Source organism: Vanellus vanellus (assembly GCF_965231255.1).
Source record: "Vanellus vanellus genome assembly, chromosome: 6".
NCBI classification, from domain to species: Eukaryota; Metazoa; Chordata; class Aves; order Charadriiformes; family Charadriidae; genus Vanellus; species Vanellus vanellus.
In genome coordinates this window covers 37,362,259-37,434,347 of record NC_138911.1, presented here as the reverse complement: position 1 = coordinate 37,434,347, position 72,089 = coordinate 37,362,259, and positions in this window count along the sequence as shown.

The window sequence follows — 72,089 nt, the reverse complement described above, 5'->3', positions numbered from 1 at the left end:
TAAAGGACCAATAGAAGAACTGGAAAAAAGAAAACACCCCCCCCAAACCATATGAAAATTTGATTGTCTCCTTTAATTACTGTTTTCTTCCTTTACCTAAGAGAATTAATTCTTGCTCTGTTACTTTTGTTAAATTTGGTAGTTCTGCTTTTCAAAGTCTTCAACCATTTTATTCTAATTTGATTTTAGGTGAGCCTGCATCATTTGAGTTCCACTTTCTATTTCAAATCTAAATGATTCTAAGGATATAGAGGACCTCTTTTTCAGAACTTAACACCCTACAGGCAAGATCTAACCCCTGTCTAGTATCCTGACTTTAAAAATTGTTTATAGTAATGCTGAACTCGCACAGAGCTGTAAGGTGTTTAATAACTTCGTAAGAGTAAACAAGAGTATAAGTAATGGTCATAATGCACAAAAATGAACAAGTAAAGTTTCTTGCAGTGTATTAAGTATATGCAGGAGCAAACGATCAGTTCATTATGACTTCTCACTTGTCTATTATCTCTTATTCTCTACTGGGATGTCATTTCCAGTCAAGCCATAATGTTAGTCTCCATTGCCCATTTGTTACACTTTCAAGTAAAAGCTTTTGTATTGAGCCGAATTTGATTTTCTATATAAAATGTCAGGATTCTGTTAGGTTTGTACGAAGGACATTTGACACTCCAGTCCCCAGTGAAATTTAATGTATTTGTGTAGATGGCAGCAACTACATCATTAGTATACTGCTTAGCAGTCATTCAGAGTAAAAAATGAACAACGGGGAGGCAGGAGCATTTAGGAGCACAGACTTTCCTGTTCATCCAAGGGTTCACAGTTCAGAAAAACGCATTTTTGCCTCCCCAAATAGGGGAGAAGCACTGGCTGCTTCTTCTTCCCTTTTTTTTTTTTTTCCCATAGGAACAGCGAAGCAGAGAGGAGTAGGCCAGAGAATCTGGCCTGTGGCATGTTGCTGGCTCAGTCAGATATGATATCCGTGTCTAGTCCCTTCATTACCTCATTCCTCCTACATCAAGAAGAAGCCAATGTAAATCACTAAATGAAGAAAGCTATGTGGTCTTTCAAGTTAAACAAAACTCCTTGCGTAAATATTGCATCAGCCATTCATCCACCAGCATACATAGTTTTATCAAACAAGGCATTTTGATGAGTCTCCCACCGAAATGCGAAACCTATCAAAGATTAGTAAAGTCCAGAAAGTTGCCTTTTGCAAAAGTTTCCTTTTTAGTCTCACTCTGGTTGCTTTATTATTTGCAAAAGGAATCTCATCTCAGATGCAGCATCTGTTTTTCAGTAAAGTCCTGCTTTTTACCCAATTTTCCAGCTGGATTGACTGAGGCAAAAGGAGGTCAAGTGACTTGCCAAGGTCAGATGGCAATCCAGTGCTTTACCAAGGATTAGAATTTAGGAACCTCCTGATTAATAGAACAAATAACCTCCATGCACCAAATCCCCATGGGATGGGCAAGTCACAGAACTGGGTAGGATTAACCAGAAAGGACTTGTCTGCTTGGGTAAGCAAAATATACCCAGCACAGAAGAAATACAAACATTTTCAAGTTGCTGAGGCATAATCCCAGGAACCGTTTACATGTGTGTGCTTGTGCAGTTTGTGGAGGTCTTTAAAAGACCAGTAAAGCACGAGGTTAATATTTGAAGCCATTGCATTAAATAGCGTACACACATCTTTATTTAAAAAAAAAATAAAATAACCCATCGCAATCCGCTATTATTATAATTATTTAAAAAGGCTCAGCCGCTGGCACTGGAGATTTGCACCGCAGAAAGCCCCATCTCCTAACAAAAGGGCACATGCTCAGAACGGCGAGTAAACAAACATTCCAGACATGCCTTATGTTCCAGCAGCAGCGCCTTTTAAACAAATCTTACTAGTTACAGAGCAAAAATGGAAACTGTCTGTTTTGATTTAAATCTGTCCCTGAGCAATTTCCATGAGTTAACACAGCAGAAGTACAAGTACAGGAACAAGTAAACAAACAAACAAAGAAACTTGAGCTCGCCTCTAACAACTGAACCGCCACCAGTTTCCAAAATGCAATCATGGAACCGTCCATTCTTGCACCACAATTAGGAGCAGCTCACAATGGAGGCGAACCGCTCCACCCCAGCAAAGGGAGAGGGCGTTGAAATGCTAATTGCACACAAAACTTCAGTCGTGCTGGTGATTAATATACTTATTGTTATTGTTAAAATTGGAATGACAAAGAGTATAATATAGCAGTGCTTTTGTGTCCTCTGGCTGTTCAAAAGTGTCTCCTTGCACTTTCTTTGGGTGCCAGAATTACTCAGCTTCATTTTACGGTTTTCACTTGCATTGAATAGACAGGAGACGTGGAGGAGCAGCTATTGGAGTATTTTAAATTGCGCAAAATAGGTAAGAATGGGTTTTTTTGTTTAGGAAACCTGTAGTGGGGAGGACAGAGGGAACTAGTAGGGTATGTCCTTCTAGGTGAAAAAAGAATGGAAGAAGACCTGAAGTTCATTCTAATCAACAGGGTCCTGATTTCTCACTCTTTCAACTTTACTCAAGTCATAATAATTCCTGTAAACTACTAACATTTCCAGCACAACCCCCCAAAATACTTACATGTATGGTTAAGAGGATGAACACCAAATTGGCTGTTACTAGCTGCAGTTATGCGTTTAACTTTAAACATTTACTGAAAACATCTTTCTGAGTAAGGCGAAGACATTTTGCACCTTGCAGAATCAAGCTTTCAGAGTCTAACTTTCAAGACTCTAACAGAGTCTAATTTTCAAGGGAGAGCTGGATGTTCATAGCCTCTGTAAAGCAAGCCTCTCATTCATTTGTGTAGGATTCATGACAAGCAACCACTGGAGTCAATATTTTCAGATCCTTGCTATATGGCTAAGGTGGGACCGCTTATAATCCTGATCTGTTAGAGGTGGGGATAACTATGTGGTGATGAGGGCACCTAGTCTAAGTTAGCCTAACTTCACTACTAACTTCAGCGTCCAGTGTAACTTAGTGTTATCTCAACAATAAGTAGTCTGTTTCTGTACTTACAAGCCTTCCATCAGCATAAACTAACAATTATAATACAATAAAGATTTATGACAAAGGAGGCTGCAACAGATCATAAGCTGCTTCGAGAGTGATACTTGTTAAAAAGAGGACACAGCTTCTCTGTTAGAAGGCTTCAGGTTGCTCACCACAGTCTCAAATGTCTTGATCTGTTGCCCAACATAATTGTCAGTGGCTGTTTATGGCTGACATTAAAAAGTGTTGACTGTATTTTAAAACTAAAGAAGTAAGTAAATAAACAAAAAATACCTATAACATAGCCAGGACATGGCTATGATATGGCTGGATAATATGGCTGCTGCAACAAAATTCTTGCTGACTTTTGAATATCAAGCAATTGCCAGAATGAGGACAAAGAACATCAAAGTAGAGCTAAGGATTATTGCTATTGCTCAACTGGATGCACAGCTGTGGAGGAGGAGGAGAAGGAGGAGGTGGAGGAAGACAGCAAAGAGGAAGAGCCCCTGAAGGTTCAGGAAGCTGAGCTCTGGTAGTGTAGCTCCAGGGAATAGCAGCAATAGGGAGCCTTAAGCAGGTAATTCGGAAAAAAATTGTGATTTTAAAAGCTGGTTCAATCAAGCAGGACTAAACCATAACAAGCTCTGCACAGGTATGTCACAGCAGGTAGTATTAATTTGTCTAAGTCAGGTACTACTCAGAAGTTCACTTACTCTCCTCAGAAAGATGCTGAGAGAACTAGATCTTTTTTAATAACTGTTATTTATTTGCTTCTTCAAACTACTGAATAAAAGGGATGCAAAGAGCACAATAAAACATCAGTAATTTTTTTTCCAGGATTGTTAAATGGCAGTTTGGCTTTATATTCTTTTAAGGATGTGTACTGCCAAAAGAGACTCCCATTTGTATAAAACTTTGTGAAACCGTTTTTCCTTCTTTATGTATTGTCCTAAAGAATGATGCATAGAAACATGTCCTACTCAAGGGAAGAGTAAACAAGACATTCAACACAAGACTGCTGGAGAAGGAAATTATTACCTAAGCACAGGTTCTTAGTGCCGTCTTATATCATCCCATAGGATTGGCAGATATGGCATAGGATCTATAGAAGACTTGTCTTTCTGCAAAGACAGGTGCAATAAACTATGACATCTAAAGCACATGTAAATACACACAGTATGTGTATGTACTTCATGAAAGTAACTATATGAAAAGTGTTGTAAAGGGTGACAAAATTATTTCGCATGTCCTTAGTACTCCTTAAGAGATACATTTTCCCCAGCATCACAGCCTCAGCGTTACATTTTTTAGAACATACCCTGCCTCAATCAACCCTCTGTGTCAGGGAGACGCCATCTGCATGTCTTCTGTTGGAGTCTTTTATTACAATAAAAGAAAATTTAGATGGTCCCATTCATGTCTTTCCAATTGTCCAGTTTCACTCCCTAATAGACATGCCTCAGACTCGATTTATATATCACAAATAGAACTACAGCTTTAAATAACACAAGAAGTTGAGTTCTACCCATGCTAACAAACTGAACTCCAACCGTCTACTTCACGCAGTGAGGTTCTGAAGTTCCGTGTATCTGTTGCATTAAGAACTTGTGTCTCAGACCCAGATGCAATGAGCAACAGCAGGTGCTGTTCTCCTTAAAAACATGCGTGTTTTACCTGAAAGACACTCCATTTGTGTATCCGTCAAAGAAATTGAGAAACTGTACTTCTCGGCACACGTGCGGGTACGTATTTACCCAGGATGTGCCTATAGCCCGGGTCTGCCTGCAGGGTGGTGTGGGCTCTGCAGTGCTGTGGCTGTGATTCCATCACTTAAGGTGGGAGTGCACGGTGCGTTGGCTGGTGCTAAAGGCAGGGCTACAGCTTCTTTGGTTCCTCTGCTAAAACTGCACTCGCTTAACGCAGTGGTTTTTTCCATCAATGCCTTTTCCTGCTTGTGACTGGAAATAGGTGCGAATTTGCCAAAGGTCTGTATTCAGCATTAGAAATTTGCCCAATTTATGCTTGCAAGATCGGGACCTAATTCTACCTGTCATGTCTTTGGTTTAGAGTTGAAGGCAGGGCACGGACTCCCCCGTTCTCGCCTACCTCCAGACTCCATGATCCAAAGTTGGTGGGCAGGATTATGGGACTGCGGCACGTGGCCTGGTAAAATTGCTGCCCTCGGGTGTCCCTGGGGGTGCGGCACCTGGAGCCAACCCAGAGATGGAGCACAGCAAAGGTGCTCCCAAAGGTCTATCAATGTACGCACAAACCAAAACAGCTGCACACGGGCAGAGCTACCCATGTGGAAAAAACACCAGGTATGCAAACTGATTATGATTTAAAAATATTAAGTACTTCTTTCAAAAGTAGGCCAGAGACTGGAAAGCAATACTGAGAGATTTACCGGCATTGCTCCTACGTAGACCTATACAGTAAAAAGTCCTCGTGCTGGTTTCAAGATACTCCCTTCAGTGGCACAAGGAATATTTTTAGCATTTAAATTCAAGCAGTGTTAAATAGGGGATGGACTGAAGGATAAATGAGAAAATTTGTCCCTAAATACAGATGTATCTTTTTAAAATATCTTGAACAGTCAGAGAGGGTGAGCTCTCCTTTCTTTGAGAACCCCAACACCAGAGGCTAGAGGAACGGCTTTAACCTTGACTTTCATGACATTTATAGGACTCTGGCTGTTATTTTAATATATTCGAGTTAAGTTAGTGAAAGAAGTTTGGTTTAGTTACTGAAATAAAAAGTCAAGATATATAGACCACGAGAAACATGATCAGTGAGATATTCTGCATAAAAGTAAAATAATGATGGAGTAGACGAACTTCATAAAAGCTGTGTTTTCTTTTCTTTACAGTAGTGAGACAAGGAAAAATTAAAAGCAATTTTTTGCTGTGGGGGTCAGCTTATTAGTTTTTATTAATGAATAAATTATCATCAGCAGCATGTGTTTTAGTCAAATTATAAATCCCTTTCCGTTTTCATTTGGTCAATAGCTAAGACATGATTTCATGCCTAGAAATAAACAATTAGATGATTTAGGAGCTGCCTTTCTGTAGACTTTTAATGGTAGATTTCAGTTGCTGTTGTATACCACATTTCCTCTGACAGTGATGTGATTATTGCTGTCATATGTACCGCTATCCTAAACAACATGTATCTCATATTTTGTTATTTGCATTTCTTATTTCACAGTTCTTTGCAACCCAGACTTTGACTTCAGGAAAATGTATTTATCATACTTTATATATGCTGTGGTTTAAGGATCATGACAGGCTATACCAAATAGGTAAGGGGTCAGTAGTTGGCATTAGCTCTTAATCTGGCATACAGGAAGAGTCAAAGCATTACTATCAATGAACACGACACTGCTACTATCGATTATATGGTTCAAGAATTTAGAAGGTTCCTTTCATGCAAAGTGTTTCCCTAAAGGCCTTCCAGAATTAAGTAATATGATTACACAGATGAATGATGGCAGAGACAGAGCCAAACTCAGATGTTCAGTCAATGAGCTGAGATTTGAAAGGAAGAACTGGTACAACGAACATGTAAAGCAAAATTACTCCATGGGAGAGATACATCAAAGGGGAAGATTCCCACACACACTCCAGACAGAAACCACCTAAAGAAACTAGTGGAGAAGTGGCCATGGTAAATGACAAGGCTGATGAAGCAGCATGGATGTGATATGTTCCAACCCTTGTAAAGAGCTTGATTCAACTTTTGCCAGTAGGACTTATAACATGTGCATCTTCCAGTGGAAACACTGCTACTGATCAGCTGTGCAAGTGCCTCTCCTGGTGCAGACACCATAGTGCCGTTAAATGGTACCAGCTTAGTCCTCAGATACTATGGCTCAGCATCTATGGAATCCCTGACTCACTTTAAAGCTTTTTTATCCCAAAAAGTAACTTTTGGTAATGTTGGAACGCCTTGTTGGTTTTCTTGCTTCTGGTGACAAGCACAGGGCTTTTGATGAGACTCATAGCTGCTGGACCATTTTGCTTGGGCTGTAAGTGTCTTCTACATGTTAGGGAAGTTAGAGATTTTTATGACATTTCACCATTCAAACCACAAATACTTGGGTACTACAGTTTGTGAAAGAAATAATGAAAACTAGAAAACACGGAAAACTTTTGTCCGATTTTCAGATTCCCCCCCCTTTCTGCACTGGGTTATACTCAAGATTTTAAAAAATTTTTCACCCACACAGATTTTTACCAGATTCAGAAGTGCTGATTGAGTTATATTTAAGACACCTACCTGTGACATGGGAGACTGAGAATAAAGGTTTTGACTGTCACTGTTTTGGCTTTTCTGGTCTGAGTGAGACTTCCTTTTGCTTTGATAACCTTATCTAAAAGCAATTTAGTCATACTGTGCACCGTGTGTACATCTATGTTGTAACCTCAGGCACATTTAGAAAGGTCAGTTTGCCTTCCCAATATTTTCCATGTAATGTTGTTGCAAAGCAATGCAGTATCTGGTGTGGAGGACTCAAGTGGGAAAGCACAGCCAGGACTATGACTAAGACTAGTCATAGGTCACACTTGTGGTTGTATTAAGGATTAGAACAAACTCGAACTGTTTCTCCTGACATGTTCCAGCTTTGTCTCATGTTTTATACACTCAAATATAATCAACAGACAGTAAATCTGGATTCAAAACTGTGTGTGAATGATAGAATATTTGTACTCGTTTTGACCAGGAGCTCCACTTTTAACATTGGTGTGTTTATGTTCTTTCAGAAAGTCTCCAGATTGACATTTTCCAGAGAAAAAAAAAATTCCTGTCCATAGTGATGGACAAGACATAAATTGATAATGGCACCTTTCTTTTGCAGATACCTTTGTGTTATCTTGAAATATTTTAAAACAGCCTCAGGTCTGTTTTTTACACTATAGTGGTTGATAGTGGCTCCTGAGGGAAGATGTGTCAATAGCCAAAAAACAGCAGAGCTGCACCCGTGTGTCATGGTTTAATCTCAGCCAGCAACTAAGCACCACACAGCTGCTCGCTCACTCCCACCATGGCAGGATGGGGGAGAGAATCAGAAGAGTAAAAGTGAGAAAAATCGTGGGTTGAGATAAAGACATTTTAATAAGTGGAGCACAAGCTGCGCACTCAAGCAAAGCAAAAGAAAGAATTCATTCACTACTTCCCATGGCAGGCAGGTGTTCAGCCATCCCCCGGAAAGCAGCGCTCCATCACATGTAATGGTTACTTGGGAAGATAAAACACCATAACTCCCAACGTTGACCCCTTTCTTCTTCTTTCCCCAGCTTTATATGCTGAGCATGATGTCATACGGTATGGAACAGCCCTTCGATCATTTGGGGTCAACTGTCCCAGTTGTGTCCCCTCCCAGCTTCTTGGGTGCCCTCAGCCTTCTGTTGGCAGGCCAGTATAAGAAACTGAAAAAAGCTTGACTGCTTAGCAACAACTAAAATATTAGTGTGTCATCAACATTATTCTCATCCTAAATCCAAAACACAGCTCTTTACCCGCTGCTAGTAAGAAAATTAACTCTATTCCAGCCAAAACCAGGACACCATGGCACCTCCTTCATTTGCAGTGTTCTGGCACTACATCAGCCCACAGTGAAGGAATTCACATCTGGGGAGGCTTGCCCAGTTTCTGGTCCTTTGATACCAGATGACACAAAAAAGCCGGATCAGAAGAGACAAACTGATCTAATTGTAAATGGAAAAACAACAATTCCAGATTATTTATGTGAAAGGGACAAGGATTTATTGTAGGTGGAGCCAGCAGTGCTGCCGGCAGCCAAGTTAGTTTGATGCTTCCCTTTAGACTACCATGTTTTCAGTTGCTTAGAACTGTGTCAAAACATTAATACTTTGGTATAAACTTTTCCTTGTTCCTTGCAGAATTGTCTCATTCAGATTCACTTTCTTTTTTTCCCTCCAAGAAGATTTGCAAGACCAGCTTGGTTGTTTCTTGTCCCACTATGTTTTTAAAAAAATAACATGCATTTGACTGAGAATCGGGGAAGCAATCATTTGAGAGATGACTGGAGAGTATGAGAGGAACTGACACAGGATATAAGAGGAACTGACATAAAATATGTGGGAGTTGAAAGCCAGGGCATCTTAAGGTGATGAGACTAGGGAAGATGGAGAAGGGTAAAACAGAGATCTGCCACAGTGATAAACAGGAGAAAATACAGCTCTAATTGGAGATTCGGCTTGGTAGACAGGCAGACAAGTTGAAGCCCTAAAGCACTTTGTCCTCCAAAATGTAAAAAAAAATCCAGAATTCTTGAGTCTTACCAGATTTCTGTGCTCAACAAATATTTGTTGAAGGACAATCAAAGCATCTGGGTGTGCTGATTGACGAGAAGCTCAACATGAGCCAGCAATGTGCAATGGCAGCCCAGGCGGCCAACCCTATCCTGGGGATGAGGGGGGATGGCTTCAAACTGGAAGAGGGCAGGTTTAGATGAAACATTAGGAAGAAGTTTTTCACTTGGAGGGTGGTAAGGTTGCCCAGAGAAGTTGTTGAGGCCCATCCCTGGAGGTGTTCAAGGCCAGGCTGGATGAGGCCTTGGGCAACCTGGTCTAGTGGGAGGTGTCCCTGTTTATGGCAGGGGGGTTGGAACTCGATGATCTTCAAGGCCCTTTCCAACCTAAACCATTCTATGATTTTATAATCTTTTAAAGCAGTTACTAGTGCAAAAGAAGACCAGAGAGTCACAGAGAAACTCACTGGTAATAATAGGTCATGACCATCCATCGCACAAGTAACATTGTATGTCCATTGTAAAGCCAGGCACTCAAAAGTTAGGAAATGCCCAAGATTTTTAATTGAATCTTAGTTGATCATAAAGCTTCTGCTTTATGATACATCTATTAATGGTGCAGTTTTCCACTATGTTTCCATGGGGCCATGTCTCATGCAATGTACTAGCATGCTTGACTCTCAAAGAAGGGATGGACTCAGATGTCCAAAAGGAAAGGATACCCTGAAGATGCCCTAAAGGCAGTTTTTCATATAATATACAAGAAGTCATGAGGCAGAAAATCTTGGCAGTACCCAGCACTCCTTGATGGAGTCTAAAGAATCAGAGAAATTTAGTGTGCCAAATAGCTGTACTCTTGGGAGGTTGAGATTTATGTTATTAAGGAACCTACCTTATGCAGAATGGTTCTTTGACTATATAGGTTGTGTGGTGAATGAGCTGAGGAAATGCAAAAGGAAAAAAAAAAGGTTATTTTAAAAATAAGGCAGCTGATCCAAATAATTTAATTCTCTTTCTGTCTGTCCTGGATCCTCCAGATTCAAGACATTGACTATATCACTTAACTCAGGTTTTATACAGCTGGCTACTACTTGTGTTTTTCCCATTTTGTGACATTTAGGTTGGAACTCTGGTGCTGGGGTGGTAAAAGTGCTGCAAGGTAAGTGAAGGGAACAGCAGCTCTGACAGCACGAACGGGCTCTCTGTGCCATACGTTCTGAAACATAAAGTTTCAGACATCTCAAATTAGGCATCTAAAACAATGGATTTTTTTTTTTCAACTTTAGTCTTTCTGTTTTATTTCTCTGTGTGTTGCAAAAGGAATCATATGGAAACATTGATGGTTGGACTCAATGATGTTAAAGGTCCCTTCCAACCTAGACAATTCTATGCTTCTGTATTCTTATCTTGCAGGGGTTTTGTAGAAGTAAAATAGTAAATATTTGTGATGATGATGCAGATACAGTTACAGAAAAATCCATGAGGAAATCAGTAACTCTGTCTTCATATGTGGGTCTGAATAGTATGCAGTAAATAAGGCCTGAGGCCACCCATTGAACAATAAGAATGAAAACTATATTGGATCACTGCTCATTAAGTGAGCATCCGTCCGTCCTGTGCACAGAATGAGGCAGAGGTCCCAGGGAAAAAAATATGATAGCATCCAGTAATCAAAGCCTTTATCATAATGTACTCAAGAAAGCTGAATTAGCATAGCAGGAATTGCCTTAATAATTCAGTTTTTTCTGATATTCAGGAGTTTGCCTGTTCAACTGGAAAATTCTGTTACCATCGTTGTACATGTATGTTAAACAAACAAAAACAAATCAGTCCAATCCAAGATACACTGCAGAAGGTGATTGTACACTACTGGTGACTTGATCATTTTCTATTAAGTTAAGGAAAAATATTTTTGATTCTTGTGAATAGGTGCATAAGGATATGTCTAAAATTTTTGGAAAGGCAAATAGTTCTGACATCAGAGTTTGGGGATGAATAAAAGTTCAGTAAATCACATGCTGCATTTTCCTTTTCTAAAAAAAAAAAATAATCAGGTCTTAATCCTACAACTGTATATTAAATCACTTATTCACTGTGACAGGCAGGAGAACACAGATATAGTAATCTACCAGTCTGGTATCTGATATGCATTGGGAGTCATGAAATAGATCTCGGCAGGCTGAATGCAGTGCACCCACGCATTGTACAATGCTGTGATTACAGTAGGTAGGTGGTTTGGGTAACAGTGAATTTCATATATGCAGGAGTCCAGTATAATGTGTGGTATGATTTGCAGGATTTTGTTAGGACACATCCTATAATTGTATGCCTGGTATAAAGTCTGATTGACTCGCCTTTTGTGCCATTGAGAATCTAGGCCCCTTAGGAAAATGACGCCTTTCCTGCAAAATTTTTTGGAGAATCCATTTTAAGAGAAATAAATTAATCAAAGCTGGTTACATTGTGCACACTTCATTTGTGTAAAGGAAAAACAATTTACATAAGTCACTTTTTTATTGCATGAAATATTGTAAAACACCTATAGAACCAAAGTCACTCATAAGGGGACAGTTTATAGCCTCGCAACTACCTTCAGCACAAACCAAAAACGTTCAGTATCCTACACAGGCAGTATCCCATTAATAGAATTTTGGCTGAATATTATTGATAAAATTCTCAGGACTGCAACGGTGTCATCCAACTCTTCCCCTCATTTGGTCATACCTTGCTGAGTTCAGGTATTTGTGAGTCCATCTGTATGGTATGCTCACTATGCCTTACCTTTCTGTAGTATATATTTTAAAAATGCTATGCAACTTGTGATGGATTGAGAGCAGCCCTGAGGACCTGGGGGTGCTGATTGATAAGAAGCTCAACATGAGCCGGCAATTCATGATTGCAGCCCAGGAGGCGAACCATATCCTGGGCTGCATTAGAAGAAGTGTTGCCAGCAGGTCAAGGGAGGTGATTCTGCCCCTCTACTCCACTCTGGTGAGACCCCACCTGGAGTACTGCATCCAGGGCTGGAGTCCCCAACATAGAAAAGACACGGACCTGTTGGAGCAGGTCCAGATCCGAGGGCTGGAGCACCTCTCCTCTGAAGACAGGCTGAGAGAGTTGGGGCTGTTCAGCCTGGAGAAGAGAAGACTAGGGAGACCTTATTGCGGCCTTCCAGTATCTGAAAGGTGCCTACAAGAAGGCTGGAGAGGGACTTTTTACTCAGGTATGTAGTGATAGGAGGAGGGGGAATGGCTTCAAACTGGAAGAGGGCAGGTTTAGATGAAACATTAGGAAGAAGTTTTTCACTTGGAGGGTGGTAAGGCACTGGAACAGGTTGCCCAGAGAGGTTGTTGAGGCCTCATCCCTGGAGGTGTTCAAGGCCAGGCTGGATGGGGCCTTGGGCAACCTGGTCTAGTGGGAGGTGCCCCTGCTTATGGCAGGGGGGTCGGAGCTCGATGATCTTCAAGGTACCTTCCAACCTAAACCATTCTATGATTCTATGAAAATCATAGGCACTACTTTATAAGTGGTGAGAATCCTTGCTAAGGAGTGCCTGCAAATGACTTGGTGGGAGCAAAGAAAGCTGAACCCTGTGTAGAATCATTCCCAATGTTACCAGCTGGTGGCCCATACCACCTTTTGAATGAAATATTCCCCATATGGGTTTACTTAGACGGGGTAGTGCCACTTCCGTTCTTGCCACCCTAAGGGACAGGCATCAGGCTAGGCTGGATTTTCCTAGTTCTTATCCAGAAATGTCAGATCAGCATTTTCTGTAGTTGGCTATGCGGTACTTGAAAAAAAAAACTGATTAAAAAGGATAGGCAAATATGTTTCCTTGTAAAAGAAATCTTCCGAACTAGCCTTTGCTTTAGATTGATTATGTTTTTCAGTTAGAGGGGAATCTTCTGTGGTATGTTGGGCCTGATGGCCTAGACAGCTGGACCTTTCTTTGGTTGTTTATTGCAATAGCCATCCTTCACATTTAGAAGAGAAAAGGTTGAGAGTCTTTTTTTGAAGATGCAAATAGGCAACATAAGCGCACACATGTACAAGGCATCCCCCTGTTTGTTTATTCTAGGCATAAAGATGCTTTAGGCATCATGTCACAAGTTATGTTAGTTCTCACCAGGCTGACCAAATAGCAGCTGTTTTTTTTTTTTTTTTTTTATCTTCAACAGATTGTTCAGGAGGTTTTGTTTGTGACAGGAGAGTCCTATAGTTGATCAGTTTTGATGGCATTGTAGCTAGAACTGACAAAGGCTTAGCCCAGTATTCTAAAATCCAAAATGGTGAAGAAATGGGTCAGGTGAACGTCAGACATATTGCTGCTAGGAAAAATTAAGTGTTTTCTGTTCTCCCAAATTTGGTTTGCTTATTGTAGCGACTTACTAATTATTATCTATGCATATCTTCATGAGCCAAACTACTCTTTTTCTTTAAGCAGTAACCAAATAATGCTGTTGACTTTTAAAATATCACTAGATTGTAGATTTAGCATCATGTTGTGATTAGTATGGCATTTCATACCTTTCCCAGAGCTATTGTCTCAGATTGTCAGCAGATATCACTGAAACTGCTTACAAGTCATACTTGAAAGGTTATCTTTCTTGTATTTTTATAAAGGTTGGAAACTTTCAAAATCAAATACAAATGAAAATTTAGCATAAAAGTACCATCCTGCTCCTGGCTGCTCCGAGCTGGCAGAGTCCAGATTCCTCTATATTTTACTAGGAAGGGGTGCCATGTAAGTTGGGGGCTATTTCTTCTGAAGGTTCAGCAAAGCATACCTCTGGTAGAGTGGGATGTGCTTATTGGAAGCTTCTGAGTTAAAAATAGTCATAGTTTCCTCTGATGAAATATGTGAAAAGAAACACAGCAAGACATACAGGTCTGGCCAAAGGCTGGAAAGAAAAGAATTATCGCTTTCTGGCTAAAGAAAGGACCACAGCTACCTCTCCTGTAAATAGGTGTGTGCAGCAGGGGAATGCTGAGTCAGCTGCAAAGAATTAATCAGACTTTCATCGTCTTGGCTCTGGAAAAATGGAATTGTGCTGTGGGGAACTCTGATGGACTTCAGTAACAAAGAATTATTCTAGAAAATCACTAAAATTGAAGGTGGAAAGGAATTTATTCCCTTTTCTCTCCAGATGCAGAGTAGAGAAAGCCTTCCTAATTTCTGACTTCAAATTTGATTGAAACAAGTCATGCATTTTGATCGTTTCCCACCCACTGGCTCCTCTGGGCATTTGAAAATCTGGCCGGTTTACGTAGATGTTTGAACACGTTCCAAGCTCAATTCAAACATCTGACCCTATACTTCTCTACTTTAGCCCTATATATTTAGTTTGGCATTTAAGCTTCTTCTCCTTCAATTTTCTGTCTTTCAAAACAACATGGAATAAGCTCTGACAAACACACAACATACAAAATTCTTTCCCGGTCCAGACCCCGTTAATGAGAGGAACTAATCCAAATATTAAGTTAAAAGATTCAGAACCTCCAAAGTAAGGTGGGGATAAACACGTCAAGGCTAAGGGAGAAATCCTTTAAAATTGAGGTACCTTAATTGACTCCAGTGGACCTAGGCTAATTTACACCAACAGAGGACCTGACTAGAAACGATTACATGTCTTATCTGAAATTGTTCAGCACTGGAAACACTGGAGTGGAAACCTTACAAGCAGCGGCATCATTATGAGATTTCCAGCAACTCCCTCTTCAAGTCGTGCTGTTCTAAAGGCAAATATGCATGCCAGGACTGGGTAATAACTCTGACAGATTCCCCCATTCATAGCAGTGAGAGCTGCAGCTGGGCTGGGTACAGCGAGAATCCTTGTGATCTCCTGTCCCAGCGAATTCCCCGCCGCATGTAGCCAAAAGCCAACCTCTCCCAGAATACTAAATCCACTGAAGCAGAACCTCTGCAACAATTTATAGCAGGTTTCTAGGTGCTTAGCAGCCACGGCGCTTTTCTTGTTTATGGCCCACAGTTTCCTCAGCCATACTCTGTAATTTCCTTACTGAGGTCTTACTCTCAGGTCTGCATATATTTACATGTTTTACTCTGTAAGCTTTTAAGCAGCAAATTATACAAAATAGAGGTGAGACCTCTGCTAGTTGAGTCTTCCTTTTATTGTTTCCATTGTGGTCGCGTCTGGAAAATAAATAAGTAAAACTTGAATTGACATAAAATAAATGACAGTTCAGGTTCTATAGGTTCATGTTTATGACATGATTGGCCCACAGCCACTGCAGCTATTTCGTAGTCTACAAGATGTCCTTGATTTGCTCTTCCACCAGTACGATAACAAGCACATATAATCTTTGCATACAGCCTGCTAACAGGCTTCTAGCCTCTGCCTGATTTTACACGTTCGGCTTTTACATTGTTCTTTGCACAACTCCCTCAGCCCTCTTAAATTATCCTTACGTTTTCACCTATACTATTTTCGGCTTTCAACCTGTTCAATGAATAGAAAGAGAAGAGCAAGAAAATATGATAAAACAAGACGCTTGTGAAATCACAGAATTAACAAAGTCTTCATTCACGAAAAGGATGTAATTTTTCTTCCAACAATATAGAAATTATCATAACCCAAACAGACCTACCTTAAATATTTTCTGATCTGTAAAAACACCTTCTTATACTGCCTTTTGAGAGTGGCTACACAAAGAAGCCATGTAACAATGGTAGCAATAGTGGGACTTTGGGTGTATCCATGCAAGCTGTGTTAGATCTCTCATCTGCTTTTGACATGTCGGTCATGAGATTTTTTTCTTTCTGTTTCATAGATCTCACAGAAGTAGTCTTGGTGTCTGTGGCATGACTCCATTCTTTCCTCACTGAGCATGTATTGGCACCTGATGAAGAACATTCCCCCCCCCTCGCCCCCCCCCCAAGGCCCATCATACAGCCCTCTAAGGGCTCTCATTTTGTTTACCCTCTCGCTGGGAAGCACAGGCAGCTGAAATTTCAGCCTGGTGATGGCCCCATATTTACTACTCTGTTGCACCTGACCTTGCCAGGGCTACTGAATGTGCAAGCAGTTTTTATAAAGGGGGAAGGCATGAATAAGAGCTGGCTGGAGCTCAGTAGAAAGAGTCTGAGGCAAGATCAACAAAATGGGAAAGTAATAGCAATTTTATAATGAGAACGACAGTCTGTTTGTCAGATCACATGGGAGCAAAATTGTCGGATTATTGGTAGCGGATCCGTAGCCAAATAGCAACCTTGTCCAGGAATTCTTCGCTTCTTTTGCTTCACCTCATCTGAGAGATGACATCCATTTCTTCCTGGTAGGCATATGGTTACTTTATGTTTTTGCTGGTTTCTGCAGCATGTCATATACTGAGCTGCTCTTTATTTTAACTTGAAATAGCAGCCCGCAAAATATTGTAGCTCACACCTGGAATACCTCTGAGAGCAACCCTTTGCCTAATTTTCTCTGAGCTACAGTGGCTTCCTAGTTCCTAGCTAGAACTTCAGTTTTGATCTGTGGGATGATATAGTCAGAGATGGAATGAAGTGTCAAAATCCCACTGAAATTCAGTATGCTTTAACTTTTTTGCTAAAATCCTTTCGATTCCTCTGAAAATCTCAACCAGAAGAACTTAAATAGGGACGAGGTTATATGGTTTAATATTCAGGATAGGTAGTGACTATTTTTTTCCTAGAGCAATCCTTGCAAACTAAGAATGAGGCTTGTAGCATTATCATCAGCTACTGACAATCTACTTTCATTTTCTGAAAATTCCCAAATACTTAGAATTCTATCTCTGTGCAGTAATTAAGGAGGATAAAGGTTATTTCGCTCTTTTGATTAAAAATTGAATTTACTTTGTGTTGATGTAAAAGCAGGAAATGTAATAGCAAATTAGTTTTTGTTCTTTCCATCTGCATTCAAAATTAATATTTAGTACAGATTTTCTACTTCATTTTCAGATAATCAGAATACACAAAGCTGGTAAGATTGTATCACCACTTCTTCTCTCAAAGAAATTTTTGTAATTACGTGAGAAATTGGTCTATATTAACCTTCAAAAGCTACTGTTCTTAGGTGAATGGCACCAGAAACTTGAGCACGCACACGCTAGCAATACGATTGGCTTGAGAGCACATATCCAGAATATGTTGAGAGTTTGAGGCCGTCCAGGTCGTGGGTTAGTTCAAGCATTCATCGTGCAGGGAAGCCAGTGAGGTAGGTTTTATGGAATCATATCAAGACAAAAAAAAAAGCCATAATGGGCATTGGCAACCAAAGCCTGCTGCCTTTGGGCTGTCAGCCAGAGAGCATGTAGTTTCAGTAAGTGAGAAGTGGGATTGCTCTTTGGTGTCCAAGTGAAAAATGAATGGGATGAAGATGTGTCCGGATGAGATACACCTAATTAGGCCCTATAAGACTTGGGCATTATATATAGATAGGCAGATAAATAGATCGATCAATCAATCAAAGGTCACAGAAGAAAAGATCAGACTCTAGAAACACCGTATTCATCTTCAGGGTTAGACTTTATTTTCCTGAAGTTGAATAGACTGTTTAGAGGGAGCTATAGCTATACACAGCATTGAAAGCTTGAGATTTTAGCTTCATAAAAGTCAGGAAAATCTTGACTTTGAAGTAGAGGTAGTCAGTATCAGAGTTAAGTAATGGTGCAAACTTTCAAAATGGCGTAGTAGTGAAAAGAGACACAAAAAACTGCTGGAAATATTTATAATTGCTGCAAAAGAAGGTAGAATGTTTAAAATTTTAATTTAAAAAAATGAGTCACTCCCGCAGAAAGAAAAGAAAGCTATTGCTATACTGATGCTTACAAGGACAAAATTTAGCCCCTTGCTTAGAAATTACTATCTCTAAAGACTATGCATCATGGGTTCCCACTCTCAAGGGATGAAGAACTCTTAAGGATACTTTTTAACTGCCTAAAAGCTGCTTAGTCCATCGCTCATAAGTTGACCACTCCATTTCTTTAAACAATATACTTCTTTATTGCTTTAGTGAGTAGGCTTAGTACTTACAGTGTCATAGATATCTGCACTAGTTAAGTTATGGCAGCTGTGGATAACATTTGCCAGTATTTTCTGACTCTCTTACATAAGTATGTCAATAAAATTTGCATTTGAACAAGACCTCCCCTCTTCCTTCCCCCAGAGTAAATTAAAAGGATCATAATGACATAAAATATCAATGTGTTTTGAGGGAAGAGCAAAATTACCAAGTCAGCTTGCAATTCAGATTCACAAACACTGATGAAGGCTATGAGACTGGCTTTATAAAAGATATTTTTATGTTGATGGTCCCTTTATGACAGTTTCCAATGAAGATTTTGGCTTCAGCTTGTTAGATAGCGATACTCAACAAGGATGTCCTTGTCGCTTCCCACCAGGAAACAGACAACAATTTGGATCAACTTTGCATTAACAAAAATAATTTTGCACCGGATTCATAGTGATTAAAAATATATATTTTATAAAAATTGCAATGATTTTGAGGTACGTTTTGGCTATTCCTTTCTGTTGCGTGTAGAACTGGGACTGATGAATCAATAAAAATAAATTATGCTAGATCATATCATGGAAAAAAGATTATGTGATAATTTTTTCATATTAATATTTGAAGACATGAAATGGATGCTCAGAAAATATGAGGGATTTGAAGCCACTGAAGGCTAAAGTTATTTGTTTTCCAAAGATTAGATGGATATTTAAGTATAAGCTTTCACAGTCAGTGTACCTTAATACTTCAACTGGAAATCTTTGGTACTTTTAAAAGATGAAAGGGTAATTCACTCATTCTGTTTCAGTCAACATATTTTAACAAAAAATACAGAAAAGTTTCCCATTTTTTTACACAAGATTGCCAGGTACCTCACACATGCTTCCTCTGTAATTTGATTTAAAAGTAGTAAAAGAAACTCACTTGATTTACTGAATTTTCAGACATCATGTAATTAGTACAACTTTTTGCCATTTGAGTAACAATCTAGTTGTCAACCTCTAGGAAAAAATTGACAGCAATTCTAGTAAAAGACAAAACATTAGCCAAAATATTCTTGTCCTTAACTACTTATATCACACTCTTTGGAACACCGGAATAATGAATATGATGTATGAAACGGAACAAGTTTTGTCCTGTTGTACATCCTTGTCTGCTGAAATGAGAAAACTTTATGTCAGTGCAAAATACATTTACACAGGGTTCTTTCCAGCCAGGTAGTGAAGTTCTATGTGAAGACAACTCTGATTTTACAGAATTCATAAACATCCCTTTGCCAATTCATAAGTAATGCTGAACTATATCAGATGAAATAGCCTAAATATTTTTTTAAGAGGATGCATTTCTGGCTAAAATTACAATCGCACTTTATACGAATTTACTTCTTCTAGAAGGGATTATTTACGAGGATGTATTATTGAAATGCACTTTTAGTCTCCAGACATTATAACCGACTCTATCTTTTCCTTTAAATTCCACCGACTATAAAAAATTGCCCTCTCAGCTGGTTTTATCCAGTTCTCAGTGTAAAGGTTGCCAGAGACTTCAGTGGGAATCTAATCAAACCCCAAACGTGTGCCCAACTTGAATCTAAGGTGCAAAAGATTAGTTCATTCAAGTAAATCCTCTGGGATGTGGATTGTGTCTTAGCACGTGTTTGCACAGAACCCAGCGCAAAATAGCACGACTGGAGTCTTTGTGTGATGAAAACTGAATGAGCGCTCAATCAGGACTTTGCTTCTGAAAGTTCACCCTACAGACAGAAACCACTCTGTGGTCTGTCTGCTGTCTCCTTTGCTCCTGGCACTTGGGTCCCATGTTAGCTAAGGCTTGCCGTTCTATAAGTGGTGGCTAAGACCAAAAAAAATTAATGATTTTACATTTTATTCTCCCAATTAATAGCTATCGCAAAGTGTACAATGCTGGTATATTAATGAAGACTAAAATTCAGCTTGGATAAACCACCAATTTTCGTCATTGTATGTTTCTAAAATCTCTTCTATCACATTAGATTTAGGTTCCATCCGCATCTAAAGACGTTGAAAAATAAGGCTCAGGGTCTTTGGTTACATTTTTATCAGGTAAAAATGAATGATTTCATCTACTTAATTTATGTAAAACTGACAAAAATAAGATAACTAAAACCAATGGCTAATAAGTCAGGCCGTTTATTAATCCTCTATCTCTTGAAATTTCTACTTCAGATCCCTGTTGTGTGAGCAATTTAAAGCATGAATTCTTATGGGATGCAAGGAAAAAAAAAAAAGATATGCTCTTTTTCTGTTTATTTTGGAGAAAATGAAATGTTGGTTTTTCAAGTTGCATTAAAAATCAGATAAAAACAGTTTTTATCTTTATGTGTCTTTGGGAAAAAAAAATCTACCTCAAGAAATTTCTTTAACAAAGAGAACATTATTTCAGACTCTAACATTTCTGTCTGCCTATTATCATTAGTCATAAGCTAAGCCCTGCACTAAATGTCTAGTGAGCACAGATAATGTTCATTTTGTCTGGAAGACAGGTTGCCGCCTGTCAAGGAGAGATGGAATAAATGACAGGTTTGGACTCTGTGCCTTGCAGGCATATTAGGCTAAGAAATCGCCAACATGATGAAAAATTATTTTGTCAAAAATTTGTAGGTCACCCATCATTGTCTAATGTATTCTGTGATTAATTGCTAGCATAGATCAGCATTATGTCTTTCCAGTGAATCGCTTAATTGTTGCCTGCTTCATGCTCTTAATGTAATGACGAGGCATCTGGTCCTTTCACATGTGCTTTTAAATGCCAGCTTTTGCATCCAGGTTACGGGAACTGTAACATTAAACTTAAAGAACTAGTTGAAATTAAAACTTCCGGAAATCCGTCTGTTCTATCTTTTTTTTTTTTTTTTTTTTTTATGGCCATGTGCACGGTAGGCTGAGTGTTAGTGTTAATGTATGTAGATTTTATTTCTGATGAGTGATTATTTGACTGCTCATTTTACGAAGATTTATGGTGTGCTTTCTATCTCCTGACTGCAGTGCTACTCTTATCTTTAATAAAAGAGATGAGGACATTAATCAGCCTTTGTCAGGAGTCCTGACTAAGACATTAAATGTACTGTATGGGATAGGTAAACACGCTCCAGATCCTTCTCTACTCCAGTAGATCAGGCAAAAAAACACTCATTATATTTATCATAATTTCACATCTGCTGTTTTTGAAGCAATGTACCATGAGGCCATAAACTGTATTACAACTGTGCATAAATTCAACTGATTTGTGGCTGGAGTAACTAATTCCTAAAGTACATTTTAGAAAAACAAGCAGTGAGCCCTGAAATTGCAATTCCATAAAGGCACTAAATTACTGACTGCAGAATCAAGAATTTGCTTGATGTGATTCTGCAGTGACCATTTTATAAAAAGTGACAGTGTGCCTGTGATTGAGTCAATAAAATAAGGACGAGTGAGCCGTACACTCAAACAAGATTAAAGAGAAAGAGAATGACAGAGGACAGACACATGGGATATAAATAGAGGAAAGTGTAATGTTCCCCCCTCCAAAAATGGCTTTAGGATGTAGCTATTAATAACAAGGGTGTTAATTTGTAAGTAATCATTTAAATATGCGATAAAAATACAGATGTTTTTCCTTAAGTTTTCATCAGATACAGTATTTCTGTAAACAAGTGTGTATTTTTTTATGGCAAAAGGGTTGTAGCTCTTATCTTAAAGCACCCCATATGTTTAAAATGACTGTATTCTCTCATTTGAAAATCGTAAATAGTTCAAGCAAAATCAATGGGACTACACCAGTCTCTAACCACGGTAATCAGAAGAGCAGTCAAAACTGCACCTTTCAAACTGGATCTTTCCTAAATTGAAAAGAATGTACTCTTAGGGGGTCCTGAGATTTGACATTTCATCAACAGCTGAATGGAGTTGCTTTTCCCGCTTACATTTCAAAGCAAAATAGCGACATGAACAGCAAGATTGCGCCTGGCTCGCCCCAGACCCATGTTTTACCTCTCCTGGAGGCAAAGCAAAGAGAGGTCAAAAGATTCAGGAGCCACCAAACTATGGGAAGTGTTGTTCCCAGCACCATCAATTCTCAACAGTTTTGATGTTTCTTTTTTGTCAGGCCAAACCGAAAAGTATCAGGGTTTCAGTTAACGTTGATACAAGATGGTGTTTTCCTCTTAGTGATGTCCAGAAGTTGACCCGTAATGCTCATGAGCAAAAAATTATTTCTCTTGGAGTATTTAAAAATAAAAATATTTTGGATCTCCAAAATAATTTGCCTTCAGTTATGATGGCATTGCTCTCCTCTTATCAGGTAGATGTATAAAAACCAAAACAAAGCTGTGGTACAGGATACTTTTAAACATCCTCCTCTCAGGAGTTAACGGCTGTCCATAGTGTGTCAACTGCCCCTGCTGTGTGCTGCTGGAAATATACATTATGTTCACTTTGGAAAATGAAAGTAATATAATACCCTCTGGTGTTGTTAATAAATGTGTATATAGCTTAGTTTTAGTACTGTTCTTGACCGGAGCCTGCTAAGCTTGGTCCACTCCCGTGGTTATAAATCTGTGGGGATTATGCTGAATATCTTTGTGCTCTGTCCATGAGAGCAAGACAAAAAAAAAAAGTGTTTGCTTGATGCCAATGCATAGTTTCTATCTAATAGCATCAATCTGTGCATCACTGAGCGTTTCTTTTCCTGACCTTATTACTTTACTGAAATTAAGCTTGAAACAATCTGATGTCAGATACTGTATATCTACTTTTATTGCTAGCCTTGCCGGGCCTCTCCATATTGCTAGTGCTGCATCTCATTTTAGATAGGTTGAACCACATATATATTCTCCAGTTTATTGAAAGCCTGATAGATTGTATTCCGCCTTCCACAACGGCAGGCCAGTCTTTTTCATGAACGTTGGAGAACAAATGTAAATTCACATGTATACCGCTGACCAAAATGCAGAGGTTTTTTTCTTGGCGTTACGAATAAATCCAGCATATCACTAGAGATGAGAAAGAATAGTACAGTGAAGTTGGCTTCAGTTCAGCTTTTCTGATTCAGTGGCGATTTCAAATGTATTTGAAGAATCTGTAAAAGTTGATTATTATGATAGATTCAAAAAGACTTGCTCAGACAACAGGCGCACCAGAATGAATTGTAAGGATTGAATAAAATGCAAACTACCTTCAAACCGAGGCAAGCTTTTGCCGTCTATCCACCCCCCACCTCCTTTCTCTCTCTCCCCATTACCATATAAACTTAGCAGCTTCCTGCAGAGTTCCACTGCAGTCAAATAAAATTCAATGATAAAAATCACTCAATAGCTCCATTAAAACACAACTAAAATTATTCTTAGGGCCACGTCTGGGGATTAATATATTTAGAAGCTATCCAACATTTAGATAGCTTTTCCTCATGTTGAGCCTGATCCTGGTCTTTGAAGAACAGTCAAGACTCAGGCGGCATGGGAGGAAAAGATTTCTCCCTATCAGGCTAACCTCCCCTGTTCCATATCCTTGCTGTACCAAACACCCGGTCCACGTGGAGCCCGTTGGTCTGAAGGAAGGCTGATGAATCAAGGGAAAATGTCCCTCCAGCCACAGCAGATACAGGTTGACTGGGCATAACTATCCCAAACCTAGGCTGATTTCCAATTTGTTCCCCTGTAGCTGATTAACCAAATGGTAATTTTGAATGGTACCTGGGTGGATCTATTGACTTTCACTGATACGGTACGTGAATGCCTACTGGTGTCATGGGGGGTTCCATCTCTGTACCTAGAAGGAGAGCTGTTGTTTAAAGGAATTGAGCCTTCAGAAATACTGCAAAATCCACAGGCCAGGCTGGCATTAGGAAGCAGTCTGGGAACTGTCAAGGTGTGATGTGCTCACTGTGTTGTAGTAAAATTGACATGAACTAGGAAAATGAAATGTAAAATGTAATCGAAGCAGCAAAGGAAACCTGCTGCTGCACAAGTCCTCAGTACTGCTCCAACCCTATTTAGTTGTTTACCTGATATTAAAATAGAGAAATAGTAACTAGACATGATTTATCTATGACCTAACCAACGACTTGTTGACCACCTACCCAAATGATACCATCAAAAGAGAACAATGGAAGAAGACAGAGTCTGCACACTAATTTACATGGGAAGTGAAGAAATCCTGACCAATCACTAAAGAGAATAACAATGAACATGTATTAATTGTTTGAATATGTAATAACCAATGTATAAAAGTAGAGTTTTTTGGAACTAAGGTGTGCTCCTGTTTTGGGACGAGCACCCTGTTTCCGTGCATTAATGGAATAAACTCTGAAATGCCTCTGCTCTGTGTGTTATTGCCTTGCACACCGGGTGAAGAACCCAGATTTGGGACAAAGGCGTGCACCCAGCCAGCTCCGTCAGCAGCATTGCTGGCTTGGGACCTTTCTTCAACGAACGTGGGCGGGGGAAGATCCCGATTTAAAAAAAAATAGATGGCTGCTGCTCACTTGTTTGTGCAGCCGAGAGCATCTGATCGCTGAAAAGATCCACCCACAGTCCCTTCAAACACACCTCCTTTCTCATGAGGCTTTCATGGCAGCAAAGCCAGGAAGCGCCGGGGTCAGGGGAGGTGTGAACACACGCTGAGCCGACTGCGTTTGATGCAACATACACTATCCCTGCCTGCTGAGACAGCACGAACACCTGCTCTGGAGGCCAATTCCTTTACTTAGCTACTTAAGCACTGTTTGACCCTCTGCAGGACTTCTCTCATCATGGCATGTACTAAAGAATAAAAAGGAGCACCGGTTTCAAACAAACGCTTTCTGTAGTTTTGTCATTTTGCAAAAGCGTTTTTTTTCCTCCTTCCTTACACACCTAATTCTTCACTCTGCTCCCAAGGGAGAAGAATAGTAGAATGAAAAAGGAGTGTTTACTGATAAAAATAAACAAAACATATTTATTCATATGAAATAATGCAATCTCTGGAATACTGTGCTGTGTACCAGCAAAAGACATGCTTCAGATTTTTAACTCTGTACTTCAAGTACAAAACCCATGTTCCTCTAAACAAAGGTGCTTGTCCCCCCTCTGTGCTTAGCTTTATTGATTTTTGTTCCTCTCCAAACGCAACAAAACATTGCATTTTCTTCTCCTTGAAAAACAAGGGAGAGAGAACACAATGGCTCCCGACTATTAGAGGAGACGGACTTGTTTGCAGCGAGGGGCAACTGCATTCTATCGCAGGTGATTCTTTTCAGCCTGCAATTCTGCTCTTCCTGAAGCCTGAACTAGAGGGTAATTAGCTTTAAGGAATTACGGTGCTTCATGAGAGACTACTTGGCTGGTAGATGGTTAATTCACAGGAAGCCTTGTCCCAAAGCAGCTACGTTACCTGGCTCTCTTACCTGTGAAATCCGCACCTGCAGAAGGAGGGAATTTACAGGGGTTGGAATATAGGGGTTCCCCCACACAGTGACTATACGGGACTGCAAAAGTCCACCTGGGAATTTATCTGCTACTTCTGTGGATAATTATTTTCAGGTAATCCCCCATAAGAACACAATCACTTTTTGACATCAATATAGAATATAGATTTCTATTCACAACAAAAGGCAGTAAATATATTCAGTTCAACATGCCCAAACACCTGCTAAGTGAAATGGAATTTGACTACTCTCAGTCATGTGTTAGATTTGCCTCACGCCTAATCCATATTTCATGAAAAAAATCTGCTTAATGTTGTTATTTACGCTTAAATATGTTTCTGTGTGTAACTTAAAAGGAGACTGAGTGATAATGACCTCTGAGTTAAGCAAATTTATCCACAGCCGGGTGTATTTTGGACAGTCTAAACATCAGACATACATAAAGCCACTGGAACAAAGAGAGATGCAACAGTAAAATAATGAGAACGTCATATACGACAATACTTTAAAAGCACTTTCAGCGTCTTCTTGCAATTTTGGTTGTATCATAAGCTTATCTCATTTACAGAAGCACAGGGCTGCAGGAAGAGAGACCCAAAGCCTGAAGAGTTAATCAGTTATTAATTAACATGTTGTACCAGTAGCTGTTGTGAAATGGAATGTAGCATATTCATCATTGTAAATAGCTGATTAAATTTATAGCGTAACGTTAGGTATTTGGATATTTCTGTCATACTGTTCCTGTTCTTTGCTATGCTGACTGCAAAATATAATAACTTCTAAGCAGTGTGTAAAACAAAGTGCTCAATTCACTTTATTAAAATATCCAATAATAATTGATTTAAAGGCAATAAAATGTGTTCATTAGAGGGTTTATATTCAAGAAATATTGAAAGTATACCTAAAACTGTCACTTTTATTGTGAATGAACAGGATAATATAATTTGAAAAGAGTGTGATCATACTAAAGATTTGTCCTGCAGCATTATCTGATAGCTCGTAAAGTGCTGAAATTTAATATGATGCTTTCAGTCAGTTTAATTGAAATTTAATTGCCACTTTGGGCAGAAGGTTTAGATCTGATCAATAAAATATTAAAGATTTTGTGCTTTCGCTTGGAACAATTTCTTAGCCAATGCATCAAGTGTAGCCTGTGTTTTAGGAAATATTTGTTTGTTATAATTCACATAATGTTCAATATCACTTGCTAATCTGAATGTTTTAACGCACTGCACAGATAAATAGTGGAAATAATAAAGCTATAGTTGATCCATTTAATTACAACAAGATGAAAGAAATAACGGTCACCTTCAGATTCATGAGAAAGGCATTAATGTAAAAGAGCTATAAATATTTTGAAATGTCAAACCTCAGAAAGACAGAGTCCAACACGAGCCTAGCTGTAAATCAGGCACATAGAAGGACCTTGAAAAAAAGATGGTTCTTTGGTATTTTAGAAATAATTACTAATACAAAAAGGGTAATGATGAACCTATAAATTACATTAAAAAGGGCCATTAGAGGAGGATTAGTTTATAAAGCTGAGAGATGGTTCCTGAAAATTATCCTGCTAGTTATTTCTTCTTTTCATTTCATATTATTCACGATCCCCAAAATTATCTGATTAATGATAAACTAATTGATTGCTACTTTGCAATTCAAATGCAATGGCCAACTTTGAGTCTCCCTTTACTGTAATCTATACTGTGCCTTCATTTTTTATTCGTCTTTTTTTGGTGGCAGTGTAAAGAGGATTTTTCTAACTTGTTCTCTATGATACGTAGGGGCAACTTCAGTCTAAGCAGCACCGCCACAAAATGAATCTGTGCAGTTGGTTCAGGCCCCTGAATGCCGCCTCTTTGTGTCTGGAGAGCACCTGGTGCCTCTGCTCCTCCATCCTTTTCCCACCCGGGCACCCCTAGAGCACCTTGGTGAGAGTGGACACAGCTGGAGGTGACTTAATTTCTCCCAGGTCTTCAGCAATGCTTTTGAACCTAAAGCCCACAGAGCATGTTATCAAGACTGTGGTTTCCTGCGTGAGACAATACCATATTTGATGACTGGCTACCATTCGTAAAGGTTTTCATCCTTTCAGATAACGAGCACTGCTTCCCAAAAACATGCCTGAGTTTGGCTCTGATCTCTCAGGAGTAGAGCAAGAGGCTGGGGGAAGATCTGAGGAATGGAAAACTGTCTCATGGGCATATATGCTATGATGGCAATTGCATTGCAAGTTACTGCTTGTTTGAATAAACCGTAATTTCCAGGATATGATTTTGTACTTAGGACTGATACAGGCGTGCATGGGACAGAGGGTGACACTCAAGAGCATGGAAAACAGCTGATTTATGTTGCTGCCGGTGACAGAAGCACAAACACAGCAGGATCATCTTTTTGGCCTGAAATCAATGGCATCTATAGTGCTATGTCCCAAGGATCATGAGAAAAGATGAAAAAGTAGAGTCATTCTCACTTCCTCTCCTGCAGCACTCAACCGTTAGCTGGCGGATTGATGAAATAGCCCATTCAAAGCCCTCTGAAGATTGTAGTAGTCTGTTTCCCCCTTCTGTGGGGTTTCCTGCAGGAAAGAAGTTGAAGTTGCAAACGTAGATCTCTGAAGATCATTAACTTTCCTACTGAGTGATTTCCTACTTCTGCTGACAGCGGTGTGTCTCTGCCGTTGGCGGGGCAGTGGGAACGTTGAGTGTTGGGAGTAATTTAGGTCTTTGGGAATTTGATTAGCACGCAGAACAAAATAACAACTGATCTGACAACTAATAAAACTCTCAGTCACATGCCAGCTAAACCAAAGCATTTCCTGGCATTTTGCCTTCAAACAGAATTTCAGGCCACTGGTTATAAAACTAGCAATTTTGGCTCACAAATTTGAATAACACTGGAGGCAAGAATCTTGGGAGACAAAATGGTTTAACGGGTAGAATTTGGAAGTGGAAAACTGGACTAACATCATACTTCTATCCTCCTTGGACCATTTGGTCTATGCCTTTCTCCGCCTACGGGATGGGAAGATAATACTTCTTCACCAACCCACCTGTCTGTCTAATTGTGATTATTGGAAGACTGAATAAAATAGTACTCTCACAGACTGTGCAAGTTGCTAGGTGCTGCATAGCACAATTCTGCTCTGACCGGGACAAGCCTGTAGCAGTAGGTTTTTAATGATCTTTATTTCACAGTTTTGCAATTTTTACTTCAAGTTGTCCAGGATTCATTACTCTGGGAATATTATTTGGAACCAATAATTCCTTTCTGAGGCTACTGAAGAGTACTGAAGATGGGGAGAAGGAAGCAGTAATTCCACATGTTGCAAATTGGACCTGGCTATTAAACCTCTAAGCAGCAAAACTGCCACTCCTCCTCACCAAACCAGCAAGATGACACAAGCTCCTTTTCTATAGGACTGAGAGAAAACACTGTTAAAACACACAATACATTTTGTCTTTTCGAACCATCATATTTCTTTCTTAGCTTGCCATAAGTAACTCAAGTTTCATTTAAAAATGTAAAGTTCTGTAGATAAAATTCAGGCAGAAAGTCCCAAAATCTTTACTACAGAATCCCAAAAGTTTGGCAAAGACCAAATATGGATTTGGTTTGGATTGCTAAAAAGGTAAAGGCTGACTCTCATTCTGCTCAGATTATGATTTGGATTTTTAACCTCCCATAATGGTTGTATTAACCCTAGGGTTTTTTTCCAGACTCTTTCTAATAAGTGCTGTGTTTCAGTTTGAATTTTATTCACTGTATTTTTTCAGACTAAATCACGGTCCTTAATGGATTTAAGCCTCATCCTTTGAACACAATTTTTTTTTGTATACACTCAAGGAGCATTATATTTTAGACAAAAGCTATTCCTTCATTTGTTCCTTAACTTCCTCACATTCCCATTTCAAGGGTACATTTTTCACCTGGAAGACACTAAAATTGGTGTCACCTTTCCTCTGCATTGACAGTAGAGGATTAAAATGGTTGTGCTGAAGCATCTTGTATTTTCTCTTCTTCTTCTAATTTATCACAACCACATATTCCACGGGAAGTTAAGGTGGAGGGAGAGAGGGGAGGAAAGATGTTCAGCTGATAGACAGCACCTCTACCTTGCAGAAGATTCATTCCACTGCACATTTTGAATCTGCTGACAAGAAACTTGCAGCACAAGTAATCAGAGCCTTCACAAGATTGATTTTGTCCCCTGCTGGTATATGGCATATAGGGGAAAAAGGTTCTCATCTCTCAGTGTAATCTTAACTATTTAGAAGCCATTATTGCAGGATTACAAATCATCTGAATACCTTTCTTGTGTAACTTAGTTATTTATTAGAAAGTCCAGCAAATTAGTCAGGTAACAGTATATAGTGTTCCAGTCCTGAAGCTCTTATTCAGTGTGCTGCTGGACTATTCCCTCAATCTGCAAACGCTAGTAAACCTATGAAGTTCTGTAAACAATACCGCATAGTGCTGAGTGCAAATATTTAACATTTTTTTCTATTTTTTCTAATTGCAGAGAAGGCTTAGCAAACTATATCTAGAGAGCTCACTTTTCAAAGTGACTCAAATGAAATTGCAGATGTATTCTGTCCCAGGTTTGTAAGAAATGCTTAAAGTCAACTTGTCATAGAGGCTAAATTGAATCTACTACCTATACAGCTCTGGAAGGGAAGATGTAGGAAGAAAAGGAGAAGCGTGAGATTTATCTGATGTTTGGTTGATGTATGGCTATATAAAATCTTAAGTAATACAGATAATGTCACACAATATTGCAACATATATTTTCAGTTGAACATTATAAGACAATAAGGCATAAATGGAAATTAAAGGAAAAAAATCTGAATGGTTGTCAGGGAACACTTTTTCATTCAGAGAATCATAAACATATGGAATGGTGTGTCAGGCAAAGTTTCTGAGATAAGAAGAAGGGAGTAATTACAAAATGGATTTATATCCTGAGGAATAAAGTACAGACAATGGAAAAGAGCTTTAAGTCAAACGATTTTTAACCCTCTCTAGAAAAAATGCTCATGATAATCGTATTTAATAGGTTCCATCTAATTTGCTGAAGTTCACCTTCTATTCTTTGGTCAGTAATGGAATATAAATAGACATATGTAAGTCATCCACCCATGCTCAAAGCTACCATGTACTTTTAATACATATCAGTATATCAAAACACAAACATAGAAACTGAGATATGTTCTGTAGCTCTGTCCCTACTGAAATAAATTACTTGTTGATGTGAAGATATTAGATACTCAAAGCATACAAATTTTTCATATTAGAAAATATGGCACTCGGAGTGACTCTTCTGTAGTGATGTGTAAAAATAAATAATCTCAATAGATAAATGTATTAAAAGGCAGCCTCCAGGGCAAATAAAAGCAGCAAACATATTTTCATGTGTGAAACAAGTAATTAGAGGAAAAGTGATAGAAAAATGCAAACCGGAACATTTTCCCATTGCTATTCCAAAGCAGGGTGGGGGTGGGAAGGATGTCATTCAGCCTTTAATCCACTTCAAGAGATTCAGGCAGGAGCAAAAACTTTTGTAGAACATTTATAGTCTTCAGTCTCAGCAGTAGCAGTGGGCTCACAGATTCCACGTTTCCTCGTAATCTCCCAGCACATACACAAAATACATTGCCAAATTAAGTAAAGCATCTTCTTTACACGTAGACTCTAAAGAGCTATGGAAAGACAGGAATTTGACTTAGTTAGAAAAGAAGCCCAACTATAACTCACATATCTAATTGGCAAACCCAATTAGAGGTGTGCTCAGTTTTTCTCAGTCATTCCTCTTCTTTCCAATCTTACTTGCGTCTTCACTGGGGTGAACTCACTATGTTTACCTCAGATTTTCTTCCTTGGTCAGAAAAATAGAAGGTAGAGAGAGCAGACTATCTAGATGAAATGGGAACGTGCACATCTAAATCTCCTGCAAAGCACATCCAATCTCCTATAAATTGTTCTAAGCTTTCGTGGCCAGAGATATATGTTCACATATTTGTATGCTACACAGCTCCTGTGCTATGAGGTTGCATCTTGCTGCATCTTGAACATGGAAGACCTACTACCAAAGTGCTGCACAAACGGCTCACATATGGATGGCAATCTTATTGTCAATGAAGAAATTTTTCTACAATGCATGTACAGTAAGTACAGTGTACCAAAAGCACCATATGTCAACTATGGCCATTTATCTAGAACTCTGGGACACCGGGCACACCTGCTGGAATTGTCCCTTGCCCAGAAAACGACTCCAGAAATCCTAGCCAAATGGACAACTTTGTCATTTTCTACCTAAAAAAAAATAATCCTTTGGGTGAAATATAGAAACAGAAGGGGAATATCAGACATTCAATAGTCCTATTCTAAATAATTTCATATGCTGAGGATGAAGCAAGGTGAAGCCTAATAGAAGGCTACGTGTCATGGTCCTTGAGAAGAAAAATATTCCTTTCATACTTCTGAGAGGAAAGAAATTGTCCAGTAAGGCAAGTTAAGTCATGCCAATGAGCAAAACCCTGTGGTTAGAGATAGGAAAAGCTAGATTTAACAAAGACAGCATGAACACTGTCTGTACCTATCACTAAGAGATCATCAATCATAGCTATCCCATAACTGTAACAAAATCCATGCTTAAAACAGCATGGCAGGAATCAGAGACACCTATATTATCAAAATGTGACCAAACAAACTCCAACATTACCTCTCAAATACCTCCAGCAAAACAGAAGACAGATTTCAGCACTGCTTTTTTACAAGTAGTGAAGGGCAGGGGTCCAACTAGTAAATCGTTGGATGGAATTCCCTTAGCATTTCTAAGACTTCATTAAGAAAAAGGATGAAACTTAACCAAGGAAGCAGCGCAGTTCAAACCTGTCTTGACTCTGCTCCCCTTCGTCAGTGCACATTGAGCACTTAAAAAAAAAAAGATGTGAAATGCCTTACAGGAAGAAAATATTAGCACTAAAATCAAGTCAAGCAAGTCACATTCACCACAGCCTTCCATCAGAATGGTTCTGCTGGACAAGAAATTGCTGTGGCTGTGGCAAAACATAGCCTCACTTTCACAGTTATTGCATGGAGAGTACAAATTTCCTAGGCAGCAATCTGAGTTTTTGACATCAGTGTGAATTAGAAGCATGAAGTGCCTTTAAGATGTTACCCATAATCAACATTTAAAAAGGCTATTGATGCTTTTCTTGCATTTGTTTACAAGCAAAAAAAATCATAAAGGCTAGTTTTAAGTTTTGCCATGAATATGCCATTTGTTATTTAGTAGATACAAATTAATTAACTGAAAAAAAAACAAAACCAAAACCAATAAAAAGTCTAATTGTATTAGTTGGAAAACAGGTAGGAAAGGCAGAGGACATGCCTACAAATAGAAATGGTCCAACAAGATCATATGTGCTGCTAGTGAATATGGAAAGAGGAAGAGATTATGTGAATTTTGCTCTTCAGTAGAAGTGTCTTGCTTCAGACGGAAAGCAATGAGCCTAAATTTAGAAGGGATCTAATTCAACATTTAACCAACAAAGTGGAAGCAATATTGCCAGGCTTCAAAGCTGGAGAACTGAAAGTTTTGAGTGGCTGAGAGGCGGAGGTCCCTCAAAATTCCAAGAGTGGTAGAGATCTTTCTCATATTTCAAATAAAATGAACAGAAAAAATGTGAGTCATCCAGAAACCGGGAACCAGAAATCAGAGCCCAGGCTCTAAATTTTGATTAAGCATGAGACTACTCGAATGGAGCCAAATTACAAATGGAGCCAAATGGGCATCCCGTTATCTTTGTCAGTCTCCAGTATGAAAGTGGTATTTGAATTGTGGTTTCTTTATAAATGATATGACAAAATCCCTCTCTTATTTAGCAGTGTTTCCTTACATTTTTGTAAAATTGTACCAAATGCGCACATTACTAATTTTGATTCCTTTAGAAGGTCTTTCTATCTCGAGGAGCTCATAGGAATGATAATTTCCATATGTAAAGGTAGAGCTTGCAGATTGGCACCGCCAGTTTCAATCTGCTCCAGGTCAGACTTTTATCACCGAGAGCTAAAATCTCACACGTCTGTGAAAAAATATTTGGAAACCCTATTTCTGTTTGACAGTGGGAAGTGCTTGAGTATACATCACAAAGCAGCTGTAACAATTGACTCTACCTGCACCTGTCTTGGCTCTCAGATCTCTCAGTTCGCTCGGATGATCAAGCTGCCATCTTTCATGTGGTTTCACTTAAAATAATACAAGAGTATTTTCAGTTTTGATTTATCCAGAAAAGCATCAAAGCAAGCTGTAGAAATTGTGCCTGTATTCAGCACTGGAACATTCTGTGACACATAAGACCAAAACCAAGCACCAATGTGGCAAAAAAACAGGAGGCTACAATACAGAATGAAAGGGTATTTAATTTAAGGCTCTTTTCGTTGTGACTTCCACAGAGATGCAGTATTTTTTTCTTTTCTATTATTATCTCAGATCTGCCTCTAATTTTGAAAATCTCGTTAACATGAAGGAATCAGATTTTCACCAACTTCTGCATGGCTGCTTGGCCTGTGCTCTGCAGTTCAGAATGAAAGACAGCAGACACCAGTAATCGTCAGTGTGCAGCATATTTAAACTGTAGGCAGAACTGTGATGTGAATGGAGGCTAGAATTTAGCCTTAGCAAATAGTCCCATTGAAGAAAAAAAAGTGATGAAACAAAGCGATATTTATTCCTTGGTTGCAAAAAGAGGGCTGTTTGTGCCAACCAAAATGAGTACTTGAACGAGACATATTCCGACTCTAATGCATATGAATCGCTTCGTACGTGTTGCTTGATAGCACAGCCGTGCACGATGTTGTTAGTGTCACTCTAGGCATGCTATGGATTTACTGTATTACATACAATGCAATTATTGATTTACATAAGTATTGCTATTTTTCCCCAAATGTAACAGATTTTAGCTTGAAAGGACTATAAACTGAGAGACTTGCTATAGTTTAAAATTGGCAGCTGGTCGGGAGATGAATGCCAGGCAAAGTGAGTGTACAGGAGGTTCCTGCTGTTTCCTCAGGGAAGCGTCCCTGGGTGAGACATCTGCTGTTCAAATTTCACCACACATTTTATCAGGTGACACTCTGTCGATACCTAATCCAAATTTCTTCTGTTGTAAAATGTTCTGGTTAAATGAAAATATAATAACTTTCCATTTTCTATTAAAAATGTCAAATCTCTTTTATTTCCCCCCCAAATGTTTTATTACTGAATGTATCTTTTTATTGGTATTGCAAGTCTTACAAACAGTAACTTACTTTTCCATGCATATTCATAATTTTGTGGCATGAATCATAAAATTCAAACCCATACATGCACATTCTGTTCAAAATAGTTACGCTGCACTCACTACATCAGTATCTGAACTCTCAGTTTATTTATCTGCATGACAGCTCTTTTAGGTAAAGTACAATTGAAGCAGGTTCGATATGATACTTAGAAAGCTAAAACTGTCGCGTGTGTCCCCCCAATGCCTAATGCTGAGAGATTCGCTTCCCACAGTACGCTCCAGAATTGTGAATGGGATTCCCTAAAGCCCACGTGGGAGTTAGGCATCCTTCTTGTCTTCCACAGGCAGTAGCTCTGGAATTTTTTCTGCACGGCAGCACTGCTTCAGCAGAAGAGGTGAAGAATGTTCCCACCCAAAATAAGCTCTAGCCAGGAGGTTAAATGACTCTTGAGAGGTGGGAAATGAGAGGCTGAACTCCCTCAGGAAGAGAGAGAAACTAAATCTGTGTTTCACATGTCCTGACAAGAGCCCTCACCACTGGACTATTGCATAAAGGGGGCATGTCCTCTCTCTGTACTCTAAAATAGCAGCTGCAGCTGCATTTGGTGAGGATCGCTCTTCTGTCTGCGTACCAGATGCACTCTCAGAACCAGATGGAGCCTTCTCGTCGTCTTAGGTGGATGACCCTCTAGTTTCTGTATTCCAGCCAGGCTTAAATACAAGGTTGGTGACAAGCTGCTCAGTCCTACTAATTTGGAAACACCATAAAACCGCAAATGTAGGCACCCAGAGAACCTTCAAAGCCAGAAAGCAACATGCTCATGTGCTGCAGGCACCTCGAGGGTTAAGCAGCAGCTAAGCAGGAGTTTTCAGCAACACTGTTTTTGAATTAGATGTCTCTGTTATCTCTGCGAGAACTGGGGAAGGCGGCGGCTAACTAAGGTCAAGAAGGGAGTCGGTGGCAAGGCACAGTAAGGGATCCAGAAGCCTTAGGTTCAGCTATTGGGCTGTTGTTTTATTTGAATTGCTTAACTATTAAAAACGTTTCTGTGGAAGGAGTATAGTTGCAAGAAGCAGTTGGTGATACATTCTACTCATTTTGGTGTGTTTTAGAAACACCGTTAGCATAAATCTTCTAGTGTGATTTGCACTTCACTTAATTTTATAAATATATAGACAAGCCTCAGTCTGCACATCAGAACCAGGAATGTTTTTGTATCAAGAACCTCAAATGAGAAAATCTGTAAATGAGTTGGCTGTTTTCTCATCTGTTCTGTGCCCCTCTTGCTGCCCCTTCTGCTGTCTAAGAGGAAACTGCTTTTTTTTCTTCCCTCTCCCAGGTTCTGTCTCACAACTGCTACTGCTTGACTGATGGATGGAGGGACACAGCAGAAAGAAACACAACCTCAAATCTGTAACAGTCAGCAAATAAGCATACCGTAGCAAAACGCTTTAAGAGAAAAAAAAAACAGCAGCTGAAATCGGAAAGTGATTTTACTCTCTAAAAAAATTTCTTCCTTCTGATTGCGTCAATTCCCTTTACAAAGCCTTCCACTCGCTTTAGCTTGTATTTTGGGCATACCTCAGCTCCTCATGCTTAAGTCTTTCATTGGCTCTATCCAAGGCCCACTCCTCAATCCCTTATCATCTGCTCAGTTTTCTTGAAGTAAACCCTTCTCAGCGTGCTTGCTATTCTTATTTTTGAGGGTTTTTTCTCCCATGTCTCTTTCCAATTTCTTGAGTCGACTCACTCAGCCAACCTTTTCCAAGCCTTTTCTTAGTACATGTCTCACTACAGAATAGGAAGATACATCACAAAGGCAAAAGCCAACATTTTCAGCTGTTGTTTATGAGAGTAGCTTTATTGACTTAATGGGCTAGCTGAGGATATGATCCCTTCAATTAAAGCAAAAAAAAAAAAGCCTCTCTCTCTCCCTCTGTCCTCCCACACTATTCTCTGTTTTTTCTTTCAAGTAATTCACTGAGGATAGGACTTGTATCACTTCCCTTGTCACACACAGAGCTCAAAACACTAAGCCACCAGCAAGTGATAGATAAATATCACTTAAGGCTTGCTCCCTTGACATTCTTTTCTGAATGAATTGTTTATAAACTATAAGAAATGCCTGTTGAAAGAAACCTTCTATGAATCCTAACTGTAGATTTTTTATTATAAGTTCAATAGAACTAGAATGGGAAGATATTGCATAACTTAACAAAATGTCCTCTTTTCTGCCGGGCTTTGCAAAATATAATGTATATTATTTCACAGATTCCATTTGCTACCTGTTGTACTTCTTGGTGCTGAACTTACCTCTCCAGCACTTCTTTTCTAGCCACTTCCACACAACCTGATTGCTGACACGTGTATGTGAAGAAGTGAATGAAGATACAGGATTCATATTACTTTTGGAACTCAAAAGCTTGGAAGCACTGACAGTGTATAAGTCTTGTGGACCCTTTGAATAATCTTCTCGGTGTGCTGGTGATGGGAGGCAAACCTCAGCTCAGACGTGAAGATTACAGGGAACAGTTTTATGGACCACATGACACGCAGCGCATGGCTGCCTTCAGTTACCTCTAAGCCCCTCAAGCTCTCACCTCTTATGTCTGGGGAAGCCTCAGACTTCAAACATACATTACCTATTTTATACTGTTTGATGGATAGAAGTAAATAAGGAAAGATCCTCATCTCTACACAAATAAAAATAAAATTGAAATAAAATCCATTACCAACCTGATAACTAAGGTAACATGAGAAAGAAAAAAGATATTTTCCAGCCTTTGTGCAGATAGCTCTTTTTCTTGTTTCAGCTGAATAACTAATACAGGCAGGGTCAAATCACTCCCAGCTCTAGGTTGATATTACAGCTACATCTTTAGTGCTGATCAGGCAGTTTGCCCAAATTATTGGTAATAAGACAATGGATAATCTTCTCTTCTTCAAATTATTAATGTTTAGATCATAACTAGAATATCTCCCTCAATAACACAGGGCTTCATGAAATATTCAAATCCCATTCAAAATGGCACTGCTTGTTACATTAAAATAAAATAATTTTAATGATGATAACGCCACTTTTCTAGCTTAAACATTCAACTCCTTAACCAATAAAACACCCATATGATCATTTTAAGAGTAAGATTACTTAACCTAAGGCTTTTTAGGTTTTTGCAACACTATTCTTTTAGCGCTGTTCTCAAATAGATTATGTGGTTTTTATCAAACACACACCCACTCTCACCATCTGCTGGAAATTTATAAAAAGTATAAGAATGTTAAGGTAGATTTCCTCCGTTTATAAAAACTGGGAGAATATAAATCAAGGAAAAAGTCAGCTTAAGACGGCTGTTTCGGTTCTGAGGGTTTCTTTCGTTTAGTAAGGTGCTGATAACCATCTGAGACTACAATGGCACGGAATACCCACCCCAAACACCAGCAAGCTGGGAAGGGTTAGTGAAAGACATGATGGCCTTCCCAGCTGTGACCCCACTGCAGAGCAAAAATTGCCACTGTATTAAGATGTCAGCTCACTTTAAAGGAACTGATAGGTGCTTCAGACACATGATGATGAGATGACAGCATGCTTGAGGTTTGGAAATCATCTAGTCCAACCCTCCTGCTGAAAGCTGGGTCAATTACAGTGAGATGCTCAGTGTCTTGTCAAATTGAGCTTTGAATGTCTTCAAGGATGGAGACTCTGTGACTTCTCCAGGAAATCTGCCCCAGCATTTGACCATCCTCACAGTAAAATTGTTCAAATAGAATATCCTTTATTTCGGTTTGTGCCCATTACCTCCTGTCCTTTCACTGGATACCACTGAGAAGAGTATGGCAACCTCATGCAGTTCAACAAGGCCAACTGCAAGGTCTCACATCTGGGTCGGGGCAATCCCAAGCACAAATACAGGATCAGTGGGGAATGGCTGGAGAGAGGCCCTGAGGAGAAGGACCTGGGGGTGCTGATTGATGAGAAGCTCAACATGAGCCGGCAATTCATGATCGCAGCCCAGGAGGCCAACCGTATCCTGGGCTGCATCAAAGGAAGTGTGGCCAGCAGGTCAAAGGAGGTGATTCTGCCCCTCTACTCCACTCTGATGAGACCCCACCTGGAGTACTGCATCCAGCTCTGGAGGCCCCAACATAAGGACATGGACCTGTTGGAGCAGGTCCAGAGGAGGGCCACGAGGATGATCCGAGGGCTGGAGCACCTCTCCTATGAGGAGTGGCTAAAAAAGTTGGGGCTGTTCAGCCTGGAGAAGAGAAAGCTCCAGGGAGACTTTATTGCAGCCTTCCAGTACCTAAAGGGGGCCTACAGGAGAGCTGGGGAAGGATTTTTACTCAGGCATGTAGTGATAGGACGAGGTGGAATGGCTTCAAACTGGAAGAGGGCAGGTTTAGATGAAACATTAGGAAGAAGTTTTTCACTTGGAGGGTGGTAAGGCACTGGAACAGGTTGCCCAGAGATTTTGCTGAGGCCCCATCCCTGGAGGTGTTTAAGGCCAGGCTGGATGTGGCCTTGGGCAACCTTATCTAGTGGGAGGTGTCCCTGCCTATGGCAGGGGGGTTGGAACTCGATGATATTCAAGGTCCCTTCCAACCTAAACCATTTTATGATTCTTTCTGCCCCCTTATTAAGCATTTGTACAAATTGATAAGATCTGCATGCACCCCCATGCCCTGGTTTTCTCTTCTCCAGGCTAAAGAATCCCAGCTCTCTTGACATATATCAGAAGCTCCCACCCCTTAATATCTTTGTGGCCTTTCACTAGTCTTGCTTAAGTATGTCCATGTCTCATTTGTACTGGGGAATCCAGAACTGGGCACTGCATTTCATATTTCTCACCAACGCCAAGTAAAGGACAAGGATCATCTCTGTCACCTTGCTGACAAAAGTCTTCCCAATGCAGTCCAGCATGGCTTTGGCCTTCCTTGTCACAAAAATGCATTGCTGCCTCATGGTCAGCTTGTTGTTCACCAGGGGCATTTGCTCTCAAAGCTGCTTTCTAGCCTGTTGTTCCTCCTGCCTGTGCTACTGTGTGGAGTTATTCTTGCCAAGGAGCGGAACTTTGCCCTTCCCATTGCTGAACTTCACAAGGTTCCTCTCAGTCCATTGCCCTAGTCTTTCAGGGTTCCTCTGAATGGTACACCACTCTGGCATGGCACCTACTTCTCATCTGCAAACTTGCTCAAGGTTTGAGCACCAGTACTGATCCCTGGGGTATGCCACTAGTGACTGTCCTCCGTCTGACCTTTGTAATGCTGATCACATCCCTTCAAGCCCAGCAATAAAGCCAGCTTTCGATTCACCTCACTGATCACTTCAGTCAGTCAGTGAGGATCTTATGGGAACCAGTGTCAAAAGCTGCACTAGAGCTGAGATAAACAACATCCACCACTCTCTGCTCATTCATTGAGCAAGTCATTGTATAAGGCTATTAGGTTGGTCAAGCATCAGTTCCCCTTCATAAATCCATGCTGACTACTCCCAGTCATCTTGTCCTTAATATGTTTGGCAACAGTTTCCATGTGATTTGCTCCATGACCTTCTCATGGACTGAGGCAAGGCTGATCAGCCTGCAGTTCCTCAGATCCTCCTTCTTACTTTTCTTGAAGATAGGATTGACATTTGCTCCCTTCCAGTCCTCAGGAACCTCTGCCAATTGCCACGACCTTTCAAAGATAATCAAGAGTGGGCTTGCAATTGCGTCAGTCAGCTGTCTTAGCACTCCTCGCTGCATCCCATCAGGATCCATAGACTTGTGTGCATCCAGCTTGTTGAAGTGTTCCCCAACCTGTCCATCCTTTACAAAGAATTCATTTAACCAGAATTCTGTCACTCAGGGTTCCTGGTAAAGAGAGAAGTAGAGAAAGCACTAAGTACCTCTGCCACCTTTTCCATGTCCTTTGTTTTCAGGTCCCCTATCCCATTCAGCAGCAAGTTCATTTTTCTCCCTGGTCTTCCTTTTTCTGCTGTTGAACCTGAAGAAGCCTTTCTTGCTGCCTTTTGCATCCCTCACTAGATTCAACTCCATGTAGGCTTTCACTTTCCTACCACTATCACTGCATGCTCAGGGTCTCTATATTTCTCCTGTCCTTGGTTCCACCTCTTATCTTTCCGCATTCCAGTTTTATCAAGAGCTCCTGGTTCATCCATGCAGGCCTCCTACACCTGGTTGGTGGCTGGCCAGTCTGTTGGCAAAGATGTTTTGCCCACTTGGGTAGGTGGTCCCATCTCTTCCTATCAGTTCTCAATCCTCAAAGAGGGTCCTGACAGTTTTAAAAGCCAAATCCCTACTGTCAACAACACCTGAGCAACCTGTTGTTGACTTCACACAGTGTGCTCGCTTCTCCTGAAGCTCTTCACTCCTTCCAGCAGGATTGAGGACAAACTACCTGGACCCCAATGCTTTTGACAGAGAGTTAACAGAGTCATGTAGTTACACTTGGTATGCTCAAGGTCACCCTGCAATGCCACTGATGCCATGCAGAAGAGCAGCAGAGGTAACAGCCCAAGGGTTGGACAAGCTTCAGCAGTCTCTGTAACATCCCAGATCTGAGCCCTTGGCAAGCAGCAAGCCTCCTGAGACAGCAGGTCAGGTAGGCAGACAGGGCCTTCATCCTCTGCAGCAGAGACAATTCCAATTCCATCACTCAGTGACTTTCTCCTCGTGCTCCTGTGTGGCTCAGGCTCTGCAGGCTCAGATGCTTTGTTGGACGTTGCTCCCAGGCCTTTTTCTGCTACCTGGCCATGAAACCTATTCTGTAGTTACAGATGGAGCAGCAGGCTTGCTCCTGGTGCCAGAAGCCAAAAAGTTCCAGTGTTTGCTATCACAGGACTCTCCATTTCCTGACCTAGCAAGGACAGACCTTGCCTGTTCCTCCCCTAGTACAGGTGGGGGTTGACCATATTGTACCTGGAGGGTCTCAGAGAAAATATGACAAATCTCTTTTTCCTCACCTCTGACATTGTACATACAGTCTGCTGACCTCCTCCCACAGCTGCTTTACTCAGCAACAAACCCACCACCAACATACACCTCCTGCAGGCAAGGACACCATCTCTCCCTTCCCCAGTCTCTGTGGGAGGCCTCAGGCCTTCCCAAACCTGAAGATCTGCATCCTCCTGGTGCTCTGGGTTGAGACCTCTCATGTGCCAGCACCCAGCAGGCACTGGGGACCATGTCTTACAGTAAACAAAAGCTCAAACATCCTTTTGTCAAGAACAGCTGACAGTTAGAAGCTGCTAGAGCTTCCATGAAGTGACAAACCCCATGGAGCTACCCTTTCCTGGCAGCAGGAGGCACCCTTAGTTTCTTCGAAGGATTCGCACAAGTCATTCATTGATCCCTGAAGAAGTTCCCAGATCTACAAGAACAAGAAGCAGAGCCTGGAAACCGCTGCACAAACTACTGTGTCTGTTTGCTGCCTCTGTTAGGTGCACTCGAGATCACGGGATGTGTTCCTGGGCTGCTGGGGTAAGAACGGTGTGGGAAAACACACTGACAGTTACGGGAAAATACGAAGGATGAGGCACAGGAGTCCTCTGATTTTTCCAGTACAGAGTCTGGGCTGGTCCCTGAAGGAGAGAGTGGTGTTATGGTTCCTGCCTGCTCAAATGTGTAAGAGAGTAAGCAATGGCTCAGCAGACCAAAGACTGGGAGCTAGCAAGCAGCTACTATGGGATGAAGTTTCGATCTGGACAAATGTCTGCCTGGGTTTGAGAATATGAATTTTGGTACTTTGAAAAGAGGGAGGCCTTAAGCAACAGATAGTGCTTCTGGGTTTTGCATAAAGGAAGGTGATCTGGTCAGTAACGGAGGATGTTGAGAGCTAAACTTTAGTTGTGCTTGGATACCTAAGCTAAAGAGGAGTCCCTCAGGGTTTCTGCGTGACAAATTATGTGCTGGGAAATCCACTCATAATATGGCCTGAGCAGCTTAATATCTACATTTTACACAGGTTGGTTTATGTTCATAAGCTAAGTGAGCCTTTGCATTGATCTACTGAGATCTAATGATCTAATCTGTGCTTTCGAAATACCCACTGAACTGATCTCTAGATGCTGCAACGTTTAGTTTTCCAGGAAATTTTTGCCTTTAGGACTCCTTTTCAGAGATATTTCTTCCCATATTCATCCCGAAACAGCAAGCTGAATATTCATTTAATTTTTTTCAAAAATCCCTTGGCTTCCTTGAGGTTTCCAGCAGATCACTTCTTACTTTTTTTCTATCTCCTCCCTTATTCATTCATATAAACACGTGCACTTTGCACGCTTATAAGACTCTGCTCTTCCTCTTGTGCAGCATGCATAGAACCTTAATTATCATATGAATACTTCAGTTTATGAATAACATACATTATTTAACATCAAAATCATGCCCCACAGTTGTTCTGTGCATGCAACACAAAAAGAGATATTGACTTTGAAGGTCTCAGTAAAAATATAATGTAGAAACCATTTGTTTATTTAAAAATGTCTTTTCAGTATGGACTAAGCAGTTCCAAACATTAATAATGAATATTTACCTAGAAAAAAATTACAATGTAAGAACTCTATTGCCTGAAGGACAATATTAATTAGTAATAGTAGTCCATAACTTAGTTTCAGAAAATGCCTGCAGTCTTCTCCAAGCGTGTATGGAGCATAATTACACTACCGTTGGTCAAATTAGGTCACTTCCTTTGAGGCTTTGCAAATATCCAGATGTTATCTTTCGCACCTATGCAGCTAAGACTGATTTTAGGTATTTTATTCCTTGTTGCCAGCCTCCAGTAAAGACAGAGAATGATCCTTGTGATCCCCTAGGGTGTACTCTGCCCTCTGTGCGCCAGCTCTGCCGCAGAGGGTGGGAGCTGCACATTTGTATCTTAGAAGAGAACGTAATCGCTAGGCACTGTGGTTGAAAATCAAGCAGTAAATATTCATCCCAGTTGGAAGCAGAATATATTTAAACTTGTTAAAAAGATTGTTTGCAGAAGCTGGCGGAAAGAGGAGGTAGCATTTGTTTTAATTGTTTATTCTTTCATTCATTTTCAAAGTGCTAAAGAACCTTTCCCTGCCTCCCCCTGCCCCTCCCCCCCCAAAGACCTGTTTATAAGCATAGGTGGTTTGGGACAAAAGTAATACTAACAAAAATGGATCAATATATATATATTTTTTTAATATTGTTAAGATCCTGTGAAGAGAATTCTTTAGTCGCCTACACAGTGTTGTGATTATTGCCGGCATTTAAAACTCTCTCGGGCAAACCTTCATCGTCTTGATTTCAGAATAAGCCTTGCAGAGGTTCCCTTTGTTTGCGAGAACACCTGGCCTCATGCCGCCCGCAAGGTAAATTCTAGCAACTATATATGCCACTGATAGCGTTCAAAACATGTGTGTACAGCTGCTTTTGAGTGTGCAAACAAAGCCTTTCCCATCTCAGACCCTCAACACTTCATGCATTTCAGGAGACTAGTACGTAAATCCCGTGAAATTAAAGGCTAAAAAAGGTCAGTCAGAAGAGAATGCTTAACTTCTTAGCGTATATGTTATGTCATCAACGGGCATCTTAAAAAGGAACAGCCTTCTATAGAGACAAGAGTCACTCGCCCCTTGTTTCGAAGAAGAATTTTTACTCCTTCCCAGGGTGGGACTCTGCTAGCAGCAAGAGGTGGAGGAAACACGTTTTTTCTAGTCATGCTGAAGTTTCCACTTTATTTGCCAATAAGTTTTTTGTTACTACTCAAATATCCACAAACAATATATGGCACCTCAGTACTGAGGGGATAAAATTCTAACCGTTTTCCGAATTTGCATCAGCCTTTTAAAATAGACTCTTGTATTTTAATCTCTTCTTGTTACAGTTACCTTTTTCAGCATTCACAACCTCGTTCGTGTTTTATACAATGTCAGATAGCAAGTGTCAAGAGAAATTTAAAATTATAGTTCATTTACTCTAGTTAAACATAAGGAAGCAAAAGCAATTACCAGAGCAAAATGATGGAATTAAAGATTCTTCTTGCAACCTAGTTAGGTATTTAGTGTTTGATGAGTGTTGCAAAAGATAAATATATTTTTCAGAGAGGACTGTATCAATCTACAGTCCTGAATGAAAGCCACTGCACATGATTTAGATATCAAATATATGGTTTGCAAACAATTATCAGGCTTGGACCAGGAGGCTGGAGTTAGCCAAGAATGTAAATTTTCTTTGTTCCTCAAAAGATTTTTTTTTCCTTAAGTGGTAAATAATGTCTTATAAAGCAATTTGATATTTATTACTGAAAATATTCTTAAACAAAGATTAAATTTTAAAAGAGATCCTGCAGACGTTCTATAGAAGATATATGTATATAAACCCACATAAACATACTAAATGCATTCTTACTATGAGGATAAAATGTTAATTAGTTTAGTTTAATTACAATCTTACTACACACTAGAAGTTTAAATTTAGTGAATTGGTGATTCATTTTGATTGATCATAAAAAGTGAGCATAGGCTTATTGTTGTGGTGACTAGTCTACACTGTATGCCATGTGCATCTGTAATTTAATCTGTGATTCATACTATATGGCACATTACACATAACAAAATCTTTTTGATTGTTAAATATAGAGAACTTGAATTCATCTAAGCCTTATGTATAAATATCAGATGCTCTATAAGAAGGAGTTACAATTTCAATGCTGTCATTATTTTGACGTGGCTCACTGTAGTAACAGTTAGCTATTCAGTTTAGGTTTACTGTGAGGTTATAGCAAGGCAAATAGTTGTGCTGCCCTGGAAAAAAGCATTGAAGAAGAGCAGAGCCTCATCATTAAAATTCAGAAAGACCAGGATGGTAGGGGAGGAGAATGATTTCCTGAAGTTTTTTTTCTTCTGAGTATAGCGTGCTTCTTTTTACCAGTTTCCTTTGGGCTTATTCTTCTGTGCCACTGACATTTGCAGGCAGAAGGAAGCACTGGGTTTGGACCCTGCTCCCTCCTCACCGGTCCAGCTGCAACACAAGAAAGATCCACGTTAATGTGAAGAAATTCAAGGGACCTTGTCCTTCTCGCTGCTCGTTGTGTCACATACTCCGGCTAGTCCCTGCTTTCCTACCACAACATGGGGAAGCAACCAGAGCCAGGTCTCCACGTACTCCCCCTCCTACCCTTGATGCTTGCCACCAGTGGGATATCTCATATTCAGCCTCCATACTTTGGGGCTGGAGAAAGGTAGGATACTTCTCATGGTGTTCTTACGAAGCAGAAGACCTCTTAGGAGCCAACATGTCTTGTCCCAGTTTGGGGGAGGATTTACATATGTAAATTTTAATGTTAGAATTATTTTATAAAAATTAGAATAAGCTCTTTCTAAATGTGTCAAGAAATTGTGAGCAAGTTATACACTGGTTAGAGTGTGTTGGGTAGCTGGGTATTTATGATAAATTTATAATACATTCGAGAAAGGTAGTACATGTATAATGACTTTTTTTTTTCCTAGATATGGAACTGACATGCAAATATTTTTCAGCTTCCACCTTTTTTTAATGCATCTAAACACAGTTCTTTTTGCAGTGAGTTGCTACAACTCCTCCTATCACTAAAGTCTATTCAAGCATGCATAAGGATACCTCTGCTCCACCTCTGTTTCTGAATATGTCCCTATTTTTAGATGTGACAAAAATGTACAGCGAGTTTCTAAATATTTTGAAATATCTAATTGCAGAGAAATGCAAGATAATTTTGAAATAGTGTGATAGTCACATCCTTACCTGTGTAACCAATTTATGTTCTTTCAAGATTTGGGACATAATTTGGTTTCTAATGTTGTAACTTGCAGTTTTGTTTCAAATTTAATCTTTGTTTTTCTATTAAAGACAGGAAAAATTATGACCAGCTACTTATACACATGGAATAGTAAAAGAAAGGGAGTCAAATGATAAAGACGGGGAAACATGACAGAGCCAAAGCATTATAAGCTCTCAGTTGCATTAAATATACATAGTAGTATTATAAAAGTCGTATCACTGATTAGAAAGTGCTTTGCAGCCACTACCATCTGCCTTTATTGTTGTTGTTCATAAGGTTTAGTATTTTTTTCTGGGATCTAGCCAGCCTGCTTGTGTTTAATAATCTGCTGTCCTTTTATACTTTACTCAGCAATCATTCGCATTCTGTTGCAATACCAGCAAAACTTTAAACAACTACTTCTCATGTTTAATTCATGTTGGGGTTATTCTCAGATGGTCTTAGAATGCGCCCATTCACTACAACCTTCTTAAAATAGCCTTTGGATATACAAACTTACAGACTCTTTGCTCATTTTCCCAGAAGGAAGCCTTCCACTCTACTGTATTTCCACTGCACATAATGCAAATTAGGGAAAAAGCAAAAAAAAAAAAAGAGAGAGACCAGGTTCCCATGCAGATGTTCTGTACCTCTTTTCCATGGCCTTCAAAATTAGTCCTCTGGCTAGTGTACAATGAAATGTATATTTAAGAGAAACAAAACTGTTCTTTTTTCTAAGGAATTTAAAAAAAATATTTCTCGCCTCCCGTTGTTAGACTAACATAAATCTACTGGTACAGATTTAGTCTTTTCTGGGGATGGTAAAGACATGCAAAAACTACAGACTTCTCAGCAGCATTTTGCTATGTTTGCTAAGATTAGGTAAAAAGCACCTTTCTTTTCTTGCTTTTCCTACTACTGAATTCAATCATGCATAGCAGATTATCAGACTAAGGCCTGAAGATTTTTCTAAGACTCACCTAATTTTTTTCAGTAAGTCTGATCAATGAAATAAAGGGGAGTTTGGTACCTAATTCTTATCTGCGAAACAAGAAAATTCCCAGGAGGTGTTTGCAGAGGACGTATACTTCCTCGTATGGAAAACTATTTCCATGGAAGCAAGAATGTCTGGCACCAAGAACCTCAGACAGAAAACAGTAATGATAGCTCAGATCCTTTTTACACTTTCAGCTTTGTGACTCTGTGACTGTATTTAATAGAAGCTGGAAAGATCACCATCCGTGCAAACACTTTGGATATTTAGAATGGAGGTGCTCTGTGTTTTTGCTATAAAACATATATATCTCTCTATATATGAAAGACGAGTTCAACGGTCCATAAAATGATGTGCTAATCTCAAGAATTCACATGTGATTTGGGTCATATTTTCATCTTCATGCACCTGCAATTGTAAAAGCAATTTCACCCTGAAAGTAAAGTAAACCTGCAAAATACATACATTTCAGTTACAGCCAGAAAAGTCTTACAGAAAAATAACTTTTTTCATTTTGAGGTAAAATTGACACAATTCTTGCAAAATAACTTCTATAGCTTATTTTAACTTTGTTTCATTTTATTTCCTCTCTGTGTTTGTTGATTAGCGCTTTATGCTAGCAATATGGAACTGGTGGGATATTCAGTCCTTCTCTTCTTGTGGATTTTTTTCCCAGTCAATTTCTGAATATGTTTGTGGGTTTGCAGGAATAATTAAAAAATTTATAAAAGAAATATTTAAATATAATCACCACAAATATAATAACAGCATAGATGTGAAAAATGGATAGAACTGAATGTCGTCTGTGCTCTTCTTCCAAGGATTTGATGTTGTAGTAAAATCATTGGTTACTTCCCAAGGTGTTTGAGATTTATGTTGGTTAAAAAATTATTTAGATTCATTTACTATCTCGAAATAATCCTTTGAAATGATGCAATTTGAAATTATTGAAAAAGAGGGTTTAGAAAGTGGAAAATGAGAAAAGAAAATAAAAACCCTTTGGAGAAATACTTAGATCTGCATATCTCAGAGTGCGCACCACTCTCACTGGGACTAGGGAGAATTTTCCGTGTTGGCAAATTCTTTTATCACGTTCTACCACAGGATTTCTCATACCTCTCCTGAAGCACTTGGAAATCTTCATGCTCGGAACCAGAAGAACAGACTAAACCTGGTCTGGGCACCTGATATTTCTAGCAAACACCGTAACGTTCCCATGGATAGCCTTGTTTTAGAAACAACTGTCGCAGAGCAAGGGCTAAGACTTGGTACAGGCATTGAACCAGCTCTTTCTAGCCGTACGCCTATTATAGCTTTCTGTCAAAAAAATTCTCACTACCGTTCCACCATCAGCAGCAGCAAGAGTAAAAACACTACTGCTGTTACAAATCCAGCATCTCCGGGCTGTTAATAGCAACTTCGCTCTCAGCTATACCATGGTTAAAGTGTCAAAACCTATCGGAACCTAGGCTACCGTAAAGATGCAATTAATAACATTGCAGCAGTCTTTGCAGTGGTGGGAAAGTTTTCCTGCGGTGTAGGCAGGACCCATAAAACCTTGGAAAAAGAATGGAAAGGACCCTGTTGTAGGCATCAGAATTTGTTGATATTCAAAACAATGCAGTCATCTTGAGTATTACATACAGAGGCAGTATTATTTATGTAAGAAGATGAAGTGTTTCTATGTAGAGAAATGCCAGATTTACTGACTTGGCCCTTTTATGACATAAATCAGGTAAGGAGCTAGTGGAAAAAGCTGTATGTGATTGGAGTTTTAAAGATCGTAATTAGTGCTGTTAAAATGTTCTGCTGACTTTATGAAAGGGATTTTTGGCTATTTTTCCTAAATATATCTGATTTCCTCTTAAAACACAAACACAATAAAATCCAGAGGACGAAAAGCAGAAACCTGAAAACCAAATTTTGTCTCAGAAGTCTGCATTCGTTTGGTTTGTTTGTTTTCACTGAAAGCTCAAACACTTTAGGAAATATTCAGGCAAGAAATTAAGGCATGGACAGCTATTCATCTTGAAGTTTACAACTGCAGTGTAGCTTCTTGTTCTCTCTTCTGCCCCTTATTCCCAAGAGTTGTGGATACTTGTGCCCTGCGTGTTGTCTCTGGGCTTAGGGTGCTGAAGCCATGTTCTGCGAGCGCAGATGTTATCAGGAGAAGACCTTCTTTTTGCCTCTTTTTCAGCTTTTCTGCCTGCTTTTAGGAATTCCCAGCGATGTCCTTCCACTGCCTGGGAAAACTTATTGAGGATTTTCAGTGACTTTGGTTGATTGTCAGAATTTTCTTTATTAATGCAAGGAAGGAAAGGAAAATGGTGATTTTTTTTTTTTTTCCCTTTTTACCATTTTATATGTCAGGTAAAACTAAATTAAATTATGCAGGACGTAGGGGTGGCACTTCTACGGCATGAGGAGTTTCTCCCTGCCAAATAGCCAGCTGCAAATAAAGAGAATCCACAGTTTATTTTTCAATGGAAAGTGCTATTCACTTTGTATTTAGATTATTTATGAGGTTCACCTGTACTGCATGTCTGGTATCTCTTCCTGAGGATGAGGAGAATAAACTGGTGTTGCTTGGTTGAAGTTAGCGCTTTAAGTTGAAGTCTAATAGATGAAAATCTGGCCCTTGATGCATGATTCTTAAAACTAACCGTAAGAGAAAAAAGAATTGAATACCAGTGTTGATAAGAAAACGTCATAAATCAGAATTAACGGGTATAAATGTACCTGTCACCTTCATATCTTGTAGTGGCTCCAGCTTTTGCTATTCTGTGAGCATGGCATACTAACCTGTGAGAAGTTGTCCTGGGGAATATAAACAGCAGCGGTTTGCAAAAGGCTGCTAACTGGTCGCCCCTTTTACGATCAGTTTCTGGGAAGCTGTTTTTTGTCATCTCATTGTTGATGCATTTCTGACAAAATTGTCTGCGGGGTACCTTCTGTTACTGGTAAAATGGATCATGTTTATTACTTCATGCAGTCCTTCTGTGGCATTTATTCCACGCTCGTATGAAAGTGTTTTCAGCATTGAGAGGGAACAGTAGATAGCATTAAAATTTACACCAGAAGAGTGAATTGTATGTAAATAACTCTATACTTACAGTTAACTAGAGAGAAGCTTTGAAATGCTATGGGCCTGTTCTTTAGCTGGTGTAAACTGGCCTCTGCTTCTCACCAGCCGAGCATCTGACCTATTGTGTTCAGGCTGGTTAATGCAGCAGCAGGGAAATGCAGACTTATATGTCAATTGAGAATAATTCAAGTGGATAGATGACTCGGAAGGACAATGCAAAAGCCCTGTACAGCTATTAATAAGGCTCCTTCAGTTGATCATCTCTGAAAGAGTTAGAAACATGTTACTTTCATGTGAAGAGCTCTTGACTCTTAGCAGCCAAGAGCACTTCACGTGAAATGTGAATGCATGTTGAATGTTTATTCTTTCATTAAATCATTCTTTGCTATTATCAAACCAACGCTTTGTTATGGGATTTCCTTTTACTTTCAGCTATTTCTGGGTTTCAATACAAGTGTGGTTTGCTGTTGGTACTTGACTAATTATACTATTGTTGGTGTATTAGTTTAATCTAAGCCTGTCACCTTGGCTTTCTGTTGTCATGCACCCCATTCATTCAACAGAGTCTTCAATGGATTGGGCAAAATAACAGATGTTGAAACTGTCTCACTACTGTTTTAAAAATGTCTATGAAATGAATTATAATCTAGTGGAATCTCAGAGAGCATTCATTCAAGGAGCTGCTCGTGTTCACCGTAATGAAATGTAAATAAGGTTTTGAGCAATAAAAAATTCACAAATGTACAATAATTGTTGTTTGCTTGAGAGGTTTTTGGGGGGACAAGGAGGTGTTTAAAATCAAAATAATGGCAGTCAGGGATTTTAACTTGACCTTCAGATAGAGAAAATAAGCGTTTTGCTTGGTTCCTGTGGATGTTGCACTCCCTTAGACTCAAAAGCTGTGTAATTGAACTGAAATGCCAATTATTTTATATTTAAATATGCAACATATTGTGCAAAATCCTACCTTTTCTACAGAAGGCTTTTTATTTTCAGATCATTACATCTCTGCCACTGATTTTTAACCCTCTGTTAGTAGCAGTGGTGGAATGCCACACGTAGATGAGGAATGTTTATTTTCAATACCAAAGGTGAAACACAACAAGAGACTTGAGATCTCAAGAGACTTGTATTCCAAGTCAGCTACCTTCTAAGTATAAGTTTAGGTGGGGAAACAATTCAGAAATTCTACTCTTTCAGTCAGTTTTGATACCAAAAACTCAGTAGCAGTACTTTATCGCTCACCTGTAAAGATTTCCAGGTGCTGAAACTGAAGAGCTGATCAAAGGAAAGAACACAAACCACCACTTCCCACTTCTTTAGCATTGTGCTGCAGCTGTGCTCTCCTTCTTTCCCAGTTCTCTTGACCGGGGCATTTCTCAGCTGCATGATTCTTGCGTTCCTGTATGCGCAGTATTCTTTTCAACACAACTCTCCTTTTAAAAAAAAGTAGTGCTGATTCCTTCTTGTATTTCATATCACGCCTGACACATTGAGCCGGGTTTGAGCCAGCAGGCGATGTAGCTCTATTGATACTGACTCCAAGTGTGCTAAAGAACAAACAGGGGTATTCGGTAACTGCGTTAACGTGTGCAACCGCTTTGGTTTTCTGGTAAAACCTCTGAATAGTCAACTCCCAGTCTTTCCAACTACTGTTCCTTAATTACTGAACTGAAATCCAAGAGGACACAGGAAAAAGAGGGAATATTTCCAGTTCTCTGCTAAATGCTGTTTAGTGTGTGGAGTATCTTTCTCACTAATGCACATCTGTCGAACAGTGTGGACACAGAATTGGCATTCGACAGTGGTAAGTTGGAGAGCAGTGCAGAAGATCAAGTTACCTGATGAACTGGATCTGTAGAAATGTCAATAAGTGCATGAGCCCCAAGCGGCCAAAGTCAGCCTTTTCTCTAGGGAAAACATCATCTTTGTTGTCTAGTATAGCAAGCCACCGCTAACTTATCACTTTGATTAGGAATAGGGATGCCATGCTAGAGTTTTACCTTTCTTATCCCACTTAGAAATCTTCTCTGAGTGAAGTTTCTGTGGGATTTGCTGAGGTCTAGAAACCAAGTCAAAGCAGTGGCTCTGACCAAACTGCTTGGACATGACAGACAAGAAATCACAGGGCACAGAATGACTGTGAAGGTGCTTATGAAGGTATCAGATACTTTATGCTAACATTGCTTGATGTGGATGCCAAGATTTCTGCTTTGCCTCTCCCAGAATAAAAACCAAAAAGCCTTAGTGGTAATAACTGTGCCTGAAATGTGGTTCTGTGTTTGAAAGATGAGGTGTTCTCACCGTTGTTGTCAATAGTGTAGCTGAAACCAGAATATCAATGGCGTTAAATATTCCTCATGGAGATGCAGCCTAAATTGCAGATAAGAATGACACCCGTGCTACTGGAGTATTACCATTTATTGGACTGTGTAGCTGAAGCTCCTGCTGTTATACTTCCGTGGCAATGGCACCTAGAGAAAAAGGACTGACTCCGGCAGCTAAATGCACATGATGTTGTAAGTTAAAGTAGCATGTGACACCATCCAGTAAACACTGGGCACAAATCTTTCTGCTGTGATAGCACTGTTGACATGCAAATACAATGAGACATATGCTTTGTTTTGATTTTTTTTTTAAATACAAATAAAGCACTCTAAACCTTTAAAAATGTATGCTTATGAAAGCAGAGAGTAATGAAACAGAATATGAGCAGTTATGGTAAATCATTGTATAATATGTAATAGTTTCAAGCTACTCACACGTCACTTCACCGTAACATTTGCAGTGTAATGAAATGGTCCACAAATGATTAATATTCTTAAGTGCTTTCCTTTTTCTCTTAAGTGCTTCCAGGCAGAAAAAAGACATATATTGTATTATCAGTGTTTGTGTGTAGTTAGTGTCACAGTGTCTATTGATTTTTACCTCCTGTTACAAATGCACATTAGGAGGTTTTATCTGTGTATGATAAACAAATTGGGGAATGTATCTTGAGCTACAACTGTGGCTGGTATAAATGGTGGCAGCACCATTGACTTAATTTGAATTATGCTTATTTACATAGGTTGAGTATGTGGCCCTTCTCTTCCAAGTGAACTGAGGATATTCAGTACAAGTAACACTTTATCTCCCTGTCATTGAGATGTCTCCGGGGACGCTGCTTCTGTCCTACTCCCATGACTCTCGCTTGTATTTCTAATGATTAAAAATACTTTCTCTGAAATGAGAAATTAACAGACCTTGCATATTGGGAACACGTTAGCTTTTTAAAAGCGTCTGCAACTTAATTTTATTATTGTACCTTTCTATGTAGGTAACATTACAGAGGGTTAGGGTTATACGAAATTGCTTCAGTCTTAAAACTTGCTGCGTCTTTCACAGCAACCTTTCATGTGGTCCCAATATGGGACCAGTCTGGGTAGGCTGTAGTCCCCAGTCTGGGTAGGCTCGGTGTTTCCAGCACTGCTAACATGCAGGTGTTAAATATGAGCGTGGTAAAACATCAGAGTTCTGCTAAACCCACAGTCTCTACAGTTACTGCAACTGAGCTCCAGTGTGGAGAGTGTCCCTTAAGCTTGAAGAAGTGGCCTGAAGAGGTCAATTTTCAGTTCAAGAGACAAAAAGAAAGTTCCTAATTCTTACAACTGATATGAGGAGCTTGAAATGGATCTGAAATATTTTCAAAGACAGAGAGAGATTCAAAACCCAAAACTTGTACTTTTGGGGAGAAGGAGCAGGAGGGTGAATGAAAAAAAGGAAAACTCATGATAATTAAGCCAAATCTTAGCAAGGCTGAAGCGTCTTCCTTATGCTGCTTTTTCTGCATTTGTTCTCACCATAGATTCATGAAGAATTGGAAAAAGAATCAGGAAAATTCTGGCAGAGAAAATATAGCGAAGAAGCAAGCCAGTCTTGGCAGATTTCAGTTAGCAGTAGGAATGTGGAATTCTTGTCAGTGCCCTCTCATTAGGTAATGGTGTCTTTTCCAAGTGAAGAGACTCAAAAAAAGTCCTGCTACTATTGCTGTGGAAAAGAAAGAGGGAAGTCTTTGCCATGACACTGAAACTCCATTCATAAACACGCTTTTTATTTGATTAAAGGTCCTCGTTTCACTATGAACGAGTAAAAAATATTGAAAAGCATTAGTAAATAAAGTAGTAACTTTTAAATATTTAGATTTTTTTTTATGTATGCACATATGTATGCGTATGGTTATTTCATGGAAGCAATTGCTGGAAATCTGTTTAGAGAATGAATGGGAAAATCTCTATTTTACAGGAGAGTTCTCTGAAGAGCAGTTTTTGACAGCAACAGGACAAAAAAGACAGCAGAAGAAAAGGGCTGAAGGTGAGTTTGAAAATGGGCTTGTGAAGAAACAGTTTTCTCAGGATGCATTGCTGGACCGTGAAGGACATCTACTTTCCTTTACAGTGAAAAGAGCCTGAAAAAGCCCTCATAATGAGTCAAGGGAAGGCTAAATCCAGGGTGCTTATGTTGGAGGATATATCAGGAAGTTCCTGTTCTTCAGTGCAAATGTTGAAAGACTCATTTACATACTGACCAAAACTTGCAAATGTATAAAAAAATGTCCAGCTAGGCAGGTATTCTAAAGTCTCATGGAACAAACCAAGTGAAACAAGTATACATCACATGAGCCAAGAGCCGAAGGTCACTCACGGATACACTCCTAGAGAAAAATGAATCAAAATTAAGAAGGCACATATTTGCCTACATGACTAAGCATGGATAATGCTTAGTTTTGTAAATCTTCTCTGTCATATAAGAGAAGTAATGTTGAGTGGAAGTTCCTCTGCTAATTGGTCAAATATCTGAAGTGGAAGCTGTGGCAAGGTTTAGTGATGTCCATCGCCTGTCAGGTTTTGGAGATGAATCCGGGAAGGAAAATTAGAAGCCCCTTCATCTAGTCCAATGCCAGAGGCTTTGAATGACAATATCGCTTCAGAGTGAGCACAAGTTAAGAACGCTTTCCCCCCAAAAAACTTAAAATAGTTTAAATAATTCCCAGTATTGTTTTTGTAAATTGTCCTAAGCAACACAGACATCGTAAAATATTTTAAAACATAAAATAGCACGTTACCGTGCTAAAGCAGAGGTTTAGAGAACTTACAAACAGGGCAACTATATCACAAATTGCAAGTAACAACGTACTGTCAGACCCAGCATTCGCAATGTGTAATGGAAATGCCACTATGTGTGTGGTGACGCCATGATGAGCCTCTGAATTGACAGACTAATGAGTGAAACACTGTCTTAAGATTAAATGGAACCTGATTTTCATGCACAATCAGATCATTTTGTTGATATTGTACCCAACAATGTTCTATCAAAAGGAAGAAGAGGTCTAAAAAAAGCTTGGCAGTGGAATGCAGCTATTTTCTATTACATTGGCACTAGACCTTTTTATTTTGGAACTTTCAGAGATACATCTTACCAGAAGCTACTTTGAGAATACATGTTATTATCCAAGAGCCGAAACCATTAAAATGTTGTAATATAGCTCTATGCAATTAATATATTAAAGATTATAAACAAAGTTTCATAAAATGGGGACTCAGTGATATCCCACTATATATTAATGTTTTAAAATAAACATCCCACGATGCAGATGTGGTTATACGTGGTGAGCAAAGGACGAAGTGAGACACACATATAAATATCAGCTTAAGTATGAACTGATACACAGGCAAATTACACATCTGCAAGGATACTAGTTCACAGAGCATAGTCTGTATCTTTGTAGAGAAGCTGCAGTGTGTGTTACAGCTAATTACTTTCCCCGTGGCTTTAAATTGAGTAGGATTTTTAATACGTAGCTGGAGTAGGAAAGAGTTGATTCTTGACTGCAGCTAATACAGTTTGCAAAAAGACTTGTTTCCTTGAATAAATCTTGTAGCAGGTAGCATATGAAACTAACTTCTGCTAAAAAACGTATGATAAAGGTTTGACTACTTAAGGGCTTTTTCTGAAGCGCATGAAAATTGACAAATGCAATTGATTTCAGTAATCTTTGAATCTGAGCTTGTGCAAGAATGGCTACTACTCAATAATAGTATAATAATAGTATAATAATATCTAAAGAAAGTATAGTGCAGGTTTAGAAGTGTGCAACTTTTGCAATTTTTTTTCCTCTTAACTAGATCCTGGCATTACTCGATATTATAATAACATCGAGAGTTAACGAAGGTTTGAAAAGCCAAACTCCTGGAGTCATGGCCAATTTTTTATGGTCATTGATCAACAGTTCGGCATTTTTGTTAGCATAGAAAGATTGAAATGGGATAAATAAAGAAGTTTAGCCCATAAATCAATAACAGTTCTAGAATATCTAACACAACTCTGAGCAAAGGCTTTTTACATGGGGCAAGCAAACTGTATGAGACGAAAAGGCAAAATCCTCTTTATTTCTGCTTTATAGAAGGAATTTTGAGAATTTTTTCAGAAGTGGCTCGAGGATATTATGAACAAGATAATATAACTTCTGTCTTAAGAAGACCATGTTTGTTATTTCGTCCTGTGGATTAAACTTCTGCAAACATGTTCACAGGTGCCATGAATTCTAACGCTCAAACTGGTAGAATTTGGTATTTTGCAAGCAATTAAACAGTCACTCTTTCCTTTTTTTTGTCTTCGAAGAAAATTCTTATTGACATGTAAAAAAGATACCTGATCACAGGAGTAGATCCTTCTCTTCTTATTTCCTCATTTTAAGTTTTTTTTTCTGCATTAAAAAAAAAAAAAAGACCTGTGGCACAGGCCCAGATGGAGTTCTGCAGCACATGTGAACAGTCTGTCGTGCCGAGGAGATGGGCCAAATTTGTTCTTGCTGTGATTCCATTGAAGTCACTGGAGCTATTAATGGGGATGAACGTCGCCTTTTACCATTTTTGACTTTGTAAGCTGTGCGAATTCGATTTCACAAATTTTTGAGATTTCACCAGCTGGGCTAAAAATAATGTGATGCACAATTTTTTTCCCCTCTGATTAATATGCTAAATGTAATACACCTTTCAGTGAGAAAGATATTACACTTGATAATATAATGCCTCCACTAGCAGAATCTTTGGAAAAAGTAGTGATAGGCCATTTTTTATCTGTAAAATCGGGCGAAATGAATACACTTGCTGGTTATTTAGAAAAACAGTCAAGTACCTGGTTTATAAAATTGACCAGTGGCCAGGAACAGGTAGTGTCTATCCAATAAATTTCTTGACCAGAAAATGAACATACCCATTTTGCCCACCTCTTCATTATGGTTTTAAAATGCTTAACCTTAAAAAAGGAAAGTGTATTCCTTTAGCAAAATATCCCACGTGTTCAGTAATTCAGGGTTTTCAAATGCAGCTTTTTAAGTTGTAAAAAGCACCTGCAAAGTATGGAACTATATCTTCGAGGCTTTCTTGGCCTAATTGGTATACCCATGTTTTAATACCTGTAAGTTGACATTTTTTGTAAGTTTCAGAGGCCTTCTGCATTTCTCTTACTGAACTGAATTTTGTCATTGGAAGGAAGCTGTATAAACTCCAGTGTTGTGGGTTTTATTCTATAAAAAGCAATATTCTCCTTTGCTTTCTTTTGCTGAATATTCTTATCAATTCACAGAAGGCTTAGCTGATTTCAGGAAGCAGATGCTGAGTCTTGGGAACAGATTTTTTCCTACGTCAACATCTGGAAGTGTAGCTGTCTCCACTCGTGGTGAAACTGGTGGCTGTGCAAAAGCCTTGAGGGCTAATATCCTGGGTCAGGCTGCTTAGGGAATTGCTTGAAGTCTTTCTCAGGAATATTTCTTTGAGTTACTGCTGACTTCAAGGAATCTGTTTCTACCCTCCAACCCCCATTAAATACGATGATTAAAAAAAAAAAAGGCAAATAATTTTCTCAGTTAAAGAAAGATATTCCCAGGGAGCAAGATACTATTTTCTCTGGTTTATTTAAAGATCTCCCATAAATAAAATGACTTGAAGTCTGATGGATTGGTTCTGAGGGCCATTTACCATCTCATTCCTATTAATTTCTGCATTCCTTAGAGTTGTGATGATAACAATGATAGAAGTTGCATTTCTGGTGAAAATACTGAAACAGAGAAGATCGCTATTATGAAGAATAAGCAATGGCTAAAAGTTAAATATAATTTAAAAGATCTTTGTATTCATAATCTCTGGATGACAAATTCTGAGCAATAAATTTTTAAATTTTACTTAAATATTACTATGCAGATTTTAGTGCTAGCCAGAAGTCCAACAAAGGACAAATCCTGGACAAAGGGTGGTGTACTTTACACATTTGCAGTGGCTATACTGTTCTTCTTGGGGAGTTCTACTATTTCACAAAAATTAGAGTGCTTCAGTGCCTTATATTAATAGATTCCAGGAACTGCGTTGCCAGTGTCTGATTTGTTGCTATATCTTCCAACAGATGTGCGTGTGTTGATTTTTAACCTTTGAAGGGAACGGCAGTACTTTAATTCTCCTTGACAAAAATGGCATGGGCAGTATGTACTTCAGAGAAACAATGTGCTAAATCTTCCAAACTATGTGCTTCTTTCATGGTCACAGTTCTGCCCCATTTGAATCTCTCTTTTAGAAGTATAGTTATATCATTTACATGTGAGGCCTCTGCCCCACTTCCGTCTACCGATTTCATTTTATCCCCCCAAGGACCACAAAGATTGCGTTAAGCCCGCTCCTGATACAATGACACCGTCTTCACGGTGTGGAAGAATTTAAACTGTTCTTCAGAAAGAAACTAACCTTCCCTAACTTTGGTTTCTGTGTGCATTTTACACTTTGATAGATCAAGTCCCTTCTTAGAAAGGAGGTTAATAACAAGGTTCTGAAGTTTCACTGTCTGAGCCTGCTGCTTTTGTAATCCTCACTGTCTCATTGCTATTTGAATTATTACCTTCATTATCATTATAGCATGTTTTCTCTATAAGAATAAACATCCAGAGTTACAAAATATAAAACGATTACTATTCTTTCCCAAACTCCTCATGTGTATACAGTACTTGAGACATTTAGATTAAGATTGATGAGCAAAAGTATCTGCAGAATTCTTTTATTACAACCATAAAAACTGAAGTAATACAACTTACAGAAACTGACTTTCCACCAATACAGCTATGATCAAACTGAAGACCTGCCAGCTTTAATTTCTTAATGAAATAAACATCTGCAATAGAGTTTTTGTTTTCTTTGCTTAACATATATACCTCTTCCATTAGGAAACCTTAGCTTCAACATTCTGCTTGATCCCACTGATTTTTTCTTTCCATCGGCTATCTGCAAAGCAACGTTGCTCTGTGCCCTCAGGTAGTTGAAAGTTTCCTCAGCAAAACAATCAGTTTCATGGGCAAAAAGACACATGATTCTCTCATCTGAAAAATTAACCCAACTGCAGCGAAGCAGTGGTATGAATGTCCGGGGAGGGGAGGCTGTGAAGTGGAAATAATCTCTAAGTGGCTTTTTGAAGCAATTGTATCATGTTGCCAAGTTTCTGTAAGAGTCCATGATATGAATATTATTTGATTAATTGTCACATAAGGAAAAAAATTATCTTTTATCCTTGACAATAATTTTACTTTACATTGATAACACCCTCTAGAAAGTTACTTAAATTAACATTCTTATAATATTATTACCATTGACATGTGTCCTTTAAGAGTATGATTTCATTTGGAAATGGGGGCTCTACATTCCATTTGACCTCAATGATCGAGGAGTACTTTTCCGTATTTCTAACTTTTGTGAATTCGCTGTATTAATCATTATGAGATACAAAAGGGCATGCTGCATTTGTCTTCCATGTGACATTCAACAGTAAAGTGGCCAAAGGATTATGGAGTGCATTGCTAGCACAATTGTCTGCTGGATTAGAGTGAAGAACAACATAAAGTGAGGCATTTGCGCTACCAGCTGCTGTTCTGTTTGCTGTGAGAGCGCTAGCACAGTGTATATGTTCTTCAAAAATACTTCTGAACAGCTATGTTCTTCCTGTATTGAATTATAGAGTCGTAGAATGAGGGAATAGTTTAGGTTGGAAGGGGCCTTTGAAGGTCACCTAGTCCAAACCCCTTGCAGTGAGCAGGGACATCTTTAACTAGATCAGGTTGCTCAGAGCCCTGTCTAACCTGACCTTGAATGTTTCCAGGGATGGGGTATCTACCACCTCTCTGGGCAAACTCTGCCAGTGTTTCACCACTCCCAGCATAAAAAATTTCTTCCTTATATCTAGTCGAAATCTATCCTCTTTCAGTTTAAAGCCATTACGCCTTGTTCTGTCGCAGCAGGCCCTGCTAAAAAGGTTGTCCCCATCTTTCTTAAAAGCCCAAAGGTCTCCACAGGGCTTTCTCTTTTTCAGGCTGAATGACGCAAACTCTCGCATCCTGTCTTCAGAGAAGAGGTGTTCCATCCCTCTGGTAATTTTTGTGGCCCTCCTCTGGACTCATTCTAACAGGTCCATGTCCTTCTTATGCCGGGGCATCCAGAGCTGGAAGCAGTAATCCAGGTGGGGTCTCATGAGAGTGGAATAGAGGGGCAGAATCACCTCCCTTGACCTGCTGGCCACACTTCTGATGCAGCCCAGGATATGGTGGGCTTTCTGGGCTGCAAACACACATTGTGGTAAATGTTTTCTAGACTTTTGCATGATCGCAATCTGTAACATGCTAATAACACTCTTACTAAAAGTTCTTGTAAACTATATTTCAAACCGTGACTCAATTAAGAGATGTTTACGAACCACTGTTTTTCTAGGGATTTCTTAGAATTCAGATTTTTTGTGCAGGCATCTCTTCACTGCAGAAAAAAATCAGTGAATGTAATAAAGCTTAAAAGTATTAAATAACATTTTATATATCTTTCTGTAGTCTGATAGAACATGAGAGCTATACAAAAATAGCATACTCTATGTGATAACATTCTTCCTTAAATCTATGCTTATCTACTAATAGCATCCAAATAAGAGCTAGTGTTGTCTCCATAAGTAATTGCTAGAAGGCTTATGAAAATTTTTAGTAAATAGAGAAAGTAAAAAAGAGCCTCTGTTCCTACAAGAAGCTGCAAAAAAATTTCGAAGAACAGTCCACACAAGTGCTACACATGAACTTGTGTATTTCAGAAGGGTTACCCACATCAAGTTATGCCTTATCATTGAGGTAAATTATTCTTAAGCTTATTGTTCTATTTTTCTTTTAAGAAACTGGAAAGCCCTTCTTTTTCTGTTTTCCTTCCTGACTTTGCAACCCAGATGTATTATTTGTGGAAAGTACTATTTTTAAGTACTAATTTACACTTGGGGTGACAATAAGTCTAAACACTACTGCAAAATGTTTGCGTTAATAAAGGGAAAGTATAATAAAAAACATCCAACATAAAAACTACTCAGAGTAGTATTAAAAAAACAGTAAACCAGATCCGAGTTAAATGCTTAACAGCTCCCAAATTTTATATATTAGGCATCTCATTTAAAATATATGAAGAAGGTTAGCACCATTTCAATTTGCTCAGTGTTACTGGATATTAGGAAGGACAGAAAGAGAGCTCATAAAGTATTTCCATTAATAAGCTTTCCTTCCCGTATCCTTCACCTTTCTGTTATCCTTCACCAGAACACCCAATTCATGTTAAAAAAACCCCAGACTAACAGAATTCAAAAGCTATACAACACAGACGCTACTCCAGCCATCAGAATCAGGTCAGTTTTTAACTTCATTAAATTGCTGTCATATGGTGTCTGCTGACATGCATCAGACTTTGGAGAGTCTTACTCATCAGGTATTCTCTAAGATTGTTAACAAGAACAGCAACTCTCATCAGGGGTCCCCAAAAAGCAGCTAATTAGGGGACAAAGGTTGCTCAGATTGTGACAATTACACCTGTAGGTCCCTGTAGAAACACCAAAATCTTGAACAAATGTATGTTTGGTTGCTTAGTGCAAGAAATAAAGAGCTAGTCCATTAAAAAAATGAGAGGCAGAAACTGTCAACCATTTGAAAAGCTTTACGAAAATGATCATCCAATTAGTGGCTATGATCAAATCAGGCATGAACTCTCTCTGGATGGCTCCATAATTTTCCTTCTTGCATGGTGTAATTTCATATAGCTCAAATGAACTCGTGAGAGGTAATTCAGTTCCAAACAGTTTTCTCATCACTGCTAATTATACTAATACATTGAAATGCCTCCTACAAAATGCATGAGCCCTTTAAGCCACCTCATTAATGTGATATAATTTTTGCCAGAATATATATCAAACCTATTATCACCACAGGTTTTCTTTAGCATTTTTTTCAAAATGTCTATCAAAAAGCTGAAAAAGTAGATTTCTTTCGTCTATTCTCAACATAATTAACTGTTTCTTTGAACTGTGGTTGTCTATTGTGGTATTTTCTTTAGAGAGTACTGGCAAAATACAGTATGATAGGGGTATTCCTCATACCTACAGGTTCTTTTCCCTGAGTATTTGATTCCTTAAATCTTTTTTCAGTTGTAGCTGATTCTTTAAACGGCAAATGATGCATGCAATAATGTGCAAAAATGAGTTATACAAACTGAAAGCAGGGGTGTAAAAAGAAGCATCATCTGAGACTAAAATAAAGACAGATTTTATGGTATTTATGTCAGTTAATTTAACTGCTGGTAGGGGCTTTTGTTGAAACATGAGTTAGTTCCAGTGTTTAACCTTGCAGCATTAATTTATGCTTTATGGCATGAGTACTTCATCACTCCCTCCTTGGGAAGACAGTTATCTCATTAGCCAGAATTTAATGAAATGCAAGGATACACTTCTTAATTTCAAAGATTACTATAACACAAATCAGGTGTAAATCTCAGACTGCCTGTCCCTTCCCTTTACCCGTTTTAAAAAAATAGATTCATTCTGCAATCAGATAACAGAAATTTATCTGGTAGGATAAATTCCGCTACTGCTATTTCAAAGGCACTTCTCATCTGGGAAAGCTGGTGTAACTTTGCATTCAGTAATATTGGTGACACTTAAGGCACAAAGTTTAAGGTTTATAGCCCATTGTAGCTACTATGAGCAATTAAAAATGTATGGTGTTGGTTTCGTTGGGGAAGGTTGCCTTGTGCAGGAAGTACGGAGCAGAACCTGGCTTCATTTTCACAGAACTGTGTCCAGATCCATAAAAATATGCGTGTGCGCACTCTACCCCATGGAAGACTGACATCACCGACAAGACTAAGGAAGGTTTTTTACACTGGTGCCTATCACCATATCCAGAATCCCAGTAAACACAGAACACCATACTGCCTTGTAGTCTCAATTCTTTGAAAGACAGGGTACTCAGACACGGTTTCACCGTGTTTTTCGTATGCCTTTCTTTCAGTACTTAACTGTTGTCATAAATTAACTTAGTTTCTTATTGAAATCTCCATCCTGCAGCTCTCTGCATGGGAGAATACTTCACTGAACAATAGCAGAACCTGGAAAATTCATTATGCAAAATGTTTTTTTCAGTGAAAAATGGAGGTGCTATGCTCTTGTTCATAATAGCAATTCTTTGTTTCAGTATCAAAGCAGGCAAATTTATTGAAGATTCATGGTCTTATATAACGTTAATGCATATAATATTATGTTATGTAATATTTACTTACCAAATGCATCAGTATGAAGACATAAACACATATTTTCCCTAATGTTAACAAACAGTAATAGCGGTGCTTTACACTTATAGTCAGTTGCGAATAATGTCCCACATTTTAAGACTAAGAAGTCTGTCCGTGACCAGCTGGATACCTTACGTAGAACACGAACAAGAAAATAGGAAGAGATTCAGAGCCAGTCTTGTATCCTGGTATCCGGCTGGGTTTTCAGACTATGCGTATTGATGGAAGGAGGGAACATCCTTGTGCGTGGTGTGGCTCTAAGCAGGGTGAGGCACATTCATATTTATTAAAGACATCTTTAGAGCAGTTCATTTTTAAATTTTATTTCTGTAGAGTAGAAAATAGTAATCACGGCTTAAAGTCCGTAGCAGTCTGAAATGTGATTATTTTTTCAGCAGACCAGGAAAGGACTGTCTGCTTCCAAACTAGAGCGCGGCCTTTGGTTTCTGCAGCCATAATTCCTGTATCTGTTTTCCGAAGGCAACCAAGAGTTTGGCATGACCAGGTCACATCTGTTTGTCATTAGACAGACTTTGAAACTGGACAAAGCAGACAGCTTAGTTGTGAACTTCAGGAAGTGCCACTAAAAGTATAAAACCAGGCAAGACAAATACTCTGAGAGTGGGTGTTTTCGCTGCCTCACAGCATGTGGATCTACATACTTGTCCATGAGACTTTGGTATGGAAATCCATGCTGTTGGTCCGGCTCTGTACGGCAAGCTGTATGAAATAAGCTGCCTGGTGTTGATTCAAGATGGTTAAGGAGGACATTCACACGGAGTCTAGGGTTTTCCATCTGTTTTAAATACCTTCAGAATCTTGTCAGAATAGATCATTGCTTTTTCCTTCACTGGATCTAGCCCTGTCAGGGTGAAGTCCATGCATTGTGGCAGGGACTGTCATGTCATTTATTATGTTTGTTTAGCACACTGGAGTATAACCTGACTCTGCCAGTTAGGTGCCACTACACTAAATTCTAACAATAATAAGGCGCTATGGAGAAGGGACATGCTGAACAAGAATGCTGAAGCATATCTATTTTCATTTGAAACCCGCTGTGCAAAGTCCAATAGAGTTATAGAGCAGACAGGACCTCAACTGTCAAGTTTTTACCTCCTACAATAAACTGCATTTCTGCATTGCCACCTGAAAAAAAAAAAAAAAAGAGGTGGGGGTGCTGCACCAGTCCTCCTAAATCCATACCTGTTTCAAAAGGGTCTGGCTTGTTCACGCTAGATGCAAAACCAAATTCAAACATTATTACTTTACACTGCATTGAATACATTGTATGACTACACATATATTACTTGGTGTGAAAGGATGAATTGGCCCCTGGAGAATCTTGGTTTCAAGAACACCCTTGCTACGCTCAGCTTCCCTTCAGGCAGAAACTGAGCGAGCGGGCTGCGGGGGAAAGTACTTGTAGAAAATCCCAGATTAGGAAAATGTTCTGGAGGAATATTTGCCATACTAGTAAGAGAAAGGGGGTTGTGCTACCATCCAGAGGGACCATGACAGGCTGGAGAAATAGGCCGACAGGAACCTGGTGCATTTCAATGAAGGGAAGTGCAAAGTCCTGCACCTGGGGAGGAATAATCCCACGCACCAGTACATGCTGGGGGCCGACCAGTTTAAAAGCAGCTTTTCAGGAAAGGGCCTGGGGGCCCTGGTGGACAGCGAGTTGAACATGAGCCAGCAATGAACCCTGCAGCAAAGAAGGTCAACGGTGTCCTGGGCTGCATTGGGAGAACTGTTGCCAGCAGGTTGAGGGAGGTGATCCTTCCCCTCTCCTCAGCACTGGTAAGGGCACACACCTGGGGTGTTGCGCCCAGTGCTGGGCTCCCCAGTAAACAGAGACATGGATCTACTGGGATGAGTCCAGCAAAGGGCCACTAAGATAATTAAGGGACTGGGGCATCTCTCCTGTGAGGAAAGGCTGAGAGACCTGGGACTGTTTGACTTGGAGAAGAGGAGGTTCAGGGGGGATCCTATCAAAGTGTATAAATACCTGAAGGGAAGGTGCTAAGAGGATGAAGCCTGGCTGGTTTTTAGTGGTGCCCAGTGTTGTCCTGTCATCTGGACATCAGGAAACACTTTTTCACTGTGAGGGTGACTGAGCACGGACACAGGTTGCCCAAGGACGTTTTGGAGTCTCCATACTTGGAGATATTCAAAAGTCATCTGGACGTGGTCCTGGGAACCAGAGCTAGGTAGCCTTGCTTGAGCAGGAAGGGGTTGGACCAGATGACCTCCAGAGGTCTCTTCTATCCTCAGCCATTCTGTGATTCTGTGAAAGGCCTGGCTGAGAATACCTTACACATCTTCAGCTGCACAAGAAATCTACTGAATCAGAAACCAGGAGATGAAGCTTGACTTTTGATGTTGATTTGTTTGTGACTTTTGATAAACATGTGCCTAAAACAAAGGTTTTAACTAACTTAGTAGTGGTTATGCTGGCTCCTTGACTTTTAGAAGAGTATGCATAAATACAGTGGACCTGAAATCTAGTCATGGACTTTGACAGACCTTCTGAAATATAGAAACAGTTTTTCTCAAAAGTAGATGAAAGAAATAATAACATTTCAAATTAAATCAAGTAGTAGAGTATATGTTAACTAAAGCCAAATTCAACAACTATTGCAATTTTTCAGATCAAGACATTTTCTTTGAAAATTCTTTAATTTTTCCAGAAAAAAATATGAACTTTTGAGCTTTCCCCATTCCTCCCCGTTGAAGGATATATAAGCTTCCATGAAGACAAGAAGGGCATTTTCCTCCAGAATTCTTGTCAGCCCTGACGTAGATTTAATCCATTCATCTTCTATTTCTCAGAAGGGCTGCTGATAGCTTTTAAAGGGAAACTTTTATTCATGGCTTCACTCTAGTTTATTTTATTTTTGCCTTTCCAGCCACTCCTTTTCACATATCACCTTGCAACAAGTACTGCCTCCCTCCCAGTGGCTTGTATATGCAAGGCTCAGTTGCCCTGGCTTTCAGAAGAAGTTTATTTTTATTTAAAGTCTAGACACACATGTGAAAGTGGATGAAGGCCCAGATCTCAGTTTCTAAAGAAACAATATAAGGGGGGAGATGGTGATTATTCCCTGTACTTACAGATTGAATGAAGTTCAGAGTTACTCAATTTTTTGACAATGTACTTCCTTGCACAAATAAATATTGCCTTGAGATCTATGAATCTGAATTTTGTTTAATGATTACAACAGGGAACCAGAAATCAGGGGGACTGGATTCTATTCTAATCTAATCTGTTATTTAGGGCTTAGACATTTGATCAAGTTACCATTGCTTTAAGACGTACTATGTGAACTCTTAACCTTTGGCAAATCCAAAGTAAAGTGCATTAGCATAACCTTCTTTCCTTAAAGTTTAACCTAATGTGTTTTACCTTGTGTTTGACACAAACAATGAATGAATAAACAGCCACCATGGCTCAGCTGATGCATAGTAGTAACCCATTAACCTGTATGGCTCAGAAGCATAACTGTTGCTGTTAGAATATATTGACTGAAGTCACTCTTAAGTTTCAGCCAGTTTCATGAAGTGACTGGTCTGGGAGAATTTAAGACCTCTTTTTTGAAGTCATGCTGAATAGATCTTTAGGAATACAGGCAAGCCCAAATCAATCACCCCAAATATCTGCACTCTACAGAAAATAACTGAACTGTGTCTTCTTTATATTTTTTTACATAGCTGTAAAATACAAATAACATTATTAATCACACTTACATAACCAATAATAAGCTGTACTGCAGAAATCTGGTTCTGGTTTTTTTTGGGTTTTTTTTTTTTTTTTTCAATTCCTTCAAGATTCTTCTTATCAGCAGTCTGGATTTTAAGTTTTTAATTTCATCTTGTCTATTTTGAAAAAAACACTTAGATTCTCATACATTAATCTCAGATTGAGACATTTTAGGAAGAACATAATTTTCTTCTGAGAACTGGTAACATTTTACTGTGTAATAATGCGAGATTCTCATAGGTATGTGGCTACACAAAACCACCAGATTTTTCACTGACACCAAAGACTAAATTTTCATAGATTTTGGCAAGTAGAGGAATGAGTTCTGTGTAGGTAAAACAGCTGGGGTAGAAAAATTTCTTTGGAAAATTGATTTCTAGAAATACAAAGCAAGTGTCTCTTCTTATCTCTTCATCCTTTACAGTGATGATGCAAGGGGTGTGGATTAAACTGATGTTGGAAAAATCACCTTCCTGCATAGGATATTCTGTTTGTGTAAAGCATAGGTATAAGCAGAAAAGTTGTAGCAGTAGAGGTTGTGTTTCTCTAATCCAATATAATTTCTTGTCCAATGTTTGAAGAATGTGACCCAGTTTATTTTAACACTGCAGATGATCATTTATAATATGTCTCAAAGAAATTAACGTAGAAACAATCTGGGCCTGCCTGCAAGAACAATAAAAAAAAAATAATCATGGCTTCTCCCAGTCTAATCTGACATGAGCACAGACAAAGTGAGGAAATTGGTAGTTAGAAATTGAGGTCTTTCTTCAGATTTTCCTCTCCTGTGTCTGTCTGAATATATTTGTTACTTTAACCTTCCTAGTCAAATAATAAGGCTGTTTCTGACTTTGTATTCCTATGGCTTCCAATTATGCTTATTTTCATTCTGTTAATCTTGTATTGTCTTGATAACCTAAGGCATCAGTTTTGCTTGTGTTAGGGGACTGCCACAAACAGAGGTTAAAACATCACAATAATTATGTACCCAGCAACACGACTAAAACTTGCACAGATCATCTGACGTTTAAAAACCCCTGAATTCACGTTAATCCATTCTGTTGGCACGCAGGCAGGGGTATTGATTTATCCGGGTGGGCTACTGAGAAGTGTCAGCTGACCATTAAGACTATCTATAAATTTAATTCTTTTAGAGGTCAGGGAGCAACACTTAGGCTTGTAGAAATTAATTTTTTCCATTGTGGCATTAATGAAGAAAAGCTGCAAGAGAAAACAGACCATTTTCAGGAATGTGATTCAGAACATTAACACCTTAATTTACATAAAATTAGTTACATACTGTTGCAGTAATTTAATTTATTTGACCAGGACTTTGCAACTGTGAAAAATAGATTCAGAAAGGCAAATCGGGACTCTTACATATTTTCTCCAAGTGGCTGGTTTCACGACAGTATGAAACCAGAATGATTTAATTGCAATAGATCAAAAAATACAATGTGTTGCCGAATTTGGAAGGCTTGGATTTGGAGTAAAAAGTTTTAAAATGGAAATTAAAAGAAATCTACAAATGCTGTACTTGAAATAATTGCTGTTTTTCTCATGTACTGAATAGGTGATAAAATCAGAAGTTGACTGTAAGATTTTGACATATGGCACTGAAAATCAGGCATGTAGGCAAAAGGGAAAAACCTTTTTCTTGAACAAAGAAAAGACACGTGTGAAAGAAATGACGTAACTTCAGAGGAAAATAGAGGTTTTTTGCTTGTTTTTCTTAAAAAAAAAAAAAAACAACCAAGAAGCATCATTATTTTTATTTCTAGGCTCCTCAGCTGAAAATAAGATACAAAGCAAGCTCCTGCATCCTTAGTGTTCAGCTCCTCTATTTGCAGAATTCACCCATCAAACTTTCATCAGTAAAAATTAAAATCCACCCTTCTTTATCCTTTTAAAACCTGTTTTCAATTCAATAATCCACTGTGATTAAGTTGGAGTTGTACTATACTGGTGTAGTTAAAACCGTTAAAGCTATCCGGTGAGGATTCATTTAGATCAGTAAAATGATGATTTATACTTTTTAGCTGCTCACATACATCAGAAAGCAGAGAATAAGGCAGAATATGCAGAAAAATACTAGATGCAAAGGGTTATAGTTCGATTGTGCTACAATTTTGTTAACTTCTCCGAATTATCCATCAATAATTTTATCAGTACAACTCACAATTCTGAAACTGTCTGGCCTTATAAGATGCAAAGATGATTCTTCAGATCTAAAAGTGACCTACAGCTTCTTCCTAGGACTAATCAGGTTCCTGGAAAGGACTCTACATATTAGCCAAAATATAAAATTTATCTTTTGGTGAATATAGGATCCTTGCTGAGTAATTCTAATATCCAGCCCCACACTTTAGATAGGAAATTAGAGATCATCCTTGTTTTGCATCTTTCATTAATCCTCCAGCAAAAGCCTGGATGGTTCGTGTCACCTGTTAATGTGGCATTGTCTTACTGTTACGATTCAGAAAAGGACTCTGATCTGTCCCAAATCTTTCCTAAGCTAATAGTTGCGAATCCATGGTCCTTTGCAACTTGAGGTGGCCAGCGTACGGACAAAGGCAGTAGCCACGTTCAGCCAAAGGCCACATCCCCTTTTGCTCTTTGCATTTGTGAAGCTTGGTTTTGGAGTGAGAGTTTAGGTTTGGAGGCCTAAAGTTTATATACTTTTGTCCCAAAGGCAATAAAGGGAAATTTTATGCCTGTTAATTTGCTCTCAGGTGTTGCATTCCTACTTCTGCAAATCCCCAAAGAAAGGGCACTTCTAGGGACACAACCATTTTAGAAACATATTCTCCTGTTAGGAGTGGGAAAGCTTTTAAAGTTGTAGGAATTGGCACACTGGTATAATTATGTCTGCATTAGAACTTTTACTGATATGAATGAATCATCAGGCAAAAATCTCTACACCCAGAGCTAGTGTAATTGCACTGCTGCAACTTGCAGGCAAAGAACTGGCTCTCACAAAATGAAATACCTGAGTTTTACTCATCACAAAAACAAGTTACAAATGTCAAATCAGTGACTGAACCACATATCCCAAAAGACCTAAGATCATGACACGTTCTAAGGCGGAAAGGATGGTTTCTTTGACGACTTGCTACCATGTAACTCCTTAGCTATATCATTTTATAGCAAACCCACAAATTTCCATGCAACTTGACCAGCTAAATTAAGAAGCATAAATTGCTGCATTATAGATCAGTCTTGTCTGGATTCCATACTATAAAATCTCCTTGACAGAGAACCTTTTATGTGTTTCTTCTTCCTCAGAAAGAACACAGCCCTTTGGAACGTTCTTATTCTGCCCATATATTCGTCATAAGAATGCAAGACTTGTATATTTCAGAGTTGTACCCCCAAAATTATGGTAGCGCTAAGCACAGATAGCTTTAAGTATGTTAATAAGTAAAGTGCTATTCAAATGATTTTTAGATAATATTCATTATTTTATAAATAATGCACCATATCATACTGATGAACCTCTAATGATTTTCAACAGAGATTTGACCTTGTTACATCCGTTGTGGCTCAACTGTGGCCGTTATACACAGATTAAGTATGCAGTAAGCGAGGCTTAGATTTACAGCATGCAAACTACTATGCATTAATTCCGTTTGGAGGTGTCCTTAAAACACATGAGATGCAATGCAACTGGCTTTCCAAACGGAATAAGCTACCTCACGCAGATGCACACTTACTGCACACCCATGGGAATGCCCAGAAGAGTAGTTGCAGAGTAACTGTTGTTTGGTGGCATATTTTTCCTTCATAGGCAGGTGCCCAAGACGTGCCTAGGGTGTAAACTGGTTAAGTTTAGAGCG